Source organism: Hevea brasiliensis, chromosome 2 (assembly GCF_030052815.1).
Source record: "Hevea brasiliensis isolate MT/VB/25A 57/8 chromosome 2, ASM3005281v1, whole genome shotgun sequence".
NCBI lineage: Eukaryota > Viridiplantae > Streptophyta > Magnoliopsida > Malpighiales > Euphorbiaceae > Hevea > Hevea brasiliensis.
In genome coordinates this window covers 97803366-97862960 of record NC_079494.1, presented here as the reverse complement: position 1 = coordinate 97862960, position 59595 = coordinate 97803366, and the positions used below count along the sequence as shown (strand labels likewise).

The following is a 59595-nucleotide window of genomic DNA, read 5'->3' as shown; positions in this document are numbered from 1 at the left end:
GAGCTCTGATGGCATAGGCCCTGGCTGGTATTCTAGTCTATGGCCTCTCAGCTAACTCAGATGCAGGCCTCTGATGAACCAGCTACCTCAGATTTACCAGGTTTCCTACCCCTTTATGGTGCAGGAGCAGGTCGATCGGCTTGTGTTAGAGCGACTGTGGTAGTCCTCTTTGGACAATTCTTGATCTGATGTTTTGTAGATCCACACCATAAGCATGCACCAGTCACTCGCCAACAGTCCCCCTTATGCCACTTCTGGCAGTACGAACAGGCAGAAGATGCTGGGGCTAGTCCCCTAAACACCGTCCCTAGAGAGCTGCCCACTGAAGGTGTGGACTGGCCTCTCCTAGGTGTAAACTATGGTCTGGGCCCCTGAAACTGACCTTGACCTTGTGGTTGTCCTGAACCCTGAGCAGGAGGACGCTTACTCTTCTTACTGGAAGCAAAAAATGTAATGGACTTACCTGGACCCCTCTTCTGCTGTCTTTCCCTTCTATTTTGTTCATTTATTCGGACTCTTTCTACTTTCGTTGCAGCATTAACTAGCTTAGCAAAATCCGTAATCTCCAATGCTGTTATCATGACTTTGATATTGTCATTGAGCCCTTCTTCGAACCTTCTGCACCTCTCTGCCTCTGTAGGGACTATCTCCCTCCCATATCGGCTCAGTCTGACAAACTCATGCTCATACTCTACCACTGATAATTGCCTCTATCTCAGACTGATAAATTCTCTTCTTCTCTCTTCTAAATACACTTTACTGACATATTTCTTCCTGAACTCTGTGAGGAAGAATTCCCAGGTGATCGGTTCCGGTTGCCCCTCACTGGTTACTGTGTCCCACCACTGATATGCATCATTCTGAGGTAGGGACCACGGCACCTCGAGTTACGCTCGGGGTGCAATTAAGCTATTTCAGCACTCTGATTGTTCTATCCAACCAGTTTTCTGCTATCATGGGATCATCCTTCCTCTTACCAAAGAAATCCACAGCCCCATGTTTTCGTAGTTTCTCCATATGGGACTTCTGTGGTGCTGGTGGAGGTTGTGGCTGTGGTTGTGGTGGTGGAATTGCCCCCATCATTTGCTGGTAGAATTCGGTCATTTGCTGAAATAGTGCAAACTGAGGTTGGGCAGGTGCCTCAGCTGCTGGTGGAGTAGATTCTCCCCTGCCCCTAGATTCAGCCCTTGGTGGAGCACGACTCTCCACCTCTTCATCAACTACTCTTTGAGAAGCAGGATCCATATCCTATTCAAAATAAGAAAACAAACAGATCTGCATCAGTGTCACCTAAACACTTACAAATGCAATGCAATGGTATGCACTCTATCTAGGCCCAGAAATGCCTAAATCGATGCTCTGATACCACTAAATGTGACACCCCTTACTCGTCTACAGTGTAGCCAAGCAAGTTATGCCACTCAATGTGCCGAAGCACTAATTCATATTTCCATTACAATTTATCCTTTTTAATTCATTTATTTACAATTTTTGATAAATCTGAATTTTTCCGCAATTTTTATAGAAAATCCGCAGAGTGCCGGCTATAAATTGGAAAAACAGTTCTTCTGAACCTGTTTAAAAGACACTTCCAATATAATTTCCAAATCCAGAACTCCATTATACACACATTTCAACTCAATCTCAAAATCTCAATACTATTTTCAGAATTTTTCTATTCACATCATCACTTGAAGCATATTCATGAATATTTCTCAACATTTCATTTTTCAACATAATATATAGAAAATTTCAATAACATGAAATTTCATATCTTTACATTATCACATAAGTTCAGGAGTTTGTAATTATAATCAAAACTAATATAAAACGCAAAATACAAAATGCCACCCATAGTCCTAATATCCTACCAAGTGTACTGCAGATGTGAGGTGACTCTGGACTCAGTATGCAGCTCATGTCTGCTGGGCTCCCCAGCTATGTCTCTAGTACCTACGCGTGGCAAAAGTGAAGCACTAAGCAATTCTGCTTAGTGGTGATAATATAAAATAAAATAACTAAAATAAAGTAAGTATGCAGAATGTATGTTTATATTTTGGTAGACTTAATTTCTGATATTTATTGCAGTATTATTCGATTAAAATTTAGTAAAATTTATTATCATTGCCCGAGTAACCCATACTAGTCGACTAGACTGGATAAATGGGTAAACTGACACTGGGTACTAAGTACCTCGAACCATCACACCATCGGTCACATTGTGTCTCCCGGTGTGCAACAGAACAGCTAACAAGCTGTAATAATTATCAGGGATGAAACCCAAGTATGATATCTCAATCAACATAGCCAAAGGCTATTTTATTACAAAATGGCACGTGAGGCCATAAAACTCAGAATAGCATGAAGCCATATGTAGTACTGCTAACAGAACCATATTGGCATGCCAACCTATCCAACCCAATCTTGCTAGGTATACTAGGGTATATTACACTTTTAAGTTTCACAATTCTTGAAATTCAAGTTTTGGTATTACTATTCAATTCATTAGTCAACAAAATGTTGACTTTTACATAGACAATAGGTACATTGGTTTTAATACTCCCAACATACCACATTTTGTATTTTAAAATTGTTGGTATTGGTTGCCAATACCATTTCTAAGCTTAATATTAATTGTTCAAAATTTTCAGTTTTCAAGCTTTGTGTTTACTGTTCCATTAGTCATTTTTACAGTGGAAATTTGGCAAAATACTCAACATGAAAGTTGTTTTTTATTTTGTCTAGTTACATTTCCTTTTTTGAATCACTCAATTTGGAGTTTTGTAGCTCAAGTTATTGCCCAAAAACCACAATTGGCCGGATTATAATTTTTCCAGAATTTCTGGACTGACCAAAAATATAGTATTAGGAACAGTGACTACAGGTCAATTTTTGAATATGTTATGATCATAATTTGGGTTAGGGTTCTTCATGAAAGTTGTAGTTCTATACTCAGCTTGTTTATGGTAAAATTTTAGGTTAATTGGACCTTTCTACACTGAGTTATGGCCAAATGACTAAACACTGTTCATTTGGTCATTTTGCCCAGGCAGAATGCAGGTCACCCGGATTAGGGCAATCTTTAGGTCAACTTGGTTTGATTTTCTGGGCATAGTTTCTTCACCAAAGTTGTGCCATTATGTGTCTAGTTTCATGTCCAATTGGCTTTGCACCAATTGAACCTCTATAACTCTAGTTATTTCTGCCCAAACCTGCTGGACTCATGCCCAGTCCTGTAGGTCACCAAGGGCAGCCACACCAAACTCAAATCTCACTACACAACCCACTTCATTTTTTATTCAAACAAAACCAAATGGTCACTAATTGACCATTAAACACATGATCAAAGTCTCATTTCCATCCCAAATCCTAACTTAAACATCACAAACCATGCATTATCATTTGCATTTCATCACTCCACTTAAGGGATGCATATTAAGGGCAGCCATACTACCATTTTAGCTCCATAAAAATCATCACAATCTTACCCTAACCAAGGCTGCCGAAATTATGGGATGGCATACAAATGGTATTTAATAAATTTCTTTGTAATTTGCACTCATTCATAGTCCTTTAACATGAATTTAAAGTGAAAATCAAGGTTAGGTCACAAACCTCTAGTGGAGTGAAATTTCCACTTGCTAGGGTTCTTCTTTTCCTTTTCTTTTTGCTCCCAAAAGACTCACCAAGATGTAAGAACACTTTTTTGTGTTGGGAATATAAGGTTTAGTTGGGTAAAAGCTATGGAAATCAAGCTTTCAAAAGCTTGATCATGGTGGTTATGGAGGGAGAAGGTGACGGCAAGAAGAAGAATGGAGAAGCTTTTGATTTTTTTTTCTTCATTTTTCTGCCCAATAAGTCTCTTTTAAATAAACTTATGCCATGTGTCAACATTGGATTGGTTGGGACAATTTTAATGACATCATTATGATGTCATAATTCTAATTTCTTTCATTTTCTATCCTTTTCTTGTCTATTTAATTTCAATTAAATTTTTAACAATATTTATTCACATTTTATGTCATATAAATTATTTATTTAACTGGACAAGTTAGCCAAAAATCATCTCTGAAGACGAAATGATCAAAATGCCCTCCGTTTGGCTTAACGAGCTAAAATTGTGTGTACCGATAGAAAAATTTTTCTAAGCATTTTCTTAGCATTCTAATGCCATAAGAATCTCCATAACCCTTCTGTGGAGTCCCAAAAATTATTTTTTAATTTTTTCCCTGGGTTTAGGGTTGTTAACGGCCTTCACCATCACTTCCCCTTTAGATTACTCATCACCGGGGTTTCGGCTCGTTTAACCTTAGTGTATTTGGTTTCTAAAATTTTTCCTTGCTTTTTATGAGCATTTTTTAGTTTCTTTATAACTCCTCACTCTAGTCTATTTATAATTTCAAACATTCTAGCTGCCCGGACTGACATTGGTCACCGGAACAATAGACTGTATAGACTAGCTAAAGTGAGGATGTTACACTACCCCTTCTTTTCTTTCTATCCTCTAACTTAATGTGCTTTACTTGTTTAACTGGAGCCTCTATATGTCTATGCTTCACATGACCAAACGACCTTAATTTCCCTTCTCTCAACTTATCCTCAATTGGCACCACTCTTACCTTTTCTCTAATACTCTCATTATGGACTTTATCTAATCTAGTATGACCACTCATTGTCACACTCTACCCCTCTGTAAGGCGTAACATGATCCCGTAGTATACCTAATGAATTACCAAACTCCGTCTACTGATAACCCATTAAATATACTATAAGGGATTTTAAACCTTTTCTTACTTCTTTTTACAATGGTGAGCACTATTGACAGGTGTTAAAAAAAATTTTTAACTGAAGTGAAACTAAATAACACATTTGAAGTATTAATAATTTCTGTAAAAATTTTGGTAGAGTGCCATCTGTATTTTGAATAAAACAGTTCTTCAAAAACCTGTAAAAAAACACTTCCAATAATTTGTTCAATCCCAAACTCCAATAATAGTTTAGCACAATAAATTTCTCAACTTTTATCTACTCAGTTCAACAATCAATTTTTCAGTGTTTCCAAAAGCTGAGATAAGATAAATATATCATAATATTTTTACAAGCCAAAATAATTTATAATTTTATTTTACAACTACTCAAGACCAAGTACAATATATACATACAGTGCACATACATTACAACAAAAACTACAAAATATGGTATACTCAATATACCCGGCAGAATTTCAAAATGTAGCACAAGCAGCCTACTCTACTACTCTGTCTGTCTGTCTACCTGTGACAGCAATGAAAAAGCTATCGCTGAGCCAATGTCTCAGTGGTGCACAACATTAAGAAAATACAATTTGAAACCATAAACCATAAATCATATGAACTGTGGATACTTAAAATCATAGTTAAATTCAAAAGACAAAGAATGTCATAAAGAATTTAAACTCCATTTCACAATATCATAATAAATATCAATAAATCACACGCACAGCTTAATCATGATTTCATAGTCCAATTCGTCCCAAAAGTCGATGGCTAATGAGGAATAACATAGCTAGCTAGCAATCATATGAGTACTCATCCTATTCGTCCTCAACTGACACACATCTCAACACTTCAGTTAGAGAGGGAATTCAAAGCCAATTCGTCTCACTAGATAAGCTAGCAAGGAATTCAATCAATATACATGATAGCTGTGGTTTCAAATCATTTGCAATATTTTTCAAGCAATAAGTATCTATCAAATTTCCATTCAAATAATTTTCCACAATTTAAAACAATAACATACAAATTGTCATAATTTATTTTGATTGAAAATTCAAAAGAAATAACTGTTATGCACAAACCTCTGAAGTGAAACCTCTTGGCCCTGACTCAGTGTTTCCTTCCCCTTCCCTGAGTCTTTGCTAACTGAAACACACAATTTAAAGTGTTTCAGAACTCATTTAAACTGTCTCTAATAATCAATAATTAATTTATTTAATTCTATTATTTTCCTTAGTCAACCTATAAAGTTGACCCTTAATACACTCTAGGTGAATTAGGTTTAATGTTACCAATATGTCACATTTTGCATTTCAATATGCTACCAATATAGTGTAATTTACCATTTTTACAAGTTGGTATTCATTGCTAAATTATTTCAAGCATCATTGTATGTAAATGTTAAATTCTCAATTTTTATATGCTAGATTGGTCTAGCTTAAAGCCCTATTTCTCTTGGTTTTTAGCTTCTGGTCAAAGAAGTAAAATTGTAGCTCTATATCTTATTACACTCAGGGCAAAATTTCAGATCATTCTGAGTTGTATAGACCAAGATATGGTCAATTTACTAAAGCTGGATAGATTGCACTAAAATGGCAACTTTAGGTCATTTTTAGGTCATTTCTAGTTCTGACAGTTTTTATACCCAAACTTGTGTAAGCTATTTGACTTGCTTATGGTCATTTCTGGGTTTTGGTGTCTTCATAAGAATTGTAGCTTTATGTCTAATCTATTCATGGTAAAAATTTCAGGTCATTTGGACCTGTTTTGAGTGAGTTGTGGCCAAAACACTAACTGTTGCTCAAATGGTCAATTTGCTTTCAAGTTACTAATCCAGATTTGGTCATTTTTCAAGTCACTTTTTGGACAGAGTTTAGGTAGGCTTTCTTCATGAAAATTGACACATTTTGTGCCTAGTTTCACCTTCTTTTGGCCTCGTACCAATTGGAGTCACATACTTAGGGTTATAGGACCATTTGCATACTGCCCTCTACATGCCTTTCAACCACCAAACCAACACACATTCACCAACTATCTCTTTACTTCTCCATACCATTCTGCATTTGGCACTAACCAAAACCATTCAATTCTCTACATTATAGGTCAACTTGGATAGAATATAACCACTTCAAAATACACCAAATGCAGTCAAAATTCACAAAGTTCAAACCCAATAATATATACACATAAATACTTCTAATTATCACACATACTTCCATTATCAATTTACATACCTTATCACTACTATTCCACATACATATATGCTGCCAATTTTTGTACAATATTTTAAAAATATTTCATGAACTTAAACACTTCAATCTTCATCATGAGGCTGCCAAAAATTTACACATACACATCAACTTCCATTTTCACTTCTTAAGCTTACTATTCAAACTTTACACATGGAATTCAACTTTAATACAATAAAACATTTAAATCAACATCCCAAACTACCATTTACATGCAAAAATAAGCTGTACATAGTGAAGTTCCATGACTGCTGAAATGCTCCATCACCAATAATTCATCAAACCTCAAAACTTCTTCCATAAATCAACTCCCCACAACCTTAGTTACACTTTTAATGAAACAAGAATTGAAAATAACCACTTACCTCTTTTGGACTTCTTCAAAACTCTACCAAAACTTATCTTTCTTACTCCCTTATTGCTGTCCAAGGTGTGTATGAAGGAGCGGAAGCGTGAAAAATACAAGTTTATACCATTGAATTCAAAAATTTTCACCTAGGGTCATATGCATCATGCAAGATTTATTTTTATCTATTTGATTTCAATGATAAACAACATATTAAAACTCTTTTAATATGTTTTTGGATCTGTATTTTCCATTTAAGATTTTAAAATTAATCAGATTAACTTTAGAACCCTAGATTAAATCAAGAACAAACACATTAACCTCTTGATGCACTGCAGTGTATTTGCGCCTTTGAGATTCATCTTCAGGACACCAGATGTTGTCCCTCTAGCTTGTCCACACCAAGAACACCTATGGCAGCCCTTGAACAGTTCTAAAGCTTTTTCTATTATTTAGAAAATCAAGTTCTGCCTTTTAAGAGATTAAAGATGTAAACAGGATACTAGAAACGATTTCTAGTATTTTTAATTCAAGAGATTGATGGCTAATCTCTTTGAATTGATGAGAGATGAAGAAGAAGAGATGGAGAGCCTCAAAATGGTGTGACAAAGGAGGAGTGGCTGTTGGTTGTCATATTTTTAATTCATAACAACACTTATATAGCTAGGTCAACACATTAAACCCTTGCCACATGTCACCCTCTGATTGGTTCTAGGTTTAATTGACCCAATCACATTGTGCCAAGTGTCAAACCTATATTTAATCTTAGTTTTAATCATCTTACATGATTAAAAAATATTTGGCAAGCTTATGTGTAATCCCATGTGTCACCATCTCATGGTGCCACGTGTCACCCTGTGAAATGACCAAAATGCCCCTGTGACTTAATTTTGAGTTCTTAACTCAAAATAATTATTTCTCTTCTTCTAATCAATTTATATCAAATATAAATTAATTAATTAATCTCTATTAATTAATTTCTTATTAACTAAATTCATATTTAAACACTTTAAATATAAATTTAACTTATACTATACATCTAATAATCTGAAAGATCTAGGATTAAACCTTGATCCATCAACTCATGTACTTTCTGAATCAACGGTCTCTTCTCTGCTGAAATGTGTGCCAAACTGCCAGAAGATTTTCTGCTTAAAGCATCTGCTACTACATTTGCCTTCCCAGGGTGGTACTGGATGGTGCAATCATAGTCTTCCAGAAGCTCCATCCATCTCCTCTGTCTCAAGTTTAAATCCCTCTGTTGGAAGATGTACTTCAAACTCTTATAGTCGGTGTATATCTTGCACACTTCACCATACAGGTAGTGTCTCCAGATTTTTAGTGCAAAGACTACAGCCGCCATTTCCAAATCATGGGTGGGATAGTTCTGCTCATGCCTCTTCAGCTGCCTTGAAGCATAAGCCACTACTTTTCCATTCCGCATCAAAACACACCCTAGGCCAACTCTGAAGGCGTCACAAGACACCTGTATCCTTCACCGCTCATAGGTAGTGTTAACACGAGCGATGGTTAGACACTCCTTATCCTCATCATTATAAGCGACTCTATCGAGCTCTCTTCCCATCCTTTGGATCTTATCCACTTCCCTTTTCCTATTTTTGGTATTGTTGGTATCTTTTCAACTCTTTGTACTTATTCCTTAATTTTAGTCTTATCTCATCCTTACACCTTTTCCTTCAAAGATGTCTATCCCATCATCAACTTTAACTTTCTTTTTATTTCTTAGTCTTATCTTGATTACTAGTCTCATTACTTCGAGAATTCTAACCCTATGATTTACTCCTACCAAGACATTCTTCACCTTATGTAACACTTATAATTACCCATAGAGAATTTTTTTTTTGTACCCCCTTTTTTCCAACTTAACTATCAGAACATTATCATTCCCTACCAGCCTTAGTAGGAAATTGCTTATCCTGGATGAATATGAGCCCCATAAACTATAAGTTCCATCTGAACTAACACGGCTGTAGGACATATGTGTCATGCCTTAATTCCAAACAAGATACTTCACGTGTTCATTCTCCTTAATATAATCATATATCGCCCATAGCTTTCTAAACTCCAACCTCAAATTACCCATCAGCAACAATTTCATCTATTGAAACTCATCCATAAATAGTACTTCATCTAGTTCATAGTTTAAAACAGTCGTAAGCCTTAGTAGCTAACTCAATTTAACTCCTGTCATTACTCTGATCGTCCTTTCATACTTAACACTAGGTATGCACTTACTGTCATTCTCATATCAGGAAATTGTATATGAATTGGTGCCTATCAAAATCTCAAATAACTAGGTCTCCTTGCCTCAGTCTCTGCTCCTTATATAGCGCTCTGGAATCAAAAACACGAGCTAAACTTGAAAAGAAAGAAAAATATCCTCTATATTCAACTACGCCCGATTGTCCATATAATAATGTTTAACCTATGTTTCTTAGTTTTTCTCTTCAAATTTCATCATCTCCTAGCACAATTGTGCTCTACCTATAAGGTATCATCTGCATGAACCCTTTACTATACCATCGTCCTTCCTGACATAATATTTTATAATTTATTAACTTTACTTATACTCGACCTATGATTCATATCTATCATCGTTTATATTGTGCCCTTAACCCTTGTTGAATCCTGAAAGATTTCTCTCGCTAATAGTTCTTCAAACACTAATTCCACCCTTATCTATGGTCATTAATTTGATCCTTAAACTTTCTAGTGATTTATTACCATCCATACTTGTCACTTTTTATTCTACCCCTACTGTTGCTCTGTCGTTATTGCGTTAAATCGCAAAGTGATTACATTGATCACACTAAAAATGTTTGCCTGACATTCATAACGAACCTCTAACTACCTTCTCACTATCTCAAAAGTCTAACCTAAAACCTATGTGTCATTATCTATCATTCTTTTCCTCTCATCATACCTATTTGATCCCTTAGACTGACTTTTATTCAACTTACTGCTTACTAACTTCTCTTTCTCTACCTATTTAGGTAGTCCGCAATACCATCGCACACCTTCTAACATTTACTCATTATTATTGTATTCCATACCTCCATCACTTTTCTCACTAATGTGGTCCCATTTTGGGTTTTCCATCCTTGTCATTCTCCTTGCCAAGAATAACACTTAGCCTATCCTATATCTTAACTTTGTTCCTTTTATTATGCGCTCTTTAGGTTGTCCTTTCATTTATTTCCTTTGTCTTACCCAAAATAGAACTTGACTATTCTATCCCTGGTTCCATTCTTCTTCCTAACATAATAGTTGTACTTGCTAACTATATCTTTCGAGTCTCTATCGCGTTATCATATGTCCATATACTCGGATTTGGTCCTTTGACCACTCTAGCTAGTACTTCCACTAGCATTTAGATTATATTGCATCTGCAATCAATTGTCCAAACTTTCATTACGCACTTTCTTTATCCATTGGCCTTACGTGATTTATCTTCGCTAATTTATTACTCTTAACACTATTATAATTAGATTATACTATTGTTTTGAATAATTTGAAATTAGAAAGGAACTCAAGAAATTCTGATCATACTTTTATTGTATGATCTCTATTCTTATCCTTTAGCTTACATAATACCCTTACCACCTCGAGAACCGATTACGTAGTAATTTTATTTATTTGTTATTATTATTATTATCCATGTTTACTCAATTAGCCAAAACTTAAGGTTAAGGCACCCAAACCCATCATCCAATTCAAAGGATTTACATCCATCGTGATCGATTATATATGATTCCTATAATAGAACTTGCATCTTCCGCAGGATACAGAGCCAACTTCTCTCTACCACACTCTACGTCTCATCCGGGCACTATTTTGTTGGTCACCATTATTAGTAATAACTTTCGATCCCTTACGAAAGATAGGACTATACCTAACTTCTGCAACAAAGATACTACATTTACCACCTTGCCCAAAACCATGTCAAATTAATGACTCTCCTATCATATTATAGCTCGTGAATCATAAATTCATAGTTCCACTTTCCCTAGGTAGTAGGGTTGTACTTTATTTCATCTTGATACACACAAGGTATACTATTCTCACTAAGTTCTAACCAAATGTTTGTCATCGCAAAACCATCCAAAATTCCATCTGAATACTAGATAATCTCACTCTATAGGTGTCACCTTTACTTTGCAACTAATCCAAACCTGCAGTCCGATGGCAATTCTTATTGTAACTCTAGCTCATGCTAGGGTAACTGAGTCACTGACTCTAGTTATCACCCCACTGTGACCTCTCAATATTCTAACTCTAGACCCCTAACTAGGAGTTCCCAACACCTCTGCAGATATAGAACTCTGTTATGGTATTACTATACCAAAGCAGACCCTACAAACATCCTCATCATAAGCACTACAAGGAAGTACGCACTCTACACAATAATCTCATGTCGGTACTATAATCTACTTCTGACACGGAGCGGACATCGAGAACATTGTATAGTTACTACGATACGTCTGGCACTAGGTCTCTAATTTCTTATCTCTCCTGAATCTTCTATTATCACAAACTTATTATGACTGGTCATCTCGATGTTGCCGATGAGTGGTATCCTCATCCTTATCTAGGTCAACTGTAATTTTAAGAATCACTTTTATATACTCTTGCCTTACACGAAATTGTCAAACCATTTAAACCAATACTGAAAAAAATATAACATTTCTTGGAGTAAGTATCCTCAGGATAGACCTCTCATGTCTACTAACACTATTTCACATTTCTGTACTCCACGAAAATCAAGACACTAAGCGAGGTAATCTTATATTTCCCAGGTATAACGTAGAATCTAGAAACAAAGAATTACAGAAAAGACGAAATGAATCCTATACTCGCATGTGACTCCTAGTAGACTCTTCCCAACACTTAGATAATTTTTCCCTATGAATGGAGCCTAAGCTCGATACCACATTTGTCACGACCCAACCTATGGGCCGGACCGGACTAGGACTGGCCACCTAAAGCCCCGAGGCCCGTAGTAAGCCTAATGTTCATTTACCCAATTCTAAGGCCCATTTGGGCCCAATTTCAGAAACCAAGCGGACAGTCAGGCCATAAAATGGACTTTCCAACGGGGAGTTTTCGACTCACCCGACCTGTAAACACAATAAATACTCAATTGGGGAGCTCAGCTCACCCTCCACATACTCATCAGCATAAAAATAAATGGGAGCTCAGCTCCCTCATCCAATCCATCAACATGCATAGAATATAAGTTTACAGGTCCAAAATAATAATTTAGTTTACAGACCCAAATCAAATAAACATTTCTAACACATGCGAAAATTCTAGGAGTAAATAAAATTACACAAATATTGATAAACAACCTGCGAGGAAAGGAAGCAGGTTAACCTAAAAAATATCCTCCTGTGGCCTGGAAAAATATTGAACAGGAGTGAGCGTTCGACTCAGAGAGTAAAATATCAATTTTAACCATAATCTCTATAACTATCTAGAACTAATGCACCCTGTAGAGTGAAATGCAACATCAACAACATTTTCACATCATAACATCAAAAAGGTAATTTGGAGCACTCACGCACCCTGTAACATCAATCATAATATATGGGAGCTGATCCCCTATACAGCTCTCTTAAATCCAACCTGGTGCCAGCGAAGAACTCAGCTCGGACTTCCACTTAATAACCAAATCGGGGTCCCAGCGAAGAACTCAAGCCGTGTCTACCCCGAAGGACCGGGTCCCAGCGAAGATCTCAAGCCGTGTCTACCCGTCCTATCCATAGTCCACACCACATCACACGCACGCAAACGCACGCACACTGCTCCAAATTACCACAACAACATCCATGGCACGCTAACAGTTATGAATGCAACATATATCGTGCCTAGAGTTTAACTACATAAATATATGCATATAAGTGATGCATGGGCATGCTTGAACATATAATAATATCGAAATTACAATTAAAATTAATATTTTACTCACAGACTTGACGGCAATCACTGTGGCGGCTGGGCGGAGGAAGAAGGCTGTCTCGGCTTACCTGACAATTATATTACAATTATTTAATACAAATGACCCAATACAAATCAAGAAAAGACCCAATACGTCCTAAGTCGTGTCGAAAATCTGACAGAGTCTCCCCTATACCTAGGACCTACCCAACCTGCAAAAGGGCTCAAAACACACTTCTATATCCAAAATCCATATATCCACAACTCAATCACCTCACACAGACCCTCCACGGCCCATCAAATCAATCATTCATCACAATATGTAAAAATTCAATTTAGTCATTATAAATGATCATTTTTGCAAAAAGCTGCTCAAATAAGCTCTAAAAATTATAAAACTACCTTGCATTGTCCTTAGAAATATTACTAAGCTATTGCAAAAAGAATCGTAATTTTCTAAGCTACCACGAATATTTTATGGGTTTTTAATCCTATTTAAGCATTAGAAAATTACGAAAAAGCAAGGTTCGGGTTTACCTTTGCCGATTCCGACTTCGGGAACGCGCTCGGGATGCCTGACAATGGTGGGGTAGCCAAAACCTCGATCCAATTCGGAGACTTTTCCGGTAGCTGGTCTGTCTGGCCGGAAATTCACAGATCCGGACAACTGTCGAATTTCCGCAAATTAAGGATACCTACACGAAGCCCAATAATAATATATAAAAAATCAGGGGTGTTACACAAAGCATCAGCAACTACATTTGCCTTTCCAGGATGGTAGTCAATTACACAATCATAGTCTTTCAGGAACTCAATCCATCGCCTCTATCTAAGGTTGAGCTCCTTCTGGGTTGGCAAGTATTTTAGGCTTTTGTGGTCCGTGTAAATGTAGCACTTTTTACCATACAAGTAATGCCTCCATATCTTCAGTGCGAAGATAATTGCTACAAGCTCTAGATCATGGGTAAGGTAGTTCTGTTCATGTGGCCTTAGCTGCCTGGAAACATAAGCGACCACCTTCCCCTCTTGCATCAATACACACCCTAACCCATTATGTGAGGCATCACTGTAGACCACAAAGTCCTTTCCTGACACTGGCTGTGTTAACACTGGTGCCTCTGTCAACATAGCCTTCAACTTCTCAAAACTGGTCTGACACTTGTCATTCCAATCAAATATGACATTCTTGTGTAATAACTTGGTCATTGGAGCAGCTATTAAGGAAAATCCCTTCACAAATCTCCTGTAATACCCAGCTAGCCCCAAGAAACTTCTGACCTCAGTTGTATTCCTAGGAGGCTTCCATTCCATCACTGCTTCTATTTTCTTGGGATCCACCCTAATCCCATCAGCTGACACTATGTGTCCAAGGAATGCAATCTCATTCAACCAAAAGTCACACTTGGACAACTTAGCATACAGCTTCTTTTCTCTCAGGGTTTGTAGAACAATCCTCAAATGTTCATCATGTTCTTCCCTGGTCTTGGAATACACCAAAATATCATCAATAAAGACCACTACGAACCGATCTAGGTATGGATGGAAGATACTGTTCATAAGGTCCATAAATGCTGCTGGTGCATTTGTTAGGCCAAAGGGCATTACTAGAAACTCATAATGCCCATATCGGGTCCTGAATGTAGTCTTTGGCACATCTGCATCCTTCACCCTCAACTGATGATACCCTGATCTAAGATCAATCTTAGAAAATACTCCCGCTCCCTTCAACTGATCAAACAGATCATCAATTCTAGGCAACGGATATTTGTTCTTCACAGTCACTTTATTCAATCACAAGATGTCGATGCATAGCCTCAAAGTCCCATCCTTTTTCTTCACAAACAAAGACCGAGCTCCCCACGGTGACACATCAGCGTATGAACCCCTTATCAAGCAACTCTTGTAATCGAAGTTTTCAACTCCTCAATTCGATGGGTGCCATCCTATAAGGAGCAATAGAAATGGGTCTTGTACGGCGATATCTCAATAGCAAATTCGACTTCCCTTTCGGTGGTAAACCGGGCAATTCTTCGTAAAATACATCCGGGAAGTCTCTTCGTGGGTATATCACAGATCCGCTTAGCTGCCTAGTATCCACCACATGTGCTAGGTAGGCTTCACACTTTTCTCATCATTCTTCTTGCAATCGTGGTTGAGATGACATTGGAAAAGAAATCATTCCTTTCCCAACAACTGTGATCTCATTACCTTCAGAAGTTTTCAGAGAAATTCTCTTCAATTTGCAATCAACTATTGCCTGATGACGTGACAACCAGTCCATTCCCAAAATCACGTCAAACTCATGGAAAGGCAACTCAATCAGGTCTGCCAAGAATTCATACCCTTGAATCCTTAACGGGCAACCCTTGTACACTTTGTTCACTACCACACTGTGGCCCAATGGATTAGTGACCAAAATGTCTTAGTCACTCTCCCCTACTAGTATCCCCCTTTCTACGAGTAAGTTGATGCAGATGTATGAATGAGTGGATCCTGGATCCACCAATGCATGCACAGATGTATTGTAGAGGGAGAACGTACCCCTGATGACGTCCGGGGCATCTTGCTCCTCCTGAGCTCTAATGGCATAAGCTCTTGCAGGTGTTCTGCTGTCAGGCCTCTCTGCTGGCTCAGACGCAGGCCTCTGTGATGGTCCCACAGCCTCAAATTTGCCAGATTTTCTACTCCTCTGTGGTGCAGGAGTAGGTCTGTCTGCTTGTGTTGGAGCAGCTGCAGTAGTTATGCGTGGACAGTTCTTCAACTGATGCTCTGTTGACCCACACCTTAAGCAGGCACTAGTTACTCGCCAACACTCCCCCTTGTGCCATTTCAGACAGTGTGGACATGCAGAAGATGTTGGAGCTGGTCCCCTGAACCCCATCCCTGGAGAGCTGCCCACTGATGGTGTGGACTGACCTCTCCTAGGGGTAAACTATGGGCTAGGCCCCTGAGACTGACCCTGACCGTGTGGCTGACCTGAACTCTGTGCAGGTGGACCCTTGAACCTCTTCCCAGATGCAGGAGCTGAACTAGACTGACCTGGGCCCCTCTTCTGCTGTCTTTCCCTTCTAGTCTGCTCACTGATTCTTACTTTTTCAACCTTTATTGCAGCTTCCACTAACTTGGTAAATTCTATGATTCCCTGTATGTTGAGTCGGATCTTTATGTTGTCATTTAGTCCCTCTTCAAATCTCTTACACCTTTCAGCTTCATTAGGGACTATCTCCCTTCCGTAGCGGCTTAATCTAACGAATTCCTTCTCATACTCGGCCACTGACAACTGTCTCTGCCTCAAATTAATGAACTCTCTTCTTCTCTCTTCCAGGTATACACTACCCACATATTTCTTCTTGAATTTGGAGAGGAAGAAGTCCCAAGTTACTATCTCTGGCTGTACTTCACTGGACACCGTATCCCACCATTCGTAGGCATCATCTTGCAACAGAGATATGGCAGCTTCTAGGTTTTGTTCTGGGGTGCAGTGGAGTTGTTTTAAGACTCTGCCTATTCTGTTCAACCAATTTCTACCAATGTAATCATCTTCTCTCTTGCCAAAGAAGTCCACTGCTCCATACTTTCTCAATTTTTCCAGGTGTGATTTTGGTTGTGGAGGTGGTGGTGGTGGTGCTGCTGCTGGCATTACCCCAGCCATTTGTCTGAAGAATTCGGCCATTTATTAGAACATGGCCTGTGGAGGCTGAGTAGGCTCTGCTTGAGCTGGCGGAGTAGGTTCTCCCATACCCCCAGTCTCAGCTGCTGCAGGTGGAGCATGACTCTCCACTTCCTCCTCAACTGCCCTCTGAGATATAGGGTCCATATCCTATTCAAAATAAGAAAGACAAACAGATCTGCATTAGTGTCACCTCGACTCTTTCAAATGCAATGCATGGTATGGACTCAATCTAGGCCCAGAAACGCCTAAACCGTGATCTGATACCACTAAATGTGACACCCCTTACCCGTCTACAGTATATCCAAGTAAGCTATGTCACACGGCGTACCGGAACACTCTATTTTACCTTAATTTATTTTTATCATAGTTTTGAATACAACTTGTGAAATATAATTTATTTAAGCCATTTATTGAAATTACAATTTATTTGAGGTTTCGAAAATTTTATAGAAAATCCGTGATCTAAAATCGAGAAAACCGTTCTTCGAAACCTGTTAAAAACACTTCCAATAATCATTTCTCATCATTCTCAAACTCCAGAGATCATCAAAATCTCAACATTTTTCAATTTCATTTCTCAATCATTCATCAACACAATTTTCATTATTTACATGAAAATCAAAATATATTACATAAGTTTCATTTACACAAAGGAAAATAAAAATCAATTACAAAATACCAAAATGAAGCCTAGTGTCCTACCAATGCACTGTAGATGGTGAGGTGACACGGACACTGTGCAGAGCTGCAGGATTGACTCACCCAGTCTGTGGTCTACTGGGCTCACGATCAGTATGTCCAGAACCTACGCGTGGCAAAAGCAACAGGCTAAGCAATGATGCTTAGTGGTGCAATAATAAAATAAAAGAAAATAGCAGAAAATAAATATGTATTTAATGTATATGTCTTATTTGTTTTGTATCTGTTATATTCATTTATTTCTTTAACTTTGTCCATTTTCAATCATTTAGTTGCCCAAGTAACCTATCTTGAGCATCGGATGGATAAACGGTAAACCGCACCGGGTATCTAGTACCTCGAGTCACACCATCGGTCACATATGCATCTCCCAGGCAAACAGTAATGTAACAAATGTAAATAATATTAGGCACGAGGCCAAGTCTCAACACAATATCAAAATGGCTAAAAGCCATAAAATCACGAATGGCATAATGCCATGTGCGATCGCTAATCGAACCCTATTGGCATGCCAAACTATCCAAACCACTCTTGTTAGGTATACTAGGGCATTTGATACTTTTAAATTCTTCAATTTTTGAATTTCAAGTTTTGGTGTCAGTATTCACCTCATTGGTCAACAAAAATGTTGACTTTTGGATAGAAAATAGGTACATTGGTTTTGATACTCCCAACATACCATATTTTGCATTCAAAACTTGTTGGCATTAAGCATTAATACCATTTCTAAGTTTAAACCAAGGGAAGCAGAATTTTCAGTTTTTGTAACCCAACTTTACTGTTCCATTGGTGACTGTTACAATAAAAATTTGAGGAAATGGTAAACATGAAAGTTGTTCCTTATTTTGTCTAGTTGAATTTCTTTTTTTGAATCACTCCATTTGGAGTTGTGTAGCTCAGATATGGTCCAAAACCACAGCTGGCGGATTGCAAAAGCTGCAGAATTTACCAAATCTACAGACAATGAGCAAGGATCGCCACTGCCTTGTTGGATAGGTTCTGGTCATAATTTGGGGTAGGTTTCTTCATGAAAGTTGTTTGTATATGTCTTAACTTGTTGCTGTAAAAATTTCAGGTCAATTGACCATATCTACAGTGAGTTATGGCCAAATGAACAGTTACTGTTCATTTGGTCATTCTGCAGCTTGCTTTGGTCTTTTGGACATGGTTTCTTCAGCAAAATTGCGCCATTATAAGTCTAGTTTCATGTCCAATTGGCCAAACACCAATTGGACCTACACAACCAAAGATATGGCAGTCCAAACAGGCTGGACTCATAGCCTCATTCTTTCTTGTCACTAAATGACCTACCAATTGGGTTTGTAACACTTTAGTTCACTTCAAATTATGATTAACTTGCCTCAAATGGTCACTAATTGACCATTAGAATGTCCATTAATCATTTCATAAGCCAAGTCCAATTTTTCACTCCCAAAACCCTAATTTCCCATTTCAATTCACCCATACACCTAGTTAAACACTTTCATTCATCATATATGTGTATATACACCTTAAACATAATCTCTAATTCATTCTAAGTTCATTAAAACAATCAGACTCATTCCTTCCTTAGGGCTGCCGAAATTTATGGTACACATACACATGAGTTTTAGTTCATTTAACTTACAATTTCATACTAAATTCAAGTCCTTAACATGGAAATAAAGGAATATTAACATAAGTAAGCACTAACCTCTTCGCTCAACTTATTGAACTTGTGAAAACTCTAAAATTTCTCCTCTTTGTGGCTGCCTAGAGCTTCCTTAGGGTGTGTGGATTAATTTTAGTGAAAATGACTTAGGGTTTTAGGGTGAGGTTTGAGAGATTTTTAAGCTTGAATGGAGTGTTAATGGAGGTTTAGGGCAAGGGTAGGATTTCGGCTGGTTTGAGGAAGGAGGAAGCAACTGGTGTTTTTAATTTCTTTTGTCTCAATTATCTCTTTTTATTAGTTAATAAAATGGTTGTTTGATTATAATTGGTGGAAACTTTAAAATGACATCATAATGATGTCATATTTGGCATTTTATTGCATTTTCTTTTCTTTTCTTTTCTACTAACTTTAAATTAGTTTTTCATCAACATTAATTCATATTTTATGTCATAATAATTATTTACTCAACTGGACAAGTCGGCCAAAAATTGCCTCTGAAGGCGAAATGACCAAAATGCCCTCCGTTTGGCTTAACGGGTCAAAATTGTCTGTACCGATTGAAAAATTTTTCTAAATATTTTCTTGGCATTCTAATGCCATAGGAACCTCAATGACCCTTCTCTGGAGTCTCAAAAATTATTTTATGAATTTTTCTCCTGGTCTAGGGCTCCTAGTTGCGAGCACCGCAACTTCCCTCTGGGTTACCCATCGTTTGGGCACCGGCTCATTTAACTTGGTTGTATTTTATTTCTAAAATTTTTCCTAAATTTTTCTTATTAATATTTGAGTTAATTATGGTTCCTCACTTTAGTTTAAATATTTTTCCGGACGTTCTAGCTGTCCGGACCAACACCGGTCACCGGAACAGTTGAATGTACGGAGTTGCTACCGGGAGGGTGTTACACTCCCACTAACTTAGCGAATCCTACACTTCTAAAGTAGAAAACGGAAATCCTAGTTGGATGGATTTTTAGTGGGTGATTGAATTCTTATAATTCTATTGATCATCCTCAGGTACATCCGTTATTGGAATTACAATAAACTATAAGTGAGTAACTCCTTACCCATCACATCTCATGTGAGGTTTAATCCTTTACCTAGCCCCTAATACTCAAAATCTCAGGTACATCCATTATTGACTTATCTTGCATTAGTTAAGTTGATCCCATTGAGCCAGTAATTATGCAAATAATTTTAATGTCCTTAGGTACAACCAATATTGGCCACCAAACCATTTACATATTTACAACATCTCATGCTTAACAATTATTCTTAAGAAAATCTCTTAAATTAATTGCATCTTATGCAACTATTTAAAATTTCTTAAAATAATTGCCCCAATGGAGGGCCCATGTTATAATTACTTTAATTATAGCATTTCCAACTTAATCATTTATTTTGAAGATTTTATAGTCATCCTAATTACTATTAAGGTCTCACTTTGCACATTATCCATTTAGCATGCATATATCATATAATTGCATACATTCACATACATCTCATGCATTCATGGATAAGTAGTAAATATGGTATGATCATGGACTTTCTAAAGGATTCAATTTTGAGCCACCAAGAATTGAATCAGGGCATTCCTAGGTGCATTTCATTCATTCATTTTATAAGAGTTGCTGAAGGAGTACATAATCAACACTTGATCTTGAATTCCTCCCACTGGTCCCACCAATGCTCTTGACCTCCTTGAATTTCTTGCAATCCATTATTACATAATAATCCTTGGCATACCAAGGCGAATTTACAACAACTTAAATAAATGAAATTACAACCCAAAAATTATTACAAACTTAATAATACATGTCCAAAATAAATTAAAATTAATTAATTAATTTACAATCCCAAAGAAACATAAAAGAAATAAATCCAATCACATTGGTCTTTTATAGTCTATGATCATCCATCATGCATATTACTATTTAACAATTAAATAAAACATATATACTTAAATTAAATTGAATATCTCATATTCAACTTAAAAATCCAGATTTGAATATGATTCAAATAAATTTAAAAATTCAGATTTGAATCTCATTCAAACAAATTTCAAAATTCATATTTGAATCACATTCAAACAACCTTAAAAATTCAAATTTGAATCACATTCAAACATTTCTTAAAAAATCAGATTTGAATCACATTCAAACATTTTTAAAAAAATCAGATCTGAATATTATTCAATTAACTTTAAAAATTCAGATTTGAATATGATTCAAACAACTTTAAAAATTCAGATTTGAATCACATTCAAATAACTTTTAAAATTCATATTTGAATCACATTCAAATAATTTTTAAATTTCTGATTTGAATCATAATTTAATTGTGTGATTAAAATTTTAATTAAACAATTTAATTAGACATAGGATGAGCTTTTAGATCATACAACAATTGTAAATTAAAAGGCAAACCTTGAACCACCCATGGAAGCCAAACCATGCGCATCATTGATGGTGTTTTTCAAGCATACCGCCACATCTCCATTGCAACCAGCAATGGATAAATCATCTCATGATCAAACACACAATCAAATCATATAATCAACAATCTAAATGGCAAATACAGTGGCTTTGATACCAATTGAAGGAGCAAAAGCATGAAAAATACAAGTTTATACCATTGAATTCAAAAATTTTCACCTAGGGTCACATGCATCATGCAAGATTTATTTTTATCTATTTGATTTCAATGATAAACAACATATTAAAACTCTTTTAATATGTTTTTGGATCTGTATTTGCCATTTAAGATTTTAAAATTAATCAGATTAATTTTAGAACCCTAGATTAAATCAAGAACAAACACACTAACCTCTTGATGCACTGCAGTGTATTTGCGCCTTTGAGATTCATCTTCAGGACACCAGATGTTGTTCCTCTAGCTTGTCCACACCAAGAACACCTATGGCAGCCCTTGAACAGCTTCTAAAGCTTTTTCTATTATTTAGAAAATCAAGTTCTACCTTTTAAGAGATTAAAGATGTAAACAGGACACTAGAAACGATTTCTAGTATTTTTAATTCAAGAGATTGATGGCTAATCTCTTTGAATTGATGAGAGATGAAGAAGAAGAGATGGAGAGCCTCAAAATGGTGTGACAAAGGAGGAGTGGCTGCTGGTTGTCATATTTTTAATTCATAACAACACTTATATAGCTAGGTCAACACATTAAACCCTTGCCACATGTCACCCTCTGATTGGTTCTAGGTTTAATTGACCCAATCACATTGTGCCAAGTGTCAAACCTATATTTAATCTTAATTTTAATCATCTTACATGATTAAAAAATATTTGGCAAGCTTATGTGTAATTCCATATGTCATCATCTCATGGTGCTACTTGTCACTCTGTGAAATGATCAAAATGCCCCTGTGACTTAATTTTGAGATCTTAACACAAAATAATTATTTCTCTTCTTCTAATCAATTTATATAAAATATAAATTAATTAATTAATCTCTATTAATTAATTTGTTATTAATTAAATTCATATTTAAACACTTTAAATATAAATTTAACTTATACTATACATCCAATAATCTAGATTTGGTTTCAAGTCATGCTAGGGACTTTGCAATCTAATTGCAAACCAAACCTATTTAATTAATCAATTAAACTCTTTAATTAATTAATTAAATCATATTTAATTAGGTGATAACTTGTGTATGTGTGTGACTTACTAGGCTCATCACTAATTGGCAATGAGATATGGTATCAACTCTTAATATCATCAGAACTCTTTCTTACCATAAATAATTTCTCTAAATCATTTTATGCACCTCATAGACTATGGTTAACACCTAGCATAGCATGCCATGGCCACCCAATTAGTAATAAGGTTTACCTTAAATGAACCTATAATCATATGTTACCATGAACTGGAATCTCTCTGTTACAAAATCCCAACTCAAGCTGGAGTCATGGTTTATGTCAAACTCCATTTGCTATGAATATTATGTTCTCTTTTAATTTCAGTTCTTGATTAAAAAGATTTTTTTCATCAGAAACTCTTTTCTGAATAAATCTATCTGTCCTGGCCAGGAACTTGAAACATCAAGAACAATTAAATGAACATAGGATTTTATCTCTATTTACTTAGAGGAACAGATTCCATCTTGATCAACACCTACCTCCATATATAACTAGTAGGAGCCAATATGCCCATATACCCATACACAGTATAAGTATGAAAGCAGTATCAAACTCAAACTACCTATATACAAGATAACTGTGCTATCTCAGGTCTAAAGATTATATGCACTGATATGATTTATGACAAAACATTGATAAGAGTAAACTCCATGTGCTTGTCATAAGTGTTACTGGTTCAGCCTACTTATCATGTATAAGTGCCTATCATGTTTGTTATATGGCATAAGACTCACCATTCCATCTTGTTTATATCTCATATAAATAACTTGGGAACAAACATGAATACAATCTTTCTGGATAAGTCATGTCCTTATTATGAAGTATCCTCGATTGTGAACCTATTTATGATACTTTGTACTAGAAATACTATCACTCATATTCTTAACAACTTAAAAATAGAATTTCTAATAAAATATCAATGGACCTTTTCTATTACACATAAATATCTTATGTAAACGGAAAAGTGGAAATGCCTTTTATCAATAAAAACATGTACAAGATACATACTAAATGATATGCTCTAGGGCATACTACTAACAGTGTAGGCAAAGATTAATGAAGGAAGTTCATGAATTTAGCTTGAAATGAAGGTGATCTCAAGCTTGCATGGGCGATTTTCATGGAGGGAAGTTGGGACACCATTTTCGGCCATGAGAGGGCTTGGTGAGGATGATAAAGTGAGTGGAGGATTCTGTCCTCATTTTAAGATTTAATGTATCCACTTAGTGCTCCACTAAACCTAGATTAATGATATTATAATCTAAGATTTCAATAATTGCAATTTTAACCTTAATTTCTCTTAATTTACATTTTGTCTTTAATTCTATTTTTCATTTGATTTTCCCAAATGCAATACCATTTATTTTTCATTGACATTTAGGTCAAAAGTCAACTCTAGGTGTCAAATGACCACAATGCCCCTATTCAGGTTGTATTCCCAATTTTTTTTTGAAACACCGGTTTTGTCGTTTTCTCGATTTCTCTTTTTTCTTTGTACTAATTAATTAATTTTTCTTTGATATTTCTAATGACATTTATACTTCAATAAGTCTTTAATTATATCTCAAAACTAAATTCTAAGGGTTCCCTATAGTCCTGGGGTCAGCTATTGCCTGCGCCGTAACTTCCCCGTGCGGTCACCCATCGCTGCGGTGCTGGCTCGTTTAACTTGGTTACATTTCATTGCTATTATTTTTCCTTTATTTTTCTTGTATTTTCTTTTCTTCTATTTCATTATTTTATGTCTCCTCACTAACATTTAAATGTAGTTCTAGGCATTCTAATTGTCCGGACAGACACTGGTCATCGAAATAGTAGAATGCACTACCGAACATAGGGGTGTTACAATTCTCCCACCCTTAAAATAAATTTCGTCTCGAAATTTTACTTAGCATCAGTCTCTAAACAGCTGTGGGTGCTGTCTCCTCATGTCCTCTTCACGTTCCCGAGTAGCTTCCTGGCCTGTATGATGGTTCCACAGCACTTTTACCAGGGGTATCTGCTTATTTCTCAGCTGCTTCACCTCATATGCTAGAATTTCTACGGGTTCTTCCTCATATGAAAGGTCTGGATTTATCTCAATCTCTTCAACTAATAGTATATGAGATGGGTCAGATCTGTACCTCCTTAACATGGACACATGGAAGACACTGTGTATCCTTTCTAGCTCTGGAGGTAATACCAACCGATATGCCAAAGGACCCACTCTTTCTAGAATCTCATATGGTCCAATAAAACAAGGACTCAGTTTCCCCTTTCTGCCAAATCTCATAATCCTCTTCCATGGAGAAACTTTGAGGAATACCTTATCACCTACTGCATATTCAATATCTCTTCTCTTCAGATCAACATAGGACTTCTGATGGTCTGATGCAGCCTTGAGTCGATCTCTGATCAATCTGATCTTTTCCTCTGTCTGCTGAACAATTTTTGGTCTAATCATCTTCCTTTCACCTACTTCATCCCAACATAGGGGAGTTCTACACTTTCTGCCATACAAAGCTTCATATGGAGGCATCCCAATGCTTGATTGGTAGCTGTTGTTATAAGCAAACTCAATCAAAAGCAAGTGTATATCCCAACTACCTTCAAACTCAATCACACAAGTCTGTAGCATATCCTCCAATATCTGAATTACCCTCTCAGACTGAACATCTGTCTGTGGGTGGAATGCTGTGCTGAAGTTCAATCTAGTTCCTGGGGCTCTCTGAAGACTACCCCAGAATCTAAAAGTGAACCTAGGATCTCTGACAGATACAATCGATACTGGCACTCCATACAGTCTTACAATCTCATTTATGTATAATCTGACCAATCTTTCCAGGCTATAGTCCATCCAGACTGGCAAAAAGTGAGCAGACTTGGTCAATTGTCAACTATAACCCATACTGCATCATGACTATTCTGTATCCTTAGAAGTCCCATTGCAAAATCCATGGTTATCCATTCCCATTTCCACTTTAGCACTGGCAATGAATGTAACAAACCTGCTAGTACATGATGTTCTACTGTCACTTGCTGACAAGTTAGGCATTTGGAAATAAAATCAGCTACATCCCTTTTCATACCCATCCACCAGTAATGCTCTTTCAGCCCTCTGTACATTTTAGTTCCACCAGGATGCATAGCAAAAGGAGGCTCATTTGCTTCCTTCATAATAATTTGTCTCAAGTCAACATCATTAGGAATGCACATTCTGCCCTGATTTAGTAGTAAACCATCATCTCTCACAGAAAATTCAGGTTTCTTGCCCTGCTGGACTTCTTTCAGTAGTTTCTGATATTTTTCATCATTCTGAGCAGCCATTCTGATCTGATCAATCAACACTGGCTGTACATGCTATGCAACTACAGTCTGTCCCTCATCATCAATCTCCAAACTGATATGCTGTGCTTTCAATTCATGTACCATGGACAAAGGAGAAACTCTGAGACTTGCCATAGTCTTGGGACTTAAGGCGTCAGCCGCTACATTTGCTTTCCCTGGCTGATAGTCTATTAAGCAATCATAGTCTTTAATCAGTTCTAACCATCTCCTCTGCCTCAAGTTCAATTCCTTCTGTGTGCCTAAGTACTTCAAGCTCTTGTGATCTGTGTAGATATAACACTTTTCCCCATATAAGTAATGTCTCCAGATCTTCAGAGCAAAAATAATAGTTGCTAGCTCCAAATCATGTGTTGGGTAGTTCCTCTCATGCGTTTTCAGCTAGCGTGATGCATAAGCAATAACATTCCAATCTTGCATCAGTACACAGCCTAACCCATTGTGAGAAGCATCACTATAAACTGTGTATTCTTTACCCAGTGTAGGTAATGTAAGGACTGGAGCTTCAGTCAAACACCTCTTCAACTCATCACAACTCTGCTGGCATTTATTTGTCCACTGAAATTTTACATCTTTCCGAAGCAGCTTGGTCAGTGGAGAAGCCAACATAGAAAATCCTTTCACAAATCGACGATAATATCCAGCTAAACCCAGAAAACTGCAAATTTCTGTGATATTCCTGGGTGGTTTTTATTAAGGATAGCTTCTACCTTGTTGGAATCTACCTTGATCCCTTCAGCTGACACAATATGTCCCAAGAAAGAGATTTCTTTCAGCCAAAATTCACATTTCGACAATTTGGCGTATAGTTGTTTCTCCCTCAAAATCTGCAGTACAATCCATAGATGTCTGTCATGCTCCTCCACATTCCTCGAACATATCAAAATATCATCAATAAACACCATCACAAACTAGTCGAGATATGGTCTGAAGATAGTGTTCATCAGATCCATAAAAGCAGCTGGAGCATTAGTTAACCCGAATGGCATTACTCGAAACTCATAGTGGCCATATCGAGTTCTGAAAGCAGTTTTTGGAATACTCTGCTCTTGCACTTTCAACTGATAATAACTTGATCGCAAATCAATTTTGGAGAATACAGCTGCACCCTTCAACTGATCAAACAGATCATCAATGCAAGGCAATGGGTATCTGTTCTTTATTGTCACCTTATTCAACTGCCGGTAGTCAATACATAAGTGAAAAGTGCCATCTTTCTTCTTAACAAACAATATTGGTGCTCCCCAATGTGACATACTAGGGCGTATGAAGCCCTTTTTAAGTAGTTCTTGTAACTGTACCTTCAACTCCATCAATTCTGCTGGTGCCATTCTGTTTAGTGTTATGGAGATTAGATCCACACCAGGCATGACATTAATCTCAAATTGCACCTCTCTTTCTAGTGGTAATCCTGGCAATTCATCAGGAAATACATCTAGAAAGTCATAAACAATAGGGATGTCCCTCAATGCTGGACTCCTCACTTAGGTGTCTACTACATGTGCCAAGTATGCTTTACACCCCTTTCTGATCATTTTTCTGGCTAGTTCAGCCGAAATGATGTTTGATGGCAATAGTTATCTCTCCCCATGTATTACCACATCACTGTACTGAGGGAGACCAAAAGTGACTGTCTTCAGTCTACAGTTAATCATGGTGCAATGCCTGGCTAACCAATCCATGCCCAAGATGATATTATAATCTCTAAAGGCATTTCAATGAGATCAGACAAAAAAGTATGTCCTTGGATCACCAAAGGACAATCCCTATACATTCTATTAACTCTGACCTCTTGTCCTAGCGGACTTGTTACTAGCACCTCAAAGTTCATTTTCACACACGGAATAGCAATACAATCAATGATGCTAGTACTCACATAGGAATAGGTAGAACCCAGATCAAATAATACAAACACATCTTGATTAAAAGTTGAGAAGGTACCAGCCACAACATCAGATGTCTCAGCCTCTTCTCTCTATCTCACTGCGTAGACTCTGACTGGAGCACTGCCTTGCTCTGATTGATTCACTGTGCCTTGGCTGCCTGCTGGACTACCTCTACCCCTGCCTCTACCTCTGCTAGGTGGTTGTGAACCTCTGGTAGCAGGATTCTGAACTGACCCTTCAGCAGTAGTAGGAGATGGCCCAACTCTATGGGCACTGGTGCAGTCCTTAGCAAAGTGTCCTATGCCTCCACAGTTATAACAGGCTCCTGTAGCCTTGTAGCATACCCCACCATAACTTCTACCACAAGTTTCACATTGGCGGGGAGGGTAGGAACTTCTGGTACTCTGCTGACTAGATGGAGGAGGTCTCTGTCCTGAAAATCTTCCCCTACCGGACTTTTTACCACCTCTGTTGTTTCCCCAAAGTTTTTTCTTTTCCCAGTAGGACCACTGGAACTCTGATCTACTGACTTCCCCTCTTTCTCTTTCTCTGTCTTCTCTGATTTTTTTTTCTCTGGGGCCATTTCTTACTCAATTCTTTCTAATTCCAGTGCTTGAGAAATAAGCTCAGAGAAGTTATTATATTTGAATCCAACCACTTGTAGTCTAATACTAGGCTTCAAACCATTTTCAAACTTTTTACATCTTTTCCTGCTAGTAGGAAGGAGACTTCCAGCTTAGTGGCTCAGGTGGGAAAATTCCCTTTCATATTCTGCCACTGACCTACTTCCCTGTTTTAGACTTAAGAACTCCTGTAGCTTCTGGTCTATATAGGCATTTCGGACATATTTTTGTCTGAACTCCCGCAGAAAGTCATCCCAGGTTAGTACTGGAGGTTCCACCAAACTATGAGGAATGGTTTTCCACCAGTCATATGCATCTCCCTATAGTAGTGACACTAAATACTCAAATCTGAGCTCCTCTGTACAGTGTAGTTTTTTGAATACCCTATCCATTCTCTCTAACCATTGTTCTGCCTCTAGAGGATCTATTGTCCCCTTGAACTCAGTAGCCTCATATTTCATTAGCTTGTCGTACTGCCTAGCTAAAGGCTATGGTTGTACCACTGGTGTCTATAGTGGGGCTTGGGTAGGCATGTTACCAGCCATTTGTTGGAACATTGTAGCCATCTGCTGAACAAACTGAGCAGAGAACTACAGTACTGAGGGGGCTGGTGTGGCTGATCCACTCACATTGTGTAGGGCTGGGGCATCCCCTTGTACCCCAGCCTCTATTGATTGATCGACTAAATGATTTCCTTCTTCCATAGTCAATTTGAGGATCTTAGACCTCCTAGACAATTAACACAAGGAGATTTCCTCCTGTTAGTGCATATTATAATGTAATGTACTGTATGTATCAAACAATGACATTGAGCAGTTGTACTATGAAGAAAGAATATCCAAATTATAGGTCAAAATAGAATTTAAAACTTCTTCTATAAATCAACTCCCCACAACCTTAGTTACACTTTTAATGAAATAAGAATTGAAAATAACCACTTACCTCTTTTGGACTTCTTCAAAACTCCATCAAAACTTATCTTTCTTGCTCCTTTATTGCTGCCCAAGGTGTGTAGGCAAAGATTAATGAAGGAAGTTCATGAATTTAGCTTGAAATGAAGGTGATCTAAAGCTTGCATGGGCAGTTTCCATGGAGGGAAGTTGGGACACCATTTTGGGCCATGAGAGAGCTTGGTGAGGATGATGAAGTGAGTGGAGGATTCTTTCCTCATTTTAAGATTTAATGTATCCTCTTAGTGCTCCACTAAACCTAGATTAATGATATTATAATCTAAGGTTTCAATAATAGCAATTTTAACCTTAATTTCTCTTAATTTACATTTTGTCTTTAATTCCATTTTTCATTTGATTTTCCCAAATGCAATACCATTTATTTTTCATTGACATTTAGGTCAAAAGCCAACTCTAGGTGTCAAATGACCACAATGCCCCTATCCAAGTTGTATTCCCTTTTTTTTTTTGTAACACCGGTTTTGTCATTTTTTTGATTTCTCTTTTTTCTTTGTATTAATTGATTAATTTTTCTTTGATATTCCAATGACATTTATACTTCAATAAGTCTTTAATTATGTCTCGAAACTAAATTCTGAGAGTTCCCTGCAGTCCTGAGGTCGGCTATTGCCTGCGCCATAACTTCCTCGTGCGGTCACCCATCGCTGCGGTGCTGGCTCATTTAACTTGGTTATATTTCATTGCTATTATTTTTCTTTTATTTTTCTTGTATTTTTCTTTCTTGTATTTCATTACTTTATGTCTCCTCACTAACATTTAAATGTAGTTCTAGGCATTCTAATTATTCGGACAGACACTGGTCACCGAAACAGTAGAACGCACTACCGAACATAAGGGTGTTACAATTCTCCCCCCCTTAAAATAAATTTCGTCTCGAAATTTTACCTGGCATCAGTCTCTGAGCAGCTGTGGGTGCTTTCTCCTCATGTCCTCTTCACGTTCCCAATTAGCTTCCTGGCCTGTATGATGGTTCCACAGCACTTTTACCAAGGGTATCTGCTTATTCCTCAGCTGCTTCACCTCATATGCCAGAATTTCTATGGGTTCTTCCTCATATGAAAGGTCTAGATTTACCTCAATCTCTTCGACTGATAGTACATGAGATGGGTCAAATTTGTACCTCCTTAACATAGACACATGGAAGACACTGTGTATCCTTTCTAGCTCTGGAGGTAATGCCAATCGATATGCCAAAGGACCCACTCTTTCCAGAACCTCATATGGTCCGATAAAACGAGGACTCAGTTTCCCCTTTCTACCAAATCTCATAATCCTCTTCCAAGGAGAAACTTTGAGGAATACCTTATCACCTACTGCATATTCAATATCTCTTCTCTTCAGATCAACATAGGACTTCTGACGATCTGATACAGCCTTGAGTCGATCTCTGATCAATCTGATCTTTTCCTCTGTCTGCTAAATAATTTTTGGCTCAATCATCTTTCTTTCACCTACTTCATCCCAACATAGGGGAGTTCTACACTTTCTGCCATACAAAGCTTCATATGGAGGTTGGTAGCTGTTGTTATAAGCAAACTCAATCAAAGGCAAGTGTATATCCCAACTACCTTCAAACTCAATCACACAAGCCCGTAGCATATCCTCCAATATCTGAATTACCCTCTCAGACTGGCCATCTGTCCGTAGGTGGAATGCTGTGCTAAAGTTCAATCTAGTTCCTAGGGCTCTTCGAAGACTACCCCAGAATCTAGAAGTGAACCTAGGATCTCTGTCAGATACAATTGATACTGGCACTCCATACAGTCTTACAATCTCATTTATGTATAATCTGGCCAATCTTTCCAGGCTATAGTCCATCTGGACTGGCAAAAAGTGAGCAGACTTGGTCAGTCTGTCAACTATAACCCATACTGCATCATGACTATTCTATATCCTTGGAAGTCCCATCACAAAATCCATGGTTATCCATTCCCATTTCCACTCTGGTACTGGCAATGTATGTAACAAACCTGCCGGTACTTGATGTTTTGCCTTCACTTGCTGACAAGTTAGGCATTTGGAAACAAAATCAGCTACATCCCTTTTCATACCCATCCACTAGTAATGCTCGTTCAGCCCTCTGTACATTTTAATTCCACCACGATGCATAGCAAAAGGAGACTCATGTAACGATCGGGCTCCAATCACTAGAGGAATTGTCCACTTTGGCCATAAGCCTTATGGTTTTATCCCATAGGTGGAATGGAGAACTTCCCAGGAGGTCACCCATCCTAGGATTTCTCTCTAGTGTGCACGCTTAACCCTGGAGTTCTTCCAACTCTCCAGGCCATTCTACCAAAAGGCGCATCTAGTGATTAGTTCCCTGATTTTATATATCATTACTTTTTGAACCCAAGACCAACTCCGTGCTTTGCCGTTGTGGGATTTGCCTAAGGGACCTTCCCCCCACCCCCCCCCTTTTGGGACTCAGCGTCCTTGCTGAGGTTTGCCCCACCATTGCCCAAGAGGACACGCGAGCGGCTCTGATAGGCAAATCCCACATCGGCAAAGCACGGAGTTGGTCTTAGGTTCAAAAAGTAAAGATAAATAAAATGAGAGAAATAATCACTAGAGGCGCCTTTTGGTGGAATGGCATGGAGAGTTAGAAGAACTCCAGGGTTAAGTGTGCTCACTTGAGAGAAATCCTAGGATGGGTGACCTCTTGGGAAGTTCTCCATTCCACCTATGGGACAAAACCGTGAGGCTTATGGCCAAAGCAAACAATTCCTCTAGTGGTTGGAGCCCGATTGTTACAACACATGTACCTCCTTCATAATGATCTGTCTCAAGTCAACATCATTAGGAACACACATTCTGCCCTGATGTAGTAGTAAACCATCATCTCTCACAGAAAATTCAGGTTTTTAGCCCTGCTGGACTTCTTTCAGTAGCTTCTGATATTTTTCATCATTCTGAGTAGCGATTCTAATCTGATCAATCAACACTGGCTGTACATACCATGCAACTATGGTCTGTCCCTCATAATCAATCTCCAAACTGACATGCTGTGCTTTCAATTCATGTACCATGGACAAAGGAGAAACTCTGAGACTTGCCATAGTCTTGGGACTTAAGGCGTCAGCCGCTACATTTGCTTTTCCTGGCTGATAGTCTATTTAGCAATCATAGTCTTTAATCAGTTCTAACCATCTCCTCTGCCTCAAGTTCAATTCCTTCTGTGTGCCTAAGTACTTCAAGCTCTTGTGATCTGTGTAGATATAACACTTTTCTCCATATAAGTAATGTATCCAGATCTTCAGAGCAAAAACAATAGCTCCTAGCTCCAAATCATGTGTTGGGTAGTTCCTCTCATGCGTTTTCAGCTAGTGTGATGCATAAGCAATAACATTTTGATCTTGCATCAGTACACAGCCTAACCCATTATGAGAAGCATCACTATAAACTGTGTATTCTTTACCCAGTGTAGGTAAAGTAAGGACTGGAGCTTCAGTTAAACACCTCTTCAACTCATCAAAACTCTGCTGGCATTTATCTGTCCACTGAAATTTTACATCATTCGGAAGCAGCCTGGTCAGTGGAGAAGCCAACATAGAAAATCCTTTCACAAATTGACGGTAATATCCAGTTAAACCCAAAAAACTGTGAATTTCTATGATATTCCAGGGAGGCTTTCAATTAAGGATAGATTTTACCTTGCTGGAATCTACCTTGATCCCTTCAGCTGACACAACATGTCCCAAGAAAGAGATTTCTTTCAGCTAAAATTCACATTTCGACAATTTGGCATATAGTTGTTTCTCCCTCAAAGTCTGTAGTACAATCCGCAGATATCTGTCATGCTCCTCTACATTCCTCGAACATATCAAAATATCATCAATAAACACCACCACAAACTAGTCGAGATATGGTCTGAAGATAGTGTTCATCAGATCCATAAAAGCAGCTGGAGCATTAGTTAACCCGAATGACATTACTAGAAACTCATTGTGGCCATATCGAGTTCTGAAAGCAGTTTTTGGAATACTCTGCTCTTGCACTTTCAACTGATAATAACCAGATCGCAAATCAATTTTGGAGAATACAGCTGCACCCTTCAACTGATCAAACAGATCATCAATGTAAGGCAATGGGTATCTGTTCTTTATTGTCAACTTATTCAACTGCCGGTAGTCAATACATAAGCGGAAAGTGCCATCTTTCTTCTTAACAAACAATACTGGCACTCCCCAAGGTGATACACTAGGGCGGATGAAGCCCTTTTCAAGTAGTTCTTGTAACTGTATCTTCAACTCCTTCAATTCTGCTGGTGCCATTCTGTATGGTGTTATGAAGATTGGATCCACACCAGGCATAACATTAATCTCAAATTGCACCTCTCTTTCTGGAGGTAATCCTAGCAATTCATCTGGAAATACATCTAGAAAGTCATATATTGTAAGGATGTCCCTCAATGCTGGACTCCCCACTTGGGTGTCTACCACAAGTGCTAAGTATGCTTCACACTCCTTTCTGATCATTTTTCTGGCTAGTGCAGCCGAAATGATGTTTGATGGCAATAACTGTGTAACACCCCTTACTCGTCTACAGAATAGCCGAGCAAGACGTGCTACACAGCGTGCCGGAGCACCTAGTCTGTGATTATCACATTTTCTAAACTCAATTTGATTTTAAGAAGTGTTTATGTGCTATTCATAGCATACTGGTTCTATTTTCATACTGTAATAAAGTCAGTGTTTTAAAATAGTAATAAAAATTTGGCAAGGTGCTATCTGTATTTCGGACAAACTGTTCTTCCAAACCTGTTGAAAACAGTTTAATATGACAATATCAAAATTTCAAATATTTCATAGTCTCTATTTCTCAATAAAGTCTATAGATTTTTACAGTCATTAAACAGTCCATAATAATTTAAATATATATACAGAACATCTCCATGTTATTTAATATGTACAAGATATTACAAACTTTAGAGCTTTCATAATATTACAAAATATAAGACCAAATTTAAAAAATACAATAAAAGTACAAAATACAGGTTATCCTAAGTCCTACCATGTATGCAATGCAGTGCAGATGACTCTGGACTCCTATGCAAATCTGATGTCTCACCTAGTCGTAGGTCTGCTGGGCTCCCCAGCTGTATCTCCAATACCTACGCGTTACAAAAGCAACGCGCTAAGTAATTTTGCTTAGTGGTGCCAAATATAAAGAAATATATACTAAAATAAAGTAAATAAAGTGTTTACAAATTTTTGGTGGTGTTGTATGTCAGTAGACTGGATTTAGGTATTTGAATTTAATAGTACTTGAATTATTGCCCATGTAGCCTATATACTGACCAGACTGGATAAACGGATATACTGGCACTGGGTACCTGGTACCTCGGGCCGTCACACCATCGGTCACAAAGTGTCTCCCGGTATGCAAATAGCGTGGCTAAAAAGCCATATAGTCAATCTGGCGATAAGCCAAAAATAAATACACAATATGTATAGCCGTAGGCTATTAAAGTCCTGATCTTGCATAATAAGTCGTAAAAACACGGTATGGCATAAAGCCATTCTGAGCAGTGTCGAATCCTATTGGCATGCCAACCTATCCATACTAGTCAACTAGGCAAACTAGGGTACATTATAAATTAATTGTTTAATTCTTCAATCTTTGGAGTTTACTAACTATTGTATAATTCACAAGTCAATGCATATGTTGACCTTTTTAGGTAATATGGACAAGTTGTTTCTAGCATCAATATGTCACAATTTATATCTCAATATGCTACCAATATAGTATAATTTACCATTTTTACAAGTTGGCATTCATTGCCAAAATGCTTCAAGCATCATTGTGTGCAAAATGTCAAATTCTCAATTTTTGTGTGCTAGATTAGTCTAGCTTAAAGTCCTATTTCCTTTGGTTTTTAGCTTATGGTCAAAGAAGCAAAATTGTAGCTCTATGTCTTATTACACGCGGGGCAAAATTTCAGGTCATTCCGAGTTGTGTAGACCAAGATATGGTCAATTTCCTAAAGCTAGACAGATTGCACTTTTAGTGCACAATTTGGTCAAATTTTAGGTCACTTTTGGTTCGGCAGTTTTTGTGCCCAAACTTGTGCAAGCCATTTGACTTGGTTATGGTCATTTCTGGGCATTGGTGTCTTCATAAGACTTGTAGATATAGGTCTTAACTATTCATGGTCAAAATTTCAAGTCAATTGGACCTGTTTTGAGTGAGTTATGGCCTAAATACTAACTGCTGCCCAAATGGTCAGTTTTCAGGCCTCAAATGCACTAATCCGGATTTAATCACCTTTTAAGGTCAGTTTCTAGGCAGAATTTTGGCAACCTTTCTACATGAAAGTTGGCCTATTTGGTGTCTAGTTTCACCCCATATTGGCCTCATACCAATTGGGTTCATAGTTTGGCACTTATGGCCTCATTTAGGTGCTGCCTTCAATACACAACCTGCACAAAGCTCATACACTTTCAATTTAATGTTCCTCCTCCTCCTCATTACTACAATATTCAATCAACAACACTTCTATACATATATTGTACACAATTTCAGCAATAATTCTGGGCAGAATGTTCAAGTGCTCCATGCACACAATCCATCATTAAGTTCAACATTCACTTCCACCAAAATTCAACATACTTCAATGTTAATATTACACATATACTTCAACATATTCATACTTCAACATCACTTACACTTGCTGCCCACAAATTGACATTAACATATATCATTAATAACCATATATTCACACATAAATTCATGCTATTAGGGGCTGCCAAACACTACATGTACATACTTATGCACAAACTTACTCTAACTTTCATTTGAATCAATCAACCTTCATTTTCATTCATTAGAAGTAAAAATAACTCAAGCTCAACAAGGGTTCATGGCTGCCGAAAATGGACAAGTCCATTTCTCACTATTTCTTTTATTTCTCTTCACCAAAACACTCACCTCAACCTAAACACAAGCTTTACTAAAGCAAGGGAGGGATTTTGGACACTTACCACTTTTGGAGCTTGTTAAAACTTCACCAAATCTCTTCCTTTTTGTTCTCTATAATCTGCCCAAGAGGTGTGGACCAAGTTTAATGAAAGAATTTAAGTGGAAACATGGCATGAAGGTGCTTGCATGAGAGATTAGGAAGCTTTAACCATGGTGTTTTCATGGTGGTCCATTTCGGCTGGAGAAGATGATGCAGAAAACTGAAGTGTTTAGTGGACATACACATGTCCTTTAGGTGTTTAAATACCCCTTAGTGCTCCACTCACTTTTAATTAAGTAATTTTATATGTTAAGATTTTAATTATTCACTTTATACCCCATTTCTTGCACTATTAATATAATGTACCACAATTTCAATTTTTAAGACATTTATAAAGTGTAATATCATTTATTTTTAATGGACATTGAGGTCAAAAGGCAACTCTAGGTGTCAAATGACCAAAATACCCCACTTCGGGTTATATTCTCGATTTTTCGGTAACACCGATTTTTGTCTGTTTCTCAATTTTTCGTTTTTCTTTGTACTAATTTATTAATTTTTCTTTGATATTTCTAGTGTCAATTACATTTCAATAAATCTTTATTTATGTCTCAAAATTAAATTCCGAGGGTTCCCTATGGTCCTGGGGTCGGCAACGGCCTTCCCGGTGCGGTCACCCATCACTGTGGTGCCGGCTCATTTAACTTAGCTTCGTTTTCTCTCTTTCATTTTTGTTTGATTTTTCTTGTATTTTCTTTTTATTTATTTCATCATTATATGTCTGTTCACTATCACCAAAGTGTAGTTCCAGACATCCTGACTTGCCTGGACTGTTATTTGACTACTGGAGCAACAGAACGTACAGAACACGTGCAATGGAGATGTTACAAACTGCCTCTCCCCATGTATTACCACATCACTGTACCAAGGGAGACTAAAAGTGACTGTCTTCAGTCTACAATCAATCATGGTGCGATGCCTGGCTAACCAATCCATGCCCAAGATAAAATCATAATCTCTGAAGGGCATTTCAATGAGATCAGAAAGAAAAGTTTGTCCTTGGATCACCAAAGGACAATCCTTATACATTCTATTAACTCTGACCTCTTGTACTAGCGGATTTGTTACTAGCACCTCAAAGTTCATTTTCATACACGGAACAGCAATACAATCAATGATACTAGTACTCACATAGGAATGGGTAGAACTCAGATCAAATAATACAAACACATCTTGATTAAAAGTTGAGAAGGTACCAGCCACAACATCAGATGTCTCAGCCTCTTCTCTCTGTCTCACTACATAGACTCTGATTGGAGCACTGCCTTGCTCTGATTAATTCACTGTGCCTTGGCTACCTGCTAAACTACCTCTACCCCTGCCTCTACCTCTGCTTGGTGGTTGTGAACCTCTGGTGGCAGGATTCTGAACTGACCCTTCAGCAGTAGTAGGAGGTGGCCCAACTCTACGGGCACTGGTGCAGTTCTTGGCAAAGTGTCCTATGCCTCCACAATTATAACAGGCTCCTGTAGCCTTATAGCATACCCCACCATGACTTCTACCACAAGTTTCACATTGACGGGGAGGGTAGAAACTTCTAGTACTCTGCTGACCAGATGGAGGAGGTCTCTATCCTGAAAATCTTCCCCTACCGGACTTTTTACCACCTCTGTTGTGTCCCCCAAAGTTCTTCCTCTTCCCAGTAGGACCACTGGAACTCTGATCTACTGACTTTCCCTCTTTCTCTTTCTCTGTCTTCTCTGATTTCTTTTTCTCTGGGGCCGCTTCTGACTCAATTCTTTCTAATTCCAGTGCTTGAGAAATAAGCTCAGAGAAGTTATTATGTTTGAATCCAATGACTTGTACTCTAATACTAGGCTTCAAACTAGTTTCAAACCTTTTACATCTTTCCCTGCTGGTAGCAAGGAGACTTCCAGTATAGTGGCTCAGGCGGAAAAATTCCCTTTCATATTCTGCCACTGACCTACTTCCCTGTTTCAGACTTAAGAACTCCTGTAGCTTCTGGTCCACATAGGCATCTGGGACATATTTTTGTCTGAACTCCCGCAAAAAGTCACCCCAGGTTAGTACTGGAGGTTCCACCAAACTATGAGGAATGGTTTTCCACCAGTCATATGCATCTCCCTGTAGTAGTGACACTGAATACTCAAATCTGAGCTCCTCTGTACAGTGTAGTTTTTTGAACACCCTATCCATTCTCTCTAACCATTGTTCTGCCTCTAGAGGATCTACTGTCCCCTTGAACTCAGTAGCCCCATATTTCATCAGCTTGTCGTACTACCTAGCTGAAGGCTGTGATTGCACCACTGGTGTCTGTAGTGGGGCTTGGGTAGGCATGTTACCAACCATCTGTTGGAACATTACAGCCATCTGCTGAGCAAACTGAGCAGGGAACTGCGATACTGAGGGGGCTGGTGCTGCTAATCCACTCACATTTTGTAGGGCTGGGGCATCCCCTTGTACCTCAGCCTCTATTGATTGATCGACTGAACAATCCCCTTCTTCCATAGTTAATTTGAGGATCTTAGACCTCCTGGACAATTAACACAAGGAGATTTCCTCCTGTTAGTGTATATTTATAATGTAATATACTGTATGTATCAAACAATGACATTGAGCAGTTGTACTATGAAGAAAGAATATCCAAATTACAGGTCAAAACAGAATTTAAAACTTCTTCCATAAATCAACTCCCCACAACCTTAGTTACACTTTTAATGAAACAATAATTGAAAATAACCACTTACCTCTTTTGGACTTCTTCAAAACTCTACCAAAACCTATCTTTCTTGCTCCCTTATTGCTGCCCAAGGTGTGTAGGCAAAGATTAATGAAGGAAGTTCATGAATTTAGCTTGAAATGAAGGTGATCTCAAGCTTGCATGGGCAGTTTCCATGGAGGGAAGTTGGGACACCATTTTGGGCCATGAGAGAGCTTGGTGAGGATGATGAAGTGAGTGGAGGATTTTGTCCTCATTTTAAGATTTAATGTATCCACTTAGTGCTCCACTAAACCTAGATTAATGATATTATAATCTAAGGTTTCAATAATTGCAATTTTAACTTTAATTTCTCTTAATTTACATTTTGTCTTTAATTCCATTTTTCATTTGATTTTCCCAAATGCAATACCATTTATTTTTCATTGACATTTAGGTCAAAAGCCAACTCTAGGTGTCAAATGACCACAATGCCCCTATTCGGGTTGTATTCCCGATTTTTTTTTGGTAACACCAGTTTTGTCGTTTCCTCGATTTCTCTTTTTTCTTTGTACTAATTAATTAATTTTTTTTTGATATTTCTAATGACATTTATACTTCAATAAGTCTTTAATTATGTCTCAAAACTAAATTCCGAGGGTTCCCTACAGTCCTAGGGTCGGCTATTGCCTGCGCCGTAACTTTCCCATGCAGTCACCCATCGCTGCGGTGCTGGCTTGTTTAACTTGGTTACATTTCATTGCTATTATTTTTCCTTTGTTTTTTTTTGTATTTTTATTTTTTGTATTTCATTATTTTATGTCTCCTCACTAACATTTAAATGTAGTTCTAGGCTTTCTAATTGTCCGGACAGACACTGGTCACCGGAACAGTAGAACGCACTACCGAACATAGGGGTGTTACACTCATCCACCTTAACATTCTCATCTCCGCAACTCTTGTCTTAGACATATACGACTCCTTCAGTGCCCAACACTCACTGCCATATAACATGGCTGGTCGTATGGTCGTACGGTAAAATTTTCCTTTCAACTTATTGGAAATTATGCGATCACATAAAACTCTCATGGCACTTCTCCACTTCAACCATCCGGCTTTAATCCTATGACTAATATCTGCCTCACATCCCCTATCTACTTGAAGGATTGAGCTGAGATATTTAAAGTGATTACTTTAGGGCAGTACCACTCCATCCAAACTAACTTCTTCCCTATCACCAGTTCAGCCTTCACTGAACTTGCAATGCATGTATTCTATCTTCGTTCTACTTAACTTAAGACCCTTTGACTCTCTCTAGCTTTCTATTGACTCCTTCTCACGTCTCATCTATCAAAACTATATTATTTACAAACATCATGCACTAAGGGATACTCTCTTGTATATGTTTTGTCAATTCATCTAAAACTAATGTAAAAAGGTAAGAACTTATGACTAAATCTTAGTGTAATCCACTTGAGATAGGAAAATCTCTTGTGTCCCCTCGCACTATGCGCATAATAGTAGTTGCTCCTTCATATATATCTTTCAACACTTGTATATACCTAATAGATACCCTCTTTTATTCTAACATTCTCCATAAGATATCTCTTAGAATACTATTATAAGCCTTCTCCAAATCGATAAAAACCATATGTAGATCTTTCTTGACATCTCTATATTTCTCCATCAAGCTTATAATGAGAAAGATAGAAGTGTCATGATGTAGTCAATGTTCCACAACTCTCTCCCACAACTTTATATTATGGCTCATGAGTTTAATTCCCCTATAGTTTGAGCAACACTGTATGTCTCCCTTATTTTTAAAAATAGGTACTAAAATATTCCTCCTCCATTCCTTAGGCATTTTTCTTTGAGTTTAAAATCTTATTAAACAATTTAGTTAACCATGCCACTCCCATATCTCCCAAACACTTTTACACTTCAATTGTTATTCCATTAGGTCCACAGGCTTTACCCACTTTCATTCTCTCAAGTGTCTCCTTTACTTCTAAAGATCTAATTCTTCTAGTATAATTCACATTCTTTTTTATTGCTCTGTAGTCTATATTCACGCTATTACCACTTTGACTATTATTAAAGAGAACATAAAAATAATTTCTCTATCTTTTTTTAATGTCCTTATCTTTCACCAACACTTTTCCTTTTTTATCCTTAATGCACCTAACTTGATTGAGATCTTGATATTTCTTTTCTCTCCTCCTTGCTAATCTATAAATATCTTTCTTTCCTTCTTTAGTTCTAAATTTCTCATTTAACTTTTCAAATGCTTGCGCTCTTGCCTGACTAACTGCCTTTTTTGCCTCTTTCTTTGCTATCTTGTACCATTTATATGCCTCATTATTATCACACTTAGGTAATTTCTTATACCATTCCCTCTTTCTCTTCACTGCCTTTTATACTTCCTTATTCCACCACCATCTCTCTTTTGAGGGTGGTTCATGTCCTCTAGACTCTCTAAGTACTTTTCTAGCTACTTCTCTAATTTTTGATGCCATCTGTATCCACATATCATTAGCCTCCACATCCAGCTTCCATGCTTCGGACTCGAGAAGCTCATTTTTGAACTTCACTTGCTTTACTCCTTTCAACTCCCACCACTTTGTTTGAGCTACAGTATTTCTTTTAACCTTACTTGAATTGTTTCTAAACTTGACATCCAAGACCACTAACTGATGTTGACTTGTTAAAGCCTTTCCTGGAATAACCTTGCAATCCTTGCATAGAGCTCTATTTGTCTTTCTTGTTAAGAGGAAGTCAATTTAGCTTCTATGTTGCCAACTTTTAAAAGTCACTAAATGTGACTCTCTTTTTATAAAGTAGGTATTTGCTAGTATTAAGTCGTATGCCATAGCAAAATCCAGAATGTTTTTTTCCTCCTCATTTTGGCTGCCAAAACCAAAACCTCCATGAACCTTCTCATAACCTTGCCTATCACTTCCTACATGTCCATTCAAATTCCAACGATGAAAACATTCTCTTCATTCGGTATGCTTTGCATTAGATCATCCATATCTTCTCAAAACCTTTGTTTACTCTCACCATGTAGTCCTATTTGTAGGGCATAAGCACTAACTATATTTGTTGTTTCTCCTTCTAGTACTAGCTTTACTAGTATAATTATATCTCCTACTCTTTTCACAGCTATTACAACATCTTTTAATGTCCTATCTATGATTATGTCCACTCCGTTCTTATTTCTCTCATTTTCAGTAAACCACAGTTTATACCCTGAATTACCCACTTCCTTGCTTTTCTCTTCTACCCATTTAGTCTCCTGAATGCAAGCTATATTTACCCTTCTTCTTTCCAAGGTATCCACAAGCTCCATTAATTTTTCTGTAAGTGATCCAACATTCCAAGTACCAACCCTGATTCTCCTCCTATCCTATTCCTTCCTAATTGATCTCATTCTATGATATCTTCTATTGTTCTCTATGCTTATCCTATGTTCTGTTCCACTACCTGTTCTACTATGGGCTAACTTCTTTACCCACACCCGTCCATAATATGGGAACTCTTGCTCATTTAACACCACACCCGGATGCCGGCATGGCGCATCGCTTTCGGTGAACGCCTTATACCCTTACATATTTCTCACTACACCCGGGCTCTGATGTAGCGCATTGTAAGTAGAGGACGCCCTAACATTTATATCATTTGAATCCATATCATGAGGTGTGACTTAATTTTTATGCTAGTTATCACCTACCGCAACCCTCCTCCTTTATCTGGGCTTGGGACTGGCTAAGTACAAACTACTTAGGTGGAGTTATGACTGGAAGACACCAAGATGAAAAATAGGGAGGAACTCCATAGTTGAAGCCATTATCAAAGAGCAAGCCTATAAATAAGTGAAGTAAGAGATCCTCAACTAGGCACCCTTTAGACTCATAAGGGATAGAGTACTGTAACCACTAACGGCTCAAGGACGAGAAGCTAAAAGGACAGCAGAGCCCTATTGGTATCTCATTTTGTTATGGCCAAAGGGGCAGCCATAATATGTAGCGAGCTCTTATACCTTAGGGGTATCAATCCTTCATGAAAAGCCGATTTTCTCTCTCACAATCACAAAGCTGAGAAACTAAATATTACATCATAAACATAACAAGCAGGTTAACAGAGAACTCCCTTCCAAAACATAATAAAAACAAAACTACAAGTATTGATTTTAGTTTTTTTTTTTTAATTCATGTTTATAAGAAATCCACGGCAAAGTTTAGAAATGTTTTGTTTGGAAAAAAAAAAGTGTAAGAAAAGAATTGAATTTAAATTCTTACATAATTATATTATTTTTTATTTAATTTATATATCTTTTGAAATATTTTTTCATAATTAAAAAGAATTAAATTCTTGCCCCATTAGATTTCCAAACATGAAGATTGATAAAAAGAAATCAATTTAATTTACATAAAATCCTAGTTTTTAAATAGGGATAAAATTAATGTTTTTGTGAATGTGAACATGAATATACGGGTGTATTATATAATTTCCCTTTAGAAAATAATAAAAAAATCATTGTCAAATTTCTACTTGATTGCATTTGAAGCAAAAAGTGCATGTTACTTATGAAGAAAAAATAATTTTTTAAAAAAATTTTAAAAAATTTGAAAAAAAAAAAGAATTTCACATTTACATATATTAATTTTTTTAATAAAAATTTCTTAGTTGAGAATAAGCTTTATTAATTCATTTCTAATCAATTGTCTAGAAATTTACATTTATGAGAATTTAATTTAAAATTATTTATAATAAAAAAATAATTAATTTTAATAAATTTTTGAGATAAAAATTTAATTTAATTTAATTTAATTTAATTGAGTTATCTAAAAATCCATATAATCATTGGAGTGGTCTATGAATCTATCAATATATACAAAGAATTAAAAAAAAAACTAAGTTGAGAAAGATCAATAACATGATCTTTAATAAAATTTTTTAAGAAAATTAAAAATATATATAATTTCATATTTACATGCAACAATTTTCCTAATGAAAAATTATAATAAATTTTAAAAATAATTTTAAGTCATTTTTTTAAAATTTTCTTTTATGGTAAAAATTCAAAATTTCAACTGTACCGCAACAACTTTTCAATAGCTAAAATTATACTAATACTTATTTATAATAACAAAAAATTATCATATTATTTTAAAATTAAATAATGCTTAATAAACAATTTTAAAATAAAATCCTTTTAATTGTAAAAGATAGAAATATATTTTAATTTTAAAATTAAAAAATATTTCTATCAGTAATAAGTGAACACATTATTTACATTTTTACATATTTTTATGAAAAATAAAAACTAAAACTTTTGTAAAAAATAATAAAAAAAAACTAGATAACTGATTTAAACAAATGAATAAAGAATATATATATATATATATAACACTAAAATTTAACATATATAACTAAAATTTAACAAAAAATTTTAATTTATTTTTAATATTTTATAAATAAAATTATTTTTAAAATAAAAGATAATTATTTTTCATTATTAAAATTAAATAATTATTTAAAAATAAAATTATAATAAACTAATAAATGAATAATATATATTCCCTAAAAATAATAATATATAATAAAAAATTTTAAATGTACGAATACTGTCGAAAACGTTATTAATTACATTTATTTATATTGAAATTGATTCAGACGGGCCGCGTGGTCTATTCTCGTAAAATCAAGTGATCTGATTTTTTTAGTCGGCAATCTGACGTGTCAAACGCACAAGCCAATTATTATTTTAATTAATTAATTCCCAACTATAAAAGGCCGCCATTTCACACCTCAGCTTTCTCTGCTTGTTTCTCTCCTCTCCTTTTCACACACTACACTCTCTACCAAGATCAGCTGCTTCCATCGCTCAAGCTTCTCAGGTATTTTCAGAATCATATTAAATCTGTGATGATTAGTAATCTTTGCTTTCTTCAATTTTCTTTTCTATTTTGTTGAATTAGTTGGTGAATTTTGAGCGATCTCATGATCTCTATGGATCGCTTACTTATTTTAATATTTCTTGGCTTATTCTTATTTTGATTTAGTATTTTCTGCTTTAATTTAAGAACTCTGATTTCCTAGATCTCGATCTAATACGAGATTTGTGTGATTGTCTATCAGCTTTAATGCGATCGTGATTTCATTTACTTGCTATATGTGTATTGTTTGGATCGCTTGGTATTCATTTGGATCTTGGAAAGTATGAAAGAAACAAGAGGGAAGGGAAAGAAAGGAAATCTTTAATATGTTTTTACTTTCTTTCCCTTGTTCTTTCTGAGATCCAGATGAAGTGTAAAAGGAGTGAATTTTTGAATGCTTGAGAAGTGGAGTTAATGTGTCCTCATTCTTTTGTGCTGTGGTAAAATGGGTGCAGCTTTGAGTTTTAAGAGCTGCTGTTTCATTCAGGTCAAGAGGATTCTCTCATTTCTGCATTTTCAAAATTTACAGCATGTGCTAGATTTATTTATTTATTTTTAATAGTTGAAATTTTCACCCATACAAAAATGGATTTTTACATGATCATGATATGTGTATCTGACCTTTGTAATTGATTTGGTTGTTTAACTTCTCTTGATGTGATGCTATTCTTTTACGACTACATGAGATGGGATGGATTGTATCCTATTCCTTCCACACTTTCTGCCTAGACAGAAAATGTGGTGGTAAGTGAACAGCTGCAAGCTTTGCTTTTTTCCTTTTAAGTGCTTAGGGAACCACAGACTTTCTGTACGGGAAGAGAGCGAGCCGTAGTTGTTTTTCCTTTAGATTACTAATCATGAGCACATTTCCTGGATTTTACTCGTTTCATCTCGAGTGCCTGTTGCCCATTTTGGACTTTTAGTTGCCTTCATATTTTTGGTTATTAAATTCCCTAATTATTTGATTTTTTTTTTTTAACATGTTGAATCTGTCACTACAAGATATGGCATCTTCTGATAAGCCAGAAGTCATTGATAGAGATGTCAAGGAGAAAGATCACAACGAGGATGAGGATAAGGGTGGATTTATTGACAAGGTAAAGGACTTCATTCATGACATTGGTGAAAAGATTGAGGGAGCTATTGGTTTTGGCAAGCCAACTGCAGATGTTACAGGGATTCATATCCCTTCAATCAATCTAGAGAAGGCAGATCTTGTTGTTGATGTGCTTGTTAAGAACCCCAATCCTATTCCAATCCCTCTCATTGACATCAACTACTTGATTGAGAGTGATGGACGGAAACTTGTTTCAGGCTTAATACCAGATGCTGGAACTATTCATGCACATGGCGAGGAGACTGTCAAAATACCAGTTACTTTGATTTATGACGATATAAGAAGCACATACAATGATATTAAGCCTGGAAGTATCATTCCATACAGGATTAAGGTTGATCTCATTGTAGATGTTCCGGTCTTTGGAAGGCTAACTCTACCTCTTGAGAAAACTGGAGAGATTCCAATACCTTACAAGCCTGATATTGATCTTGAGAAAATACACTTTGAGAGGTTTTCCTTTGAAGAAACTGTTGCTATGCTTCATTTGAAGTTAGAAAACAAGAATGATTTTGACTTGGGCCTTAATGGATTAGACTATGAAGTTTGGCTATCTGATGTAAGCATTGGGGGTGCAGAACTAGCCAAATCTACCAAAATTGACAAAAATGGAATTAGTTACATTGATATTCCCATCACCTTCAGGCCTAAGGACTTTGGCTCTGCACTTTGGGACATGATTAGAGGAAAAGGCACTGGTTACACTATGAAAGGACATATTAATGTGGATACACCTTTTGGAGCAATGAAGTTGCCCATTAGTAAGGAGGGTGGTACAACCCGCCTCAAGAAGAACAAGGAAGATGGTGATGATGATGATGATGATGAGGTATTTTAACTATATCCATTTGGTTGTTAATTTCATTGATCTGTCTTTCTAATCTTCTCATGTTCTTGTCTTAATTGCATGATATAACTGTTCATAAAAGGGCATTATGTCTGATAATTAATTGGTGAGGTGTAAAATCTTGCTTAGCTTCATGTACTTTTATTTTAAAAATTAATGTTCTTTGTAACGTTAGTAGGTCTACGTGCAATCTACTTGCGTTGTGTAAATTGTTTTCTTCCATTTCTTTTCTACTCACTTGCTGATGTCTTGATAACCCCTTTTTACATCTAATTGTGTGTCTGCATAATCCAGTTTGAATTAACTTAGATGCATTTACTTTGTATTGAATAATAGCGCATTGTCTTAACTATATAATGACTCATTTATTTCGAGTCTGATTTTGAAATGGCTTCCTCCCGAGATGTCAAGAAAAGAGGTACTTTATGGGGAACTTAGTGTTCCCCATGTTGTGGATTTGAACTATCTGTCAAACTGCTAGTATATTTGTCCATATCGCAAATCACTAGAATTCTCTCCATTGATTATTTCTTTGAGTTGTAATAGCTTAGCTAAACTTGTAATTCATCTTAATTAGGACTCTATTTTTATAACTCGTATTATCTCATATACACTAATATAAATAGGGTTAAACCCTAACACGAGTAGTGAATTCACTCGTTCACAGAGCCGTTAGGTTTTTAGAGCGTCACCTCCTCCAAACCCCAAAACAAAAGCACTCAATTCCTCCATTACTCGATCTTCATTTTCAATATTCTTCAATTTTCCTCAATATATTCATGATGATAGTGGTGTTTCCTACCTTGAATCCTTGTTTTTCAGCTTCGAAGCAAATTGATTGCATCATAATTTCTTGGTTACATGCCACGATATCTCCTGATCTACTCAAACATTTTTTATGACCCAATGCATTTTTAACAGCTCATCATACTTACTCTAATATGGAAAAACTTTTCAATGGTCATGTTAATGCAAAGTATATCAGTTGAAATTAAATCTTAGTCAGACTTTGAAAGGGACAAAAACTATGGCCAATTGTCTTCAGTAGATCAAGTCCTTAGCCTACTCTCTCCATTATATTGGACATCCAATGTCTGACGCTGATCTTATTCTCCAAATTCTTATTGGCTAACACATATTCTAATGTTGTCGGTTATGTCTGCCCAAAAAAAGTGTCTCCAAACTTGTAATTCATCTTAATTAGGATTCTTTGTTTGTAACTCTTGTATTATCTCATACACATTAATTTAAATGGGTTAAACCTTGATGCAAGAGCAGTGAAGTCACTCACCGTTCACAAGTTGATCATGAAATATCTAATATTACTGTTGGAGGCTTCGAGTCCCATGTTGGTTAGATACAAAGAATTGAAAGAGAATATAAAGCAAGGGGGAGACAAGCCAAATTGGCTTAAGCTATTTTTGTGGAGGCAACTCCAAGCTAACAAAATCATGCAAATAGTCTCCAGCACTCTCCGAATTAGAGCAAATTTCACATGGTATCAGATCATGCCACAATCTGGGACCCGAAAAAGCATGGTGAGCTATGCCACAGCGAGTCAAACTTAGGTGGATCCATGAGCTAGTAAAAAAGAACTAGACCCTTGGAGCCAAGCTACAAAAAAAAAGGCCAAACTCTTGAGGGAGGAGTGTTGGAGTCTCACATTGGTTAGATGTAAAGAATTGAAAGAGAATATAAAGCAAGGGGCAGCCAAGCCAAATTGGGTAAAGCTATTTTGGTGGAGGTAACCCCAAGTTTGACAAAATCATGTGGATAGTCTCCAGGACTCTTCGGGTCACAGCAAATTTCACGATTAGGTTTAAATTTGTATCATTGGAAAGTATTTTATTTCACCAGTTTTTCTATTATGAGCATGGTAATATCCAGAGGCAAAACTTTCAAAGTTTATAATTGTATAATGCTATAATGCACAGCATTAAACCTATTTAAAACAAAGCACAAGCCCTTAGCTGTTGGGAGAAGATGTCCTGTTGATTGGAAGATTTAAGTAATGAATACATAGCCAATCATTATGTGTTTGGACTTGGTAAACTATTATGTGGTGATTATGGGAATCTATGCTAAGGATTGAAGATCGGGTTTTATTAAGTGTCCCTAATGTCGAATTCTTCATGTTAAACCTCGATAATGTTGTAGAAATTGCAAGTTTGAAATATAAAAGGGTTTCTGTAAGTAGAACTTGTATATGTGTCTATGCTTGCGTATAAACCAAGGATCATTTGGTATCTGCTGTTGGTTTTTTATTATCATCGTATATTTTTTTAAAAGTTACATTACCAGAACATGTTTGTTTTTGTTATGATGATGCCTTAAAACAGGAAGACATATTATCACATCAAGGAAAAACCTTAAAAAATGGTTTTTATTTGTTTTGTCAACTCATTTTCTAGATATATATATATATATATATATATATATACACACACTATTGAACAAATGTGTACATAGCAGTTGTAAGTTGACCAATTACCCAAAAATATTCTCCTACTGCAAATTTCTGTTAATCAGCCTTGCAACTGTTTATTGCTCTTTGGTTGGTGTGGGATTTGTCTATATCTATATTTACCTTTAGTACTGGTCACATTCAAAATTTCCCACATGCAGTGCATGCGTCCCATCTATTGTAAGATCAAACGCACTTTTATGTCATAGTCGTGCAATAAGCATGTCGCGTTACTACATTTTTTTTATGTTTTTCTGTGCATTTACTTGTTTCTGCGACTCAACTTTCTGCTTAACATGCAGGATTAGAAAACAGTTTCTTGAAGAGTTCTATCCGAGTAGCTGCTGTTAAATTGTTGGTGGAGGTTGAGTATAATAATATATTGATAGCCTCCACAAGGTATCACCTTGTGTTTGTTGTTTTACAAATCTGTTAGGCAAGGAAGTTGGTAGCTTCATTTGTGCATTTGCATTTGTTGTGTTGTGGTGAAAATTGCAATGTGGTAATTGTTTTCAGTGGCATGTCCCTGTTTTGCCAGTAGACTTTGAGCCTCCTTCGAACTCGGATACCTATCTTTTGGTTGGTTGTGTATTTTATTCTTCAGATTTCGGTTTATGTTGTATCTATTTAGCATATGATATTTTGAGTACTAAACCATTTGTGTTGTTCTCTTAATGCATGCATGTGCTTGTATGTTCAAAATTTTTTAGGAAAATTAGAATAATTTATTGCTTAAAAAAAATAAGAATAATGAGTGAGCAGTTCAGTCTATAATAAACCTGAAAGAAGAGACCTTTCTTTGATATCTGCCATAGCCCTATTTTGGAAAAGCATATTTTTGTTTAATTAACGAGCTGTAATCTAAAACTGTTTAAAACCCTCTTGTATTTCTATAATGAATAAAAGGAGGTTTGCTTTTAGCTCGAGTCCGACTGAATTCAAATAGAGAGGAAACCCCAAGTTTACATTCTGCATCTGACTTTCTTTACGTGATCTAATCTTTAATTTTACTTTCAAAGCAAAACAAGTATCCTGGCACAATGTCCTAGTGGAAATTTTCGAAACATGAAGTCAAATGCCATTTGCTATAGGAACTTGTTTTGGCTTTCATACGTGTTGATGTGCGTCATTTGCAGTTGCACAATCTAACTAGTTCTCATTATGTTTTGCCGAAAATCCCAAATAATAATGATTTGAAAATCAGGCCTTGTCTAAGGGCTTGTGTTCATCACTAATATTAAATCAGTTGTCTTGGTATTTAGTAATGGAGGATCAAGGCATACTCGGTGAACTAATGGTAATGATTGGCTATTGGGCACTAGGTATTATGCAGCAATGCTGTGAGATTTGAGAACGAGGAAAGCAAGTAATTGCAAATAAAGCTAATAAGAGAGTGGAGAAGTGCAAGCGGTTGCTATTTTCTAATAGAACTCTTGAGGGATCACACCTGCACATAACTGCTAGTTATCTTTGATTCAGAATTTCCTAGGTTTCCATCAATTTTGCCAAGAAAGTTCTTGAAGCATGGACGAGCAAAGGTCTAACCTCTTGATTCAATTGATGAGAAGGGTACCTAAAGAATACTTTTGTTTGAAGAGGGTCATGTAATAATTCCCATCTCAAACTATAAAATCATAAGAAAGGGGATGAAATGCTGCAATTCCAATGTTACAATCATTGACGTGTTAATAACACCTTGGGCTCTTGTTTTTTTTAATGGCCAACTTTCGGAAGAGAATTCTCCTTGTAGGGCTACTTATAGGCTGGATTAAAAATCAAAATATGGCTAATATTAAAAGACTCATGGAAGGCCGAATAGAGTGAAGGCTATAAAGGGTTGTTGTTTGTTTTTTTTTTTTTTTTTTATCTGCCAATAAAGAGTTCATTAAAAAGAGTACCGAAGTCTAGAGCAGTACAGCATATTGAGGCTCAAAGCCGAAAAGCCCCACAAGATACCACATACGAGATAGAGCCCAAAAGCCCTAAAAAAACATAAAGCCTATAGGTCCACAATACCCAAAAAAAAAAAAAAAAAACTAGAGCTAATAGAAGGCTTGGAAGAACGAGAGCAGAAAAGTAGTGTCACTCAACCTCTTCCGTCGTTTGCAAGAGGACCTTCGGAGTTTCTTGAGGGAAAGCACCAGCCAAAGCTCAAAAGTCAATACCTCTCATAAAAATACTCTTCCAGAACTAGCAACAGAGCCTTAAGAGTGAACACAGTCGTAGCTCGATCGGTGAACTTGCAGAGAGAGTTGATCAGCGGGGCTCAAACCGCATCAGTGCCAGCCATCAATCATGCCGGCTATGAAACCTCCGAGATGCATCACAACAACTTAACGCCCCCTACTGCAGTGACGACTGTAAGGGTGGGGAAGGATTAACACACACCTTGAGCTGGGGAAGAAGCCTTCCCTGCCTAAGATAGGAGGTGCAAGAGGAAGCCGACATGGTAGCAAGAAATGGGAATTTGGTCCCGCGATTAAAAAGAAAAATAAAATAAAATAAAATAAAATCTCTCCGTAGAAAACGAGAGAAAGGGAGAGAGAGCCTTTTTCAGGTCTAAGCAATAAAGTATATTGTAGATTGCTACAGGATCGATTAAAATTATTGATAGACATAATCGGTGAATACGGAGAAGACGCATGGTGAATCAGATCTCACAAAAGAAAGAACCAAATTAATTGGAGGAACGTCAAATCTGATAGCCACGCTTCACTGTTGACAAGTCCCTGTTGACAAGTGAAGTGATGAAAAGTACTGTACGTGGAGATATGAGAATCAGAGCACAGCACAGCACACCACAGGCGTAGAATGCTAGTCTGGTATTAGACAAAATGTCATTTCTTGGAGGGCTTTTACTAAGCAAATAAGTCCCACCGACTGACAGAGACAAAAACCAGAATGCCATTGTTTCCATTATTATTCTAAATTGAAATTGGAAGAAATTGGAAAATATTTATCTTTGCAGGTGTAGTGTACGGTTCAGGTTTGTCAATTTCATTTTCATACGATAATTGTTTTTCTTTAGAAAAGGTTGCTGGAAGATGGAATCCACTCATCCCCAACTCTTTCATTTTCTCAACTATTGACTGCCTGCTTTTTCTTTTCTACCCTGCAGAATATATGGATTTGCTATAGAAATTAATTAATAATTAATTCATTGGAAAAAGGATTATAATTTATGACATTCCTAGAAATTTCGTAGCGATTCGGTGTCTAAAGAAAGGCAAAGTTGTGTACAAGATGATTTTGTGTTGCTTGTTGCATCATTGCTCTTCAATTTGGCTTTATTTTAGCATCTTCCACCACCTTTTTTATCATTCATGAACTCATTAAACATCTTCCTGTACTTTGTCTCATTCTACATGTTATCAACTCAAAATCTTTATAAATTACAAAAAAAAAAATTAAGTAGAAAACTTATATATATATAATCAATTCTGATTAGGATTTAAATTTGAGATTTTACGGTTCAAAAGATTAACCCAACATGTTTGTTAGTAGAAAATATAATTTTTTAAGTAAATAGAAAATTATTTTTTTATGACTTTATTTTTAATTGAGTAAAATTTCTATTTAAATTAAAATTAAAGGAATAAGTCTACTACTATTTTAACTTATTGATAAGGGACATAGAAATAAGGGACATAGAGTTTAAGAAGAAAAAACTCTTATTCATTGTAGAAGGGACCATTATTCACGTAGTAAAATTATCCTTTATATTGTATTATAAAATTAAAATATGTATAATGAGTATATAATTTAATATATAAATGTTTAATTATTAAGTTCATTCTTATATCCGATCAAATATATTTATTAATTATATGTAGTAATTTAATTGAAAAAGATTTCTTAATGAAACTTATGGTTTTATGATAATAAAAGATGTTATATTCGTAAATATAACTCTATATAAAAAATGAATCGATATATACTTTTTTTTTTCAAATTATATATTTTCACAATTAAAGTAAAATGGATTTACTGGTGAGCACATCTATCTACAAGAAGAAAGTAGAGATATATTTTTGGACATATGTGATGAAGGCTAATTATTAAATATATTAGCTATATTAAAAGAGTAGTATTTTTTTCTCTTAAAAAAGCGAGTCTTCCTTACAGTATGGAAAGTAGATTTCATATATGATTATAATAAATAGTACATATTTACCGAATACATCTAATAATTTCTTTATGATGAATATATAAGTAAGAAAGCGATATAAAATTTAAGTGGTAAAAATTAATTACCTGAAGAGCCTATTATTGTTTATATTTTACATGAATTTTTAGGATTTAAATTTTTTTTTTATCAATTTTTAAATGTATTGGACGGTAAAATTTAGTAAATGTTTTGGTATTTGATTATAATTTAATTATATTCAACTAAATACATATACAAGCCTGCAATTTTCCTTTTCCTTCTCCACATTTGTTTTGACTTAGAAAAGTGTCATTAATATTTCCTTTTTCTCAATTTTAATGAATTGCACATTTTTCGCAATAAAGCATTCCGAGTCTATCATTGGATTTATTAAAAGCATATGATTTTGGCTTATAATATTGAGTTCTGTTGTCATTAATTGATTCTGCATTGATATAAATATTTAATTTAATAATTATTAAATTAATTCTCATATAAAATTAATTTTATATATTTAGTTTTATTATTAGTTTTCATATCCTTAGAGTAATGAAATTTAATTTTCCGTGTGAAAATTGAGAAAAAAATATATGTTTATAATGTTTGCAATAAAATATAAAAAAAAAATAGTCTTTCCTAAAATATATATATATATATGTTAAGTGAGTGAAATTTGTGAAATCGAACCTAACACTCAAATTTGAGAGTTTAATTCATTAGGGATCGATCGCTTTCATTAGGTATTAATCACTTCAAAATTAGAATCTTATGCTAAGTTGTATATATGCATATGAAATCAAAAGCATTGGCTTATATTTAATAATTAATTAATAATTTTTTCATTATAATATTCTCGACGCTATCATTTGATAAAGAATAGTTTTTTTTTTTTTTTTTACTTTTTTTTTTCCAAGCTAAAAGACGGGTACACGATCCGAACCCATATCTCTAGCAGCTATGGTAGAAGGATTGTAGCGAAGCTTCATCATCAGTAGAGCACCCGACTACCAAGAAGGGGGACTGCAGAAAACTCGGAGAATCACACAAACATGGGAACCTCAAAAAATAGAAGATAAGAACAAACTACGTTCAGAACGTAAGAGCTTCCCAAGTAGATACTTCAAACCCAGAAACAAAGGCCAAGGAAATGCAGTAATCAGTTGATACACAGAAGGCTAAGAGCCAAGGCCGGACAAACCAGGAGAGGCATGGCTGAGATTTGGGTGTCTCAATCCCTGGAGACATTTTTGGACCAAGATTAAGTAGATCAACATGGATTCCCTCTCCATCAAACACAAATATGCAAACCAAAAACATAATATACATAGCCAACTGAAGGGTAGAGGGAAGAGTTCGCTTGGGGAGGAAAGGGAGGCCACTAGCTCAGACTGGACGGAAGAAGAAAAACTTGGAAAGAGAAGACAAGCACTCTCTCTTAGGGTTGGAAACTTAAGTACCCACAATAATTATCCTTACTAGTTAGAACAAAAGTATGTGTAATAATGAGATTATGAATTCCATACACCATTTGTAGTAACGGTACAACATCAACTAAGTCTTAATCTAAAACTAATTGGGGTCGGTTGCAACTGCAGAATTTCTCTTGGAGGGTCAAGAAAGACGTGCTTCCCTTTCTCGCCTACCACAACCATATTAGCTAATCTATTCATGACTTGATTAGATTCCAGTAGCAATGAGAAATTCTCACATCCCAATTTCTATCAAGCAAACATTGGCATTGCAAAAGAAGATTACCCAGCTTCAAATTATTAGCGCGCCTATTTGAAACGAGGTCAATAGAAACTTTTGAATCCATATCAACCAGAAGGCATCTACATCCCATGTCCCAGGCGAATTGGAAGCCATTAAGCAAAGCTTGAAGTTCAGCTTCCATAGAGCTACATACTCCTAATCTAACCATAAACCCCGACTGCCAAAATCCAAGATGATCCCGTTGGAGACCACCACCACCATCACCTTCCCAGCTCGAGTTACACTTAGAGGCCCCATCTATATTTAATTTTCACCAACCCATCTTAGGCTGTTGCCAAGCAACAGAAACCACACTTTTAGCCAAACTGGGCATGCTACCATTACATCTTTTCCATGCCTCAACATTGAAGAGAAGTTAAAACTTCAAAATATGTATTTTAGCCTTAATAGAGAGAGAATTTCCATTAAAAATAGCATCATTCCTCCATCTCCATATCCACCACAAGGAAACACATAAAATCTGCAGGGATGTAGAATTACCAAATAAAGGTCCACAAAGAGAATTGCCCCTTACAAATCACTCAACAGTCGGAATAGTTTCAAGCAGTCTTAATGAGTCACCATTCCAAACTTTCTGCCAATCTAATTTAGCATTAGGACAATCTCTAAGAGGATGCACAATAGTTCCAAGAAGCCCCACGTAAAACACAGCCATAATCATTTGCAAACTTGCTCCGAAAACGCTTTTCATTTGTCATAATTTTACCATGAACCGACATAGGTAATGTTATTCGGCCGGCTAAAGAAAGAAAATTCATCTTCCAGCTTGCTAGATGATCATCAACTTTGCACAAAAAAAGGTTTCCCCAATTGTCAATATATTAAAGATTTGTTTAGCATTTTTTATTAAAGTTATATTAATTAAAGAACATTAAAAATAAATTTAATATATTTTAGCCATAAGATCATCAAAATATATTTTTTTTTCAGAAAAACAAAATAGTAAATTTAACAATATTTAAAATATTGCTTTGTTGAAAAACTCTTTTTTATCTTAAAATTCAATGTCAAACCAGACCAAAATAGTATATGCGTTTTACAATACTGAAATTGAATTTTTTTTTTTCTTTTTAAAGAAATCTTCATTGAAATAAATTGATTTTTTTATTAAAAATTTTTAATTTTTTTTATTTTAATACTTATAAGTTAATTTAATTAAGTATTTTATTATATTATCTTTATTTAATTTTTAAAGTTTTATCAAAAACCCCATTTATGTCCTTTTTAGTTATTTTCTATATTAAATATAAATGTATGAAGAGGGAAATATTGACTTTACTAAATTACCCTCATTCTTAAAATTAATTATAATTATATTTTTATTATTAAAATTAATTTTTAAATTTATATAAATTTAAAATTCTTAATTTTAGAGTTCATATAAATTTAAAATTGTTAATCTACTTATATTCAACTTCAATTAAATATAAAATTTTATAAAAAGTAATTAAGAAAAATAAATAAAAAATAAAAAAAAAATATTATTAATTTATCTATTAATTACAATTATATTTTTATTATTGAAATTAATTTTATTTATATAAATTTAAAAATCTTAATTCTAAGTTCATATAAATTTAAAATTCTTAATCTTACTTATACTTAATTTTAATTAAATATAAAATTTTATAAAAAATAATTAACTAAAGCATGAAATTAATAAAAAAATTAAAAATAAAAAATATTATTTATCTATTTTAAAAAAATTTAAAAAAAAACATATTTACAGTAACAGATAAATAATTCATCTCCAATAATACATATTAAAGACAATAATATGTTAATCCATATAAATTCATCTCTAATACTATTTAGCTACAAAAATATGTAACACTAATAATTTTAACAATTAGTTATTTCTAAACATTATCATCGCTAATAGTAAATTTGTCACTAAATTCTTTAAAATACTAATTCTACAATATTTTATATAGTCTCTAATAACTTTTAATAATAAAATATTTATCACTAAATACCTAATAATTTTATTTTTTTTAATATTACAATGATTAATATAAATTAAAATTTTAATATTATTTTAATAATAATTCAACTTTAGACTTAAAAAAATATATTTTAATTCATAATATAGTAATTCTATAATTATAATCCTATAAGTATTATTAATTCATTAAAAATTATTTAATTTATTTTAATAAAATTAATAAGTATATATTTAATTAAATAAAAATTTAGCATTAACTACATATTAAAATCTAAAATTTGAAGTTTTAATCGAATTTAGGTAAATAAACCACATTATTGGTTATAAATTTATAACCTTTTTTCAATTTTTTATATTGATAAAAATATAACTTTAATCAAACTTAAAATTTATTTTTATATATAAATAAATTTTTTTATTTCATTTTCAATAAGAATAAAAATAAATAATTTTATATTCTCAAATTATTATTTAATATAATAGATTAAAAAATAATTTGTATTGAAAACTTTAATAAAATTATTGTAATTGCATTTCAATTTTGACTAATTTAGGTAAATAAAATAAAACTAAACTAATTTAGGTAAATAAAGTAAAACTAACACTAATTTTATAATTTTAATAAAATCAACTAAAACTTAAATAAAAGTAAAAAAATGCTTGGAATTTTTTTAATTAATTAGTCCTATTTTTCAAATTAATTTTATTCTTTACATCAATAAAATATTATAATTTGTAAATATATTAAAAAAATTTTAGAAATACTATTCTTAAAAATTATTTAATCTTTATTTGGATAATGAATTGTTTAAAATAAAAATAAATTTTTGTTTTATATTAAAATATAATAAAAAAACCATAATATTAAATCTAAATGCTTATTCATTTCAAATTTTTATCTATTTATATAAATTTTATATTATTATGTAATGGCTAAATAACTAAAAAAATCAAAACCTTTTATATATTTCTTTAATTTTGGCAAAACCTTTCAATTTTATCAATTTAATCTCAAATTTTCACATTAGTTTCAATTTTAACAATTAAGATTACTTAATTTGATAAGAACAATTCAAATATTTTATTTTTATATTAATTTTAGCAATTATTCTCAAATTAATATAAAATATTATTTTAATTAATTTATCTATAATTTTGAAAATTATAAGTACATTTATTTTAGTTTTATTGTTTGTTAATACTTTATTTTTAAATATTTTATTTTTTTCATTTTTTTTCCACTAAATTTGAAATAAAATGATAAGAAATATGTGAATTAAAAGAACAAGAAAAAAAAAAGGGAAAACATTAAAAATTCAGATAATAATATTAGATATATTATTCATTTATTATTTTTTAACATTATTAAAGTTTTCAAAATTAATAAGAATACTAAAATTATTGAATATATTAATAAAATTAAAAAAAGTAGATAAAATTGATAATAAATGAAAAAATTTGAATTATTTTGGTAGTTGATGAGTTAGTTGTTTTTAATTAAATTTATTATTAAAATTGAAACTATTTGGAAATATTTATGATTAAGTTGATATAATTAAAATTTTTTACTGAAATTAATAATTGACATAAAAGTTTTAATTTTTTTTATCTCTTAATTTTATTTAATTATGTAAATATATGAGTATTTAGAGTTACATTAAAAAATTAAATTAATATATAATATATAATTATAACAATATATTTTTAAATTATATAATTTAACTTTTCATCAATATATTTACCATATATATATATATTTTAAATACTTCAAAATTTTTAATTTTTAATTTACTTTACATAGAATTATATGTATAAATTAATAAATAATGAAAATTCATTCAATTATTAACTTAACTTTTTTTACTTATAGTGTTGTATTTCTTTCTAAT

The 59595-nt window shown here is 35.2% G+C and overlaps 1 protein-coding gene across 2 annotated transcripts; it reads left to right on the top strand.

Annotated features, from left to right (window-relative positions):
- The first annotated feature begins 45227 nt into the window (after nucleotides 1-45227).
- Nucleotides 45228-50506, top strand: LOC110636724 (desiccation-related protein At2g46140). Of its 2 annotated transcripts, none has more exons than XM_058136196.1 (3): nucleotides 45228-45374; nucleotides 46416-47359; nucleotides 50150-50506. In XM_058136196.1, the coding sequence occupies exons 2-3, from the start codon at nucleotides 46418-46420 to the stop codon at nucleotides 50162-50164; spliced, it is 957 nt and encodes a 318-aa protein (XP_057992179.1). In that variant the 5' UTR covers nucleotides 45228-45374; nucleotides 46416-46417; the 3' UTR covers nucleotides 50165-50506. The 2 variants fall into 2 exon arrangements, with proteins under 2 accessions (XP_057992179.1, XP_057992181.1); XM_058136198.1 differs by having other exon boundaries at nucleotides 50144-50506.
- Nucleotides 50507-59595: the final 9089 nt, after the last annotated feature.

What these genes read in the sequence shown, in the direction of transcription:
- LOC110636724 (XM_058136196.1), top strand. Translation starts at nt 46,418, where the DNA reads ATGGCATCTTCTGATAAGCCAGAAGTCATTGATAGAGATGTCAAGGAG.